The sequence below is a fragment of the Prinia subflava genome, chromosome 6 (genome assembly GCF_021018805.1).
Source record: "Prinia subflava isolate CZ2003 ecotype Zambia chromosome 6, Cam_Psub_1.2, whole genome shotgun sequence".
Classification (NCBI taxonomy): Eukaryota; Metazoa; Chordata; class Aves; order Passeriformes; family Cisticolidae; genus Prinia; species Prinia subflava.
Window position 1 is genome coordinate 1,269,914 of NC_086252.1, and position 72,089 is coordinate 1,342,002.

The 72,089-nt window shown below is 42.2% G+C and overlaps 1 protein-coding gene and 1 non-coding gene across 3 annotated transcripts; both read right to left on the reverse strand.

Moving 5' to 3' along the window:
- Positions 1-254: 254 nt before the first annotated feature.
- Positions 255-327, reverse strand: TRNAK-CUU (transfer RNA lysine (anticodon CUU)). The gene has a single exon. It is a non-coding gene; the product is annotated as a tRNA-Lys (tRNA).
- Positions 328-7,422: 7,095 nt separating this feature from the next.
- On the reverse strand, positions 7,423-49,360 carry LOC134551796 (uncharacterized). 2 transcript variants are annotated; one of them, XR_010080689.1, is made up of 3 exons: positions 48,293-49,360; positions 46,587-46,739; positions 7,423-7,686 (listed from the first exon to the last, which is right to left on the reverse strand). XR_010080689.1 is itself a non-coding variant. In XM_063399781.1 (3 exons), exons 1-3 carry the CDS (start codon positions 48,558-48,560, stop codon positions 7,606-7,608), a joined length of 798 nt encoding a protein of 265 aa, XP_063255851.1. In that variant the 5' UTR covers positions 48,561-49,360; the 3' UTR covers positions 7,423-7,605. The 2 variants fall into 2 exon arrangements, 1 of the variants encoding a protein (XP_063255851.1); XM_063399781.1 differs by having other exon boundaries at positions 47,997-49,360.
- Between the last annotated feature and the right edge of the window lie 22,729 nt (positions 49,361-72,089).

Here is a 72,089-nt window from a genome sequence, read left to right on the forward strand (position 1 = left end):
AGAAGATCATGTTTTGTAAATAGTGCCATTGTTATGAATTCCTTCTCCAAGAGAAGGGGAGGTTGAATGACAGCCTCCTTGACCAATGTGGGTAAGACGTGGGGATACCCACTCTCCAATCCATGGTCACCTTGCTAGAGGTATTTAATAGGAAGAATAAACAAAGGGTGGCTCTCCTGCCCTGCTTGCTCTGATGAACCCAGACCTCTGTCTCCAAGTGTGTCATTATTGGTTAGGCACACGGTGATATCTGGTGCCCAGCGTGGGGCCTAAACCCACTACCCTGAGATTAAGAGTCTCATGCTCTACCGACTGAGCTAGCCGGGCATTGGAAATTATGCTAATGCCAATGGACAAGTTGGGTTTGAGCCCTTGGTGCTTGAGCAGTGCCAACAGGTAGGCATGGCAGCTTTGGTTCAGACCATAGCGATGGCTGCTCCACAGGAATCATTTGCAACCATTGTTCAAGGAGCTGATGAGCCTTTTCTGCATTTTGCAGGAAGGCTGACTGCTGCAGTGGAAAAACAGGTCGGTGATCCCGAGTCTAGGAAGCTATTACTTAAGCACCTGGCCCAAAGCAACTGCAATACTGATTGCAGGAGGATCATCGATGCACTTCCTGGTGATCCGTCCATCACTCAGATGGCAGAAGCCTGTGCTAAGATAAGCACACGTAGCTGCAAGTCGGTTGCCTTGTCAGCTGCTGTGCAGCCGCCTGTGGCTACGGCTGTACAACCAGCCATGGCTACTGTGATGCAGCCTGCTTGGATAGTCCCTCAGGGCAGGCTGCAACAGCAGGGCAATGTCAAAATCAGGAAAAAACGGGAAGAAAGTGCAGAAAACCACAGCCCCCTTGTTTCTGTGCGCCTGATGCGGAAAACCAAATCACTGCGCAAATAACTGCAAGGCGACAGTGCATGTCAATGGCCATCCTCTTCTGGCGTTGGGAAACATGAAACGCAGTGCGAAGCAGAGACGCGCTCAGACACAAGTGTCTCTGCCCCTGCCCGAACCAATGGAGGTCTGCTTAGCAGGCTTGCAGCCAGCACCCGCAGTTCAGCAGGTGTTGACGTCTACACAGCAGAATCTATCCTCATAAATTTGGACAAGATACACAGGGTCCCCTTGGATGCCTTTGGTCCTTTGGGTGATGGCATGAGTGCTTTCCTCACGGGGAAGGTCTAGTGCTATCCTTCAGGGTATCATTGTGCACACGGGACTCATCGATGCTGATTTCTCAGGGCAACATAGGGGGCACTGGCACAGTCAAACCCCCTCAGCCAGTGCCCCACTGGTGCTGGGTATTTCAGTACTAATTCTGGATGTGCCTTTTGCCAGTGCCCCATGGGTGCTGGGTATTTCAGCACTAATTCTGGGTCTGCCTTTTGCCAGTGCCCACGTACCACAGAATCTTCCCTGGGTTCTCTGGCTCAGAGTTGCTCAGGGTGCAAACCACAGCAGCCTCAGCAAGGGATGTCACAGGCAGGTGTGGGACACTGCAGGCACCCCCTGCCCTCTGCACTGGCACCCCCTGGCCAGCAGTGGCTAACAGAGAACACAAACATCACCAGCACCAGCCATCGTGCGCGGACAGGTCAGAACCCACAAAAATAATGGCAAAAGAGGGAATAAGACAATGTTTGTCAAATACCAGAAAACAAGCAAAACAAAATATTTTGTACAGCAATCAGGTACCTGAGATGAGCACATACTAGTGGAACCCGAAAATGTATTTGCTCCAGAAAATACTTTGAATTAAAAATAAAAATTTGTGCTATACAGCCAGCACTAAGCAACCAAGAAGAATTTGGTATCAAATATCTAACCTGTTCTTTCTGCAGAAGATCTAAGTACACCCTTGACTTGGTTTAAGTTACAACATATTTGTCACCTTTCTTCATAGGAACACCTCTACAGGTGAGATATGCTGTTTTCTCCAGAAATCCATTTGTAACTTGCCATAAACAAGCAAAGTTTCCAGACTAATACCTCAGCCCATTTTTCTAGAAAACTTCTGTTGAGTTCACTATTCAACAATCCTGACAGTTCTTGAAAGTAGCTTAGATTTTACTTTTTCCTTCCTAAATAACTTGACATCAAATATTTTACTATTTGTGAATTTCATCTAAGAGCCATTAACAGACAAACAAGTAATTGCTCTCCAGTTATCCTGATTTAAAACAAACAAACAAACAAACTCATCTCACAAGAATGCAATAGATGATGGCCACATACATTATAAACACAAAAATTCTTGGAAAAAAATGCTACTTTCTCCTTGATAGTCACTCTCATCTTGCCTTTCTCTGGAAAGAAACTGCAAAAGAGCTGAGCACAGTTGGTGCCTTTCCCACCCTCAGCTAATCTCCTATGGCCAGCTGCTCATTCGCCCCAAAACCACCCCACAGGACCAGGTCTTTTCAGGCTACCAAGGATTTCAGCAAGTCCCCGCTCTGACCCAGTTGTCATCAAGAGATTATTGCCAAAATCTTGTCCAGGAGTTTCACTCCTTGTGAGCTCTGTAAAGTTGCCTGGGGTTGTGTTTGAAGATGCCTGAATAATTAATTAACTCCTTGAGCTCACAGTGAGGTGCATCTTGTAAAAACATATGGGCTGACAGGATCCTTTTCTTTGTGTCTCTGTAGGCGGTTTCTTATGTTGGCTGAAAGTCAATCCAATATTAAACTATACCCCAAGATTTGATTTTCCCATGGTAAATAATTCAAGTTAAATCAAATGGCTGCTCCTTTATAGCTCTTGGGACACTCCAGTTAGTTTCTTCCTACAGAATAGCAGCACTCTACATTAGCTCAGTAGCCAGAGGTGGGATGACAACTACTCCTGGCACCTGAAGGGACAAGGGAGCAGCAGGGTAAAGCAGGCAGAGTTAGTTCTGACTTCTTTATCCATGGGAATAAAGATGGAAATCATGATCCACAGATGGATCAGGAAAGATTGGATGGCTAGGATCTAAGGAGAGGTAAATGGATAGCATCCCCAAAGGACAGAACAAGTGTAAAAGCTGCTCCAGGCTCCAGAAGGAACAGCCTTTTACTGAAAGAGAAAGGCTCCCCAAATACTTGAGCAAATATCCAAACAAACTCCATCCCCAAGTGCCTTTGTCTGAGTGCTTCTGAGGTTTTCCAGTGTAAATCTTCTGTTGTTTCCAGTAGCATTCTGAGCAGAAGATATAAAGGGTTAAACATTGAAGCAGTGATTCCTATTCCTGTATAATTCCTCTAAACACTGAGTTTGGTTATTCCTAAAATGTTGTCCCAACTTTAGTAGCACATCATGACTATTTATTTCAGCATTCTTTTGTGTTTTCCCTTCCAACATTATATTTAAAACAGAGGGTTTGAGGATGAATTGATGTCACCATGAGATTTTCCTAGTTTGCTGAGCATTCATACTAAAGTAGAAGTGTGCACCTTCTCATGCTCATTCATGTAAACAGGAGATCGTGTTTTGTAAATATTGCCATTGTTTTGAATTTCTTCTCCAAGAGAAGGGGAGGTTGAATGACAGCCTTCTTGACCAATGTGGGTGAGAGGTGGGAATGCCACCCTCCAATCCATGGTCACCTTGCTGGAAGTATATAATAGGAAGTAATAAACAAAGCGGGAGGATTCTCCCTGCTGCTGCTCTGATCTCCCCAAACTCCGGCTCCGTGTGTTTTTTTCTGGCAAGGCTTACAGCGACAAATTATTTAGCTGGCTGCAGAAAATGCACTTTAAAATCTTTTACTTGGGGACATGGAATGCATATGTTACCCTGCAAAAATTCAAATCCAGCATCTGCTGTCCTGTGTGTTTTGCTGGCTAATGACGAGAACCTGAGGGCTTTCTGGATTTTGTTTGTTTGTTTTCTTTTGTTTCTTTTACTCAAAGACAATAAGAAATTGGCAACCATTATTGATATTTTAATGAAACTAATTATGGGTTTTGACAATTTAATTAATGCAGGTGGATTCCAAATTACCCCCCTTTACTTTTGTTTCTCCAAGTTGCCTGTAATCTGGTTTTGTAATCTGAGTTCTTTGGGACTTAAGTCCTTAAAGATCTTTCCTATTCTTGTCTAGGAGAAAATATAGCAAATTCTAAATCCACAGAAGAAATAGGTGGGAGCTGCAGTTCACAGGGAGTGTTTGAGAGCAGGGAGGCTGTTTGTGTGCATGTGGGTGTTTAGGACAAGGTTGCATTTATTGTGGGAAATGGTTTTTTACATATTGGTGAGGAGCAGGTTTTTGATTTGTCACTGGAACCCAAAGAAAGGCTAAGTGTACGGAAAATGACACTTGGCATTTTTTGCTCTTCGGGGTAAGGGGAAGGGCAGCTGCTCTGTCTTTGCTCCAGAGGCAGAGCCATGCCCAACCAGAGGAGGTGAGAGAGCTGCTTGTGTTCTCCCTGTCTTTTTCTCCACACAGGTGCAGAGAGCACAGAGCACTCGGGGCTGGTGGGGAGGGGAGCTCAGAGGGGTCCCAGGTCTAGAACCACCACAGAGCAGGACCCAGCCAACTTCTCACAAAACAGAGGAGGCTTGTGGCTGTGTGAAGCCCCTTTGGCATCCCTTTCCATTTTTCAAGTTATCTTTGATTTTTTATTTTTTTTCTAAGGCATACTGGACACCTTTCAGTAGTGTTTATGTAAAGAACACACTAATTCCAAGAGGAATTTATTAAATGCCCTACAAACATCTGCAGAGCTGAAAGGACTTGAACAAATCTGAGCAAATGAATCCCCACGCTCTAAGACATGCCAGGGCGTTCATGGTTAACCTCTGTTCCACCTGCTGTAATGATTCTGGAGAAGATGAGAAGATTCTGAAATAAAACCAGTAAAAAAAGAAAGAAAAAAAAAGAAAAAATAAAAAAGAAGAAAAAAAAAAAAGATCTCCACTGAGGGAAAAAGTTTTAAGAAGTTCTGTAGGTTATAGTTGCCAGGGAAACCACTTTGCAACAGCCATATGGTCAGAAAATCTATTTTCATTGCTCTCTAGGGAGAAAAAAAAAGGAAGTATTTTGGTGCAGAGGGGAAGGAAAATCCCACAAAAGCTACAGAGAAAAATATTTGCACAGATACATTTAATCACTAATGAGAAAAGATAAATGATTTGCCAAACTAAACTACAGAGATCCAGCACTAACTAGAATATTATTATAGGAGATGCAAGATCCTTTCTGCTTTACATTCATGCTTTGAAATGAGCAGCTTCCCTTGGTATCAAAGCTCTTTCCAGTAGGTGTGAACTATACAGACCAAAAGAGGATCCCAGCACTGGCTTTAATTTTCTTTGTCACCATTTTTCCTGTTGCCCTGTGCTTTCAGCATGGGCCCTGCTGCTCTAGCAGGGACCGTGGTCCATAGATGTGCCTTTTTAAAGCATTTGCCTTTCAACCTTCCATATTACCAGGTTTAAACAGAAAAGCTGAGGGAGGGGCTGGAGGGAAGCTGCGGCAGCAAGTTCCTGTTACAGCCCAGCTGATGAGTGCCTGCATCCCTGCCAGCACTGAGGAGCACAGCAGGACCACAGGCAGAGAGCCCTGATGACCTGGGGTAGCCAAGGGGCTCCCTGAGCCCAGAGAGGAAAGAACATTCCAGCTTCAAAAATTGCACCACAACAGCTGCTCCTGTGCAGTGATGCAGAGGAGTCCCAGAGACCCTCACAGATCTGCAGAAAGAGATGGTGAACCTGTTTCTGGCTCATAAATAGAAATATAGTGTTATTGGACTGGATCTCTTTCAGCTCACAATGGGTTTCCCTGTAGAATTACTTTCAATGTTATTCCTCTGAAGATGTTTGGAAAAGTGGAGGGGAAGTATTTGAAAATAAATAACCTGCAAAACACCAAATATGCAAATCTGGTTTTACTCTGAGCACAAGTGTTCAGTCCCACTTTTCAGAAACAGGTTGTCCTTCTGTTCAAACTGCTTTATTCTTATTGCAATATGTTAATGATAACAAACCTAACACTTTCTGCTCATCGTGAATCATGGATATTTACGTGCTCTTAACAGTGTTACCTACTTGTTCTCCAAAGGCAGGCTTGGATACATGCACAGTCACAACTTATATTTTAAATCACAGGCATCACTGACTTGGCTGCTGTTACAGACCTGCTAAAGAAAAGTCTAAGGTGAAAACAAATGCAGACTACACCTCAGATCTATTTCTGATTCTCTGTCTGCCCCTGTGTCAGGCAGCAATAAATGAAACCCTTACTTCTCTATAAAGCTCGTGACTCTGGTATTTACTGTATCAGTAATGCAGTGACATTCTCTCCTTCCCAAGCAGGGTTTTTGTGGGGTACTGAGACATGGCTTTCAGAGAAGGCCATAAAAGGTATGTGGGTACCAGGACACAGGGGATTTGTCCTATCAAATCTCCAAATATTTACAGGAATAAAACAATTGATGCCAAGGCTGCCAACGAGGATGAAGGCATGTTCCCTTTTCTCTTAGACTCACACTAATATTTCATCTGAACCCTGCACCAAGCAGGCTGCAGTGCTGAGTGGATTAATAACTGCACAAATGTCCCAAGATACTCTGCTGCCTGTTGTGAGACTGGTGATAGGCCTTAGGAAGGATGCTCAGAGCAGGAAACTTGGATTCACAACAGACACCTACACTCTGTGAGCAGGGAGAAGTTTGTCTACATGTTCAGAAAGAGAGGCCTGAAAATCAGGCATCTTCAGAAGCAAAGGAATCTGTAATTGAAACGTGGTTTTTCTATCATCATCTTTTTGAGCTAGGATTACCATCTTTTTAAGCCATTGTCTGTTTTCCTGGAAAGCCTCCAATCTCAGGCTCTCACTCATGGCCCTCACCAGGAGCTGAGCAGGTCACAGCCATCCTTGGCACTTGGCAGCTGCTGTCACCTCTTGCACCCTGAGCCAGCACTGAGGGGCAGAGGACAGAAGAGTTTCCCAAAATGGCACCAACACTCGACTCGTTCTTCTCAAGGATCTCAGTGACTGGGCAGTCTACTCCCAGACAGGACACTAAAAATATTTTTGCTGGATTTTAAGCTATCATTTGTGAAATTAAGAAAGCCTCTAAAGGTTATGGTTAAAATCACCACCTGAAAGAACACTCTAGGGACCATTCTTGTATGAAAATTCCCTGGGTAAGTCAACCAAATGGCAATGAGAGAGCAAGAACCAGCCAACAGTGGCAGAAATTTTTAGGCAACATTACTAGAAAAATCATCTCAAATGGCCCTGTTATTCACCACCCCAGCCACTTCAGTTTCACTTTTCTGCCTTCTTAGCCCAGCCATTTACTGTGGCTTTCCATTCTGTAACTGAGGACATCATTATTCCAGGAGTACACCCAAAGGCCTGGTAGCTTCAAGAGGCTTTATTGCCAAACGAGATCACAGATTAACAGATCACAGAAAAGATACAGGTACTGGATTGCTTCTTGTTTACTCAGACCTTTCCTCAGGCCTCCTGCCAGCTTACCCAGCCTGCAAAGAGCGCGACTTGGCAGCAGCTTTGTGCCTCTTACATTTATTCTGGCAAATTTAGCAACTGATCTTCTCTTTACCTGGTGCTTTTGCATTAAAGTCCCAGTTGAGGCTCCCAACCGAGAGCAGTTTACATCAGTTCCTGGGTTCTGCTTTGCCATCTTTGCATCTTGTTCTTTTGACGAATGTGGAGATTGCTCCCAGCGATACCTGAACCTAAAATGAACCGAAAAATGTATTACAACTTTAAAGCTTGCCAGGCAGTGGAGGAGAAATTCACACCAATCCCAGCTCTCAGAACAGCTGTTGTGACAAGGTAATATTGCTAAAGAGTCTCAAAATAGAAGCCAAGGCAACTACTCTCCCTGTAAGGGTTCTGCTGTGTTTTGCAGTCTCCAGATGGAATCTAATTGCAATTTAAACCCAGAGCACAAACCCCACAAAATTTCCCACTTTTAAAAGTCCTTTCAAAGAAACAGAGAAAATGAAAAAGAAAATCATAATCTAGAATTTCTTTGAATCAACATGGATTCTCCAGAGATACAGCAATTCAATGATCTTTTCAGCTGAATTTAGTGAAACACTTTCTGTTAAATAACAAGGTGCCAAGGAAAAATAATACTTTATTTCATATACTTCCCATTATGCTCTGTGGGGTTTTTTGCAAGTCAACAGCAGATGCCTGGTGTAGCTGAAAATCTAGCACACATTTTCACAGATAGGTGTTATTTGAAACCATTTCATATTTGAACTTCAGGAATTCTTCCACGTCTCTCTCAGTCAGTTATCTCAAATGACATTCTGATAATAAAGGTGATTGACACAATTGTATTTATACTTGCTGCCTGCCTACACTCCACTCCTAGGGGTTGAGGGTGCTGCTAAAAGTATTTTGAGCACAGATTGGTCCATTCAAGCACAATATCCTTGTCTTGCATGAATGTATTTTCCTATTTATTTTTAAACCAGGCTATGTTATTTGCACCCATCTGCATTAGCAAGGTGACATCTACATATTTTCTTGTGGCTCTGTTGGATGTTTGCTGAGGGAGGGCTGCATGTTTCTGCTTCCTGATTATGTGCTGGGGGATAATCTACTCATGCAAGACAAAAACCAGTTCATTTTTCCTGTCTCAATTTGCCACATCAAACACGAAGAACGAGCTACTGATGGTGGCAAGAGTCTCAGGGTTTAGGAGTTCTTTGTGGATCAAATCACTCTTCCTGTGCCAATTTTTAAATTTTCTTCCTAATATGAGTTGAAATGCTGTGGTTTACCCCATAAAAATGTATCTATACAGTCTCATATTTATTTTTTTTCTCACTGCCTCTTTCAGTGTTTCTTATGATTCCTTAACTATGCACCTTGATCAATACCCAGGAAGAGGACCACGAAATAATCATGAAACAATAACCCATCAGTTACCATGAAATCTGTTACCTTTCCCCCTTTCCCAAACCATGGAGGTGTATGACCCTAGAACATAAACCATCTCTTCCTAATAAAGAGTGAGTCCTGTATCCTTCAAAAAGGAGATCTTTTGGGAATTTAACCTCTTGGCTGTTACAAAACCTGCTAAAAACAGGTTCATTTTAAAGTCCAGACACCGTTTTTAAAACCTCTTAAATATTCAAGTGTTCAAGAAAACAACAATGCACATAGGACATTGCTCAGAATTTACCTGAATGTTTTATTTTCTCAGTTTTGTCTCCTACACACTTCCTTACTAGAAATATTGCTCTAAGACATAATGAAAAGTAAGATTTAGCCAGAGCATGTTTTGCTTTGAGGTACATTTAGGAATTTTCTTCTTTAATAAATACGTAAGAAAATTTATTGCAACATGCATCTTTGGTAAGCTTCATCTCTGCTCTCTTATAACCTGTGCTCTTCTGCTAGGATTATATTGGGATGTGCATTTTATTTGGCAATAGATACTATTAAGCATAAGGGAACATATCAATTTAAAATTACACCTTGCATTCCTTACTTTATAATGCGAGTTTGCCAGTATAATCAAAATTAGAACTTCTGATGCTTTCTGCATGTCAGTTCAGAAGTTCCCAGGCCAGTGCCTTTGCCATCAGCCACACCAAACACTTTCTCTGGCCTTTTCCTCTACAGGCAGAAATATCTAATTTTCTTCATCTAAAACCCCATATTTCACTATCATTCAGGTTTTGAAGACAGGTGTTAAAATCTCCATTGAAAAAGAACAGAAGTGACTGAAACCTACAGGTTATTTTTGCTTCAGTGAGACAACTTGATTGACAATTTGCTACGATTAATCCAGCTCATTCCAGCAACGTTAAATATCTCAAAACAAGTTTCTGAAAGGAGTATTAATTTTAGCTGAGTGAGCCTAATTACCTGTTCTAGATAAATTGAGTATTTAAAGAGATCTCAGTTCCCTCCTTCAATAGCTACACTCATGTAATAAGTAAAACTCATACAAACTTTTGTTGACAAAAGAGACATTTCAGGCTGCAATTATTATTTTTGCACTATTATTGCACTCCTGCACAAAACAGGAGTCACGATCCCTGCTCTATTATCATTATGGCAATGTTACTTGTCAAAGCTTCACCTGTGGCTCTCTTACTGTACAAGTGACAAATACCCCTAAGTAAGTTGAGTTTGCAGTACAAGCCCTACAGTGACACCTGAGACTGAGCAGAGGACTAACCTGCTTTCACATTGTAGCTCTCCCTTGGATCATCATACATCTCCACAGAAGTACACCACAACCTTTTGCTCTCTTCATGCTCTAATGAGGGTTAAACTCATTTGTATTATTACCTTAATACCACAGGATGGCAATGGTAATCGTTTCATCAGTCTGTACCTTTTCTTGACTAGCCACATTAATTTTTTCCCATTCAAATGAACCCTGGGAGTTAATTGAATTATCAGTTTTTAGATAGAGAACATTATTAGCCTTCTATTTTTTATTCCTCCTATAGACTCACTCCCAAAACTGCCTTTCAAAAAGTCTAAGTGCCAGCAGGAGCCTGTAGAAACAGTGTTTCTACAGATTAACAAAAAGGTGTAGATTGTGGGAATTCTGCTGTGTTCACTCCCAGCCCAAGGAGATCCTGCTGAAAGCACAGGACTGGGATGAGTTATGCAAACACTGCACTTTTTCCTTCACCATATCTATTTATTCAGGACTGTTGACTAGTTCTATGGATTAAATAAGGAAGCAAACACAAGTGGTGAGGCACTGCCTTGACCCTGGATTTATATCTGATCCTCAGGCTCAAACAGAGGCCATGACAGGTTTAGCTCCTCTGTACAAAGCCCTGAAAAAAACCCACATAGTAATAGACAGCTCCTGAGCCCCAACTACCAGTCTCTGCACTGAAGTGCATAAAATCAAAATGTTCAGTGCAAACAGAAGCAGCACAAGAGTCACACAGCACCTGGCCACAACTCAGCTCAACTCCCCACAGCCATTTGGCTGGGTAAGCTTTCACAGGTTTTCCTTTTAATCTAACTTGCCCCAGTTTTGCTTCAGCCTGTGCTTCCAGATAATTTCCCCCACCCTGCTTTGGGGTTATAGTTATTTTGGCAAACTTAGAGAATGCAGGAATTGAAACAGAAATTCTGAAACATGCTGGAGCTTTACGTAACAGGTGCAAAACCAGTATTGCTCATGTGAACAATAATAATAGAAAAACATACAAACTAGACCTACGAGTGGGCTCAAATCCACACAGTCCCTTCCTTTACCTCAAGGCAGTAGCATTTTAATCCACACAACTGCTGACAGGCATTTGTCTACCTTATTTCAAAAGACTCCTCAAAAAGCCTTGTGAGCTCTTGGCTATTCAAAATGACTCTTCCACCTTTCAGACAGACAGCTTTCCTCCAGTCTGTGTAACAAACATATTAAAGCTCATCCATTGCAGACTGGACATGAAGAACACTGTTACCCACCTCATTTTTATCCAGAATTTAAGTGTTTTGGGGATTATTTTATTTTATTCTTCCCCTCTCCTTTCAGATATTTTTACCTTACCAGAGGACCTTACAGCAGAGCAATCAATACCCCTGTCAAAAACCAGCCATGCTATTGAAAATCCTGCTTATTCCACTTCCACTCAGCTAATGTAGCTCCAAAATCCTGCAGCTCCTAAAGCAAAGCTAATCTGTACACAAGACAGCACATATTCAGGGCACCATTCATAATCACTGCATTCTGTAATCAAAGATAATGTGCAGGGGGCTTTAAAAAAGCTTTCCAAACCCATGATGAAATAGATGCAAAACTAGTAACCCCCATTGCTTCCTCCTTCCCCCAGCGTGTTACTCGAGTGCACGTGAAAGGAAGGCTGGAGAGCTGACAGGAGATGTGGTCTGCCTTAATTTGAGGAAGCAGCCCATTGCTTTGGGGACTGACACACACATTTAATTCCTGCAGCCTCTTCCAGGGTCTGAAATGCAACACCTGGCTGCAGCTGAAGGCTGCCTCACAGTCCCAGTGTCAAACACAGTTGGCTGTATTTGCACCTGGGGATGATGAGCTTGGTCCCCATCACTCTGTATTGCTCAGGATCTCTCATTTTAATGTGCTGGACTGTGGCACAAGCTAAGTGAAAAGAGTGCTTGACACAGTGAACCCAGATGTTTTGAGATGCCTTTAAAGAGAAAGTGTGCATCTAACATCTCTGACAACATCAGGGTGCTGCTTTAGAAACAACACAGAGATATTGAGACCTTTGGAGCTCATGGAAATGGATCCAAGTTCTGCACCCATTTGGGGACCACAGAAGCCAAGCACCTGGCTTTGAGGAGTTTTTGCACTATTCTCTCAAGATGCTGTAATTGACAGATCACAAACCCTTTTATTCTGATGGACACCCATCCTTGTTCCTGGAATGCTCCCAGAAACATCATCTGTGGCAAGACTGTATTATGATAATTGCAAAGTTGAAAATTGCAAAGCCTGGTGGAGTCTGCGTAGCAATGTTAAATTAAATTTCTCACTGGCTTCAAGGCTTGCTATCTGTAATTAGTGGCTTCTGTTCTTTATTACACTGATCAGTAGTGCAGCGCTATTCATCACCACAGTCTTAGTTGATTATCCTTGCTAATGATTTTCACTGCGAAAATAATCTACAGGTCCTGTTTCTAAAGATTGTTTTGTGTTAACACAATTGGCTGGTGAGGCACCACCGTGTGCTGACAAGCTGGAGGTGGGAAGTTTCTTAGCCTGTGAGATGGCAGCTTGGCTGAAGCAGTCAGGAGAGGAAGAAAGCATTGTGATTTCAGTTTGGCATTGAGGTTGTTACTGTTATCTGCCAGATGTGTGAGAGGGTGGGAGTGAGATTGTTACAGAGTGTTGAGGGGAGCAAAACAGAAAAATAAAAGATTTTAAACTTCCCTGCAATTCTAAGCAAGCACTGCTGGTCATCCTACAGGAGCCAAAACACCTTTATGGCTAAACCTGTACTTGACAGAATGGACAGCACCTACTCTGGGGTTTAAAGCAGAGGTGTTCTCTCCCTGCTGAGTGATTTTTGCCCTGCAAATGGGAGGTCTAGTCAGGGATGTAGTTTGGTAGACCAGACTGTATCTCTGAAAACTGAGATGTGGCAACCCTTTCTCAGGCTAGAGGAAACTGGCACAGGGAATGGAGCCAGCAGAGGACAGCCATGCTTTACTCCTCATGCAAATGCAGATAATAGATAACTTTCTTTTTTCCATGGATCTTCTATCAGAATCAAACAAGTTTTGTTCAACAATTGCTTTTGATTACCTAAGCCCCTTAACAGCTATAAAAATCCAAAGCTGAAGCTTGTCATGCAAAGAACAAACCAGACTGTGAAATCAGACAACAGCAGCCTGCCACCTGCACTCAGTATTTGTCCTGCACTTGAGGACAGGAACAGCACAGACCAATTCACAGTGAGCTCTGCACATGCAGGACCCTCAACAGTCCCACCAATGCAGTGAGGAAAGAGGTGAAGGGACTTGCACAGAGCCAATGGCATTTGTCTCTGGAAGACATTATAGCACATATGGAATCACCATTATTACAGGGGCTGTTATCAGAAATAATCTACATTTCAGCAAGAAAACAGAACCTGCCGGGGGGAGCAGAGCAAATGAAAAGGACAAAGCTCAGTGACAGATGTGTCTCAGAAAGAAGGTGCCTCTTGTGACTTTATGAGTAAAGTTGAGGAAGGCCAAGGCACAGCTGGAGCTGAACCTGACAAGGGATGCAAAGAACAACAGGAGCTTCTACAGGTACCTCAGCTAGGAAAGGAAGATCAAAGAAAGGATTCCTCCCTGATGAGCAAGACTGGGAAACTGGTACCAATGGATGAGCAGAAGACTGCTCAGCTTTGTCTCTGCAGGCAGCAGCACGGATCTTTTAGGGTATCACATACTTATTCACAACGGTGAGAATCCCACAAACTGCACAATTTGTACCTAGCAGAAATAACCAGAGAAGGAGCTTTCAGCTCTTTACAAGGAAAATGACATTTTCTTATGAAATGGAGTTTCACAGGCTGCAAACCATGAGTGCCCATTTTCAGAACTTGAAGCTCTTGTAACAATTAACAGAAGACATTAGCAAACACCTTCAAATACATTGTCAGTGAGGTTTTCACTAGCACAGACCTGTGAAATTCCTGCAAGTACTTTGCTGCTGAACACAGGACAGAAAATCCTCCTTTCTGTCTGTGAACAGAACCAGGGAATTTACAGTGTAGAAGTCTGGGTGACAACACCTCTGTGGTAGCCCCTTTATAGGTTGGGAGTGAACTGTGTTGCGCCTTTTTCAGCCCTGCAGGTATTGAAGATTGTGTGTGTGTAACTGCTTGTTGAACATCTGCAAAAACTGCAGCTTGGAACAGGTAGTAACTTTTTCATCCTAAATGTGTCCAGTGCCCAAATCCACTACTTTCCTCAGGTGCTTGATATCCCCTGTTGAAAAATACTCCAAAACAAATGTGTTTATATTTCTATGAGCTTTCTCTCTTCAACTGCTGGGAGCCAAATGAAGTGTGATGTTGACTTCAATCTGCTTTGCATAAAATACACAGAACAGACCTTTGCATTTCTAATGCTGGGAACAGCAGCAAGTAAACACTGCTTTCAGGGGAGGCTCAGGATCTGCATCTCCCTGGTAAATGGTTAACTGGGTGTTTCCCGTGGTAGCAAGATGTCCAGTTTGCTTTTCCTCTCTGTGCCAGACAGTCACACACAGTCACAGAGGGCTCAGGTGCTAGAGAACCACCAGAGGCTCAATGGTTCTTTGGACAGCCCTCAAACACATACTTAGCCAGTACTAATACATAGGTACCTCTTGGCTTTCACCCTAAAGAGACAGCTGGCATTTATTTCTCCCACAGGTGCTCCCGGGAGCCCCTCTAGAGCTTCTGGGAGTTCATGGAAATCCAGCTAGACGTGCTCATGCCAGGATCACCCTAGGACAGGGCTGGCTTTTGCCTTCCTGTGCTTAACTCCCCAGGCCTTCTGTGCCAGAGCATCGCCTTCCCTCCCAGCCCTCCCTGAGCTCAGACCTGAAGGTCAGGCTGCAGTGACCTCCAAACCAGACCCAAAGCACAGGAAGAGCTTCCTCCTGCAAGGGGATGAACTTCTAACACACAAGCATCAGGCAATGCTTTTGAGTGATGTAAAGGTATAGACAATAAATCCCAGGAATGCATATGGGAAGAGCTGAGAGCAGCAGAGGTGGCTTGCACAGGGGGAAAAGGAAGCCATGAGAGAGATCCTGTAGTTGCAACAGCAATGGATGCCAAGCAAGATGTGAGTATGGACATTTTTAAGATGTTGTGAATAAGGGTGAGAGACGCTAACTCACCTGCCCTTTGAAGAGAAGAGAGGGAAAAGATTAAGAAGAAAAACTACACAAAACACCCAGTGGCTGTGTCTTGGCAGGACTAAGTTAAATACACAGCTTTGGGAGCCAAACACAACACTTCTGCTTGCAATGCAGGATATATGGGCTGAATAAACATTCCTCAGAAACTACTGAATCATGATGCTGGAAGTGACATTCTGCAAGAGTTTCTACTTGTGGTGCTCTCTAATACCTGCCTACGAGGCTTTTAACTGCCTTTCACCAGCAAGTTAAGATACAACATTAAACCCGTGAAAGAAAGAGGGCTCAGCCATCCATTTAACAATGCTCAAGTAACACACCAGTTCAGATAGGACAGCTACCCCTAAGTTCCCAATTTCACTACATTTGCATCTCTAAAGCTAAACAAAGTGCCACCTGAATCTTAGTATTGTTTCAAAGTTACACCCTCTCAGCCCCCCCTTTTACCTTTTTCCTTATTTCTCAACCTGAAAAATTACCTTCTAGTTTAGGATCAGAAGTCCAGATTGAGGAATTATAGATTTCATGCTAAGTTTTTGCTTTCCTGAAGGCCTTCATTGTTAATGAGCCTTTTTATTTCCCATCTCTCGAGCAATGTTAAAGACTATGGAGTGCAGTTAAGCCATAATAACTCCATGCAAAATCCAAACACAAACAGTTTCAGCTAGACATTAAGTCAGGTCCTAGACAGTTCTATAGCCGGATTCCTTTGGACAATGGGAAAAATATGATGAATTTTACTAGTGTGTTATTTATTTCGATTTTCCATTAGCCAAGAATTTAACTACTCTCTAATACCACTCAGGACCAGCACGTCTGCTGAAGGGTATGCAAGTCACCAGAAGCAATAAAAGTGAAGGGAAAACAACACTTGAAGTGCTGTTTACATCTCGGTCATCTGTCAATAAATGGCAGGAGTGTACAATAAGGAAAGTTTGAGCATTTCAGAAGACGACTGGTGGCTTATATTACCAACACGTGAGGTGCAAGGGAGCCTCAGTAAGACAGCAAAGATGTGTTGGTTGTGAAAGTTGTTACCTTCCCTGCTCCCAGTAAGTCATGGAAGGAGGCTGCCACTGACAGGAGAGGAGATGAGAACCCAAGGAAGGTGACAAGGTGGAAAACCAGCAGCAGCCAAGAGACAATCAATTTGCTGCAGGGGGCCTGGAGACTGGAGTGCCACACATCAAATCATCTTCCACCTGCCTGCAGGGAGGAGATAACCTTCCCCACCCCACTCTCCTCCTTTTATCCTTAAGTAATAAATTTTGAGCTGCACGTAGCCCAAAAAATAAACTGCTTTCTGTTGTCTTCCTTTTAATATTTAAGAAGAACTGAGCCATTCAATTTACCTTACTCTGGTCATTGTGCTCAGCTTAGAAGCTTTCTGCCTGGAGATAGCCAGGCAAGGTTCCACACTGGAGAGCTTCTCCAAGCAACCCCTCCCCACCTGGGCTGGGTTGCAAGAACATACCAGAGCACCAGAGCACTTACTGAAATCAGAAAACAAAGCCATTTTATTCTGCTCTGAACATGCAGGAAACCTCGTCAAAAGGAGAAAAGAAACATCTTCCCACACTTTCACTGGTAACTTGGGATTGGAATCAACTTTTTTCTGTACATGAAAAAGCATGTTCCAACTGCAGAGCTGTGCTCCTCCCCAGCTGCAGCAAAATTGCACACCCCTGCCTAAGCAAGGGAGGCATTGCCAGCTCCCACCAGCTGGAGAGCTGTCCCAGACGTTCTCACCACGGAAGAACATCACAGGCTGCACTTTAAATAGATTGCTCCTCAGTGTTTTATTGCACTTGAGCAGCTATGCCTTTCTTTGAAGCAGAGCTCGTGATGGCAATTTGTTTTTCCAACTTTCAGTGGTACCATAAACTTCCAATGACAGCTTCATTTAAAGCTTGGCTCATAGGAAGGCTTTGCTCAGACCACAGGGGTGTCCATGGAAGGACACAGCCAGCTGAGTGGCAAGCCTAGCACACATTAATATCAGGAGTATATTTATGCAGAGACAAAGGGTTTTAGAGTATAAACCCCAGTTCAAGTCCCCTGTTCAGCAGGGGGGTTGGATTATGATTTTCATCCTTATTCATGAAAAGGTGATACAGGATTGTCTGGGCTTCTGTAAGTGCTGAGCAGTTGAAAGCAAATGACTTTGGGCACAAAGGAACCTGGTGGTCCCTTCACCAACAGGTGCCTCTGTTCCAGCCACCCACTGCCACGCTGCTCCCAGATGACAGAAACAAAGCAGATTAAAGCTGCTTTTGTTTTGAACTGACTTCTTCCTGAACATTACCTTCATGCTTTCAAAGGTTTCAGATAAACATTACTGGAAGTGTAATTCTTGTTATTGAAAAGAGGTTTAATGTCTTTGAAGAAAAAAATAGGCTTTGTAGTGATAAGGTAGTAGCTTATTTTTGGTAACATTACGAATTATTAACATCCCATTAAATATTTTCACTTCAAAATAGGTGAATAATGTGAAATTCTTGAGAAAATTAATCCTTATTATTCTTACATGCATAGGAGACACAGGCTCTGCTTTAGTAAATTGGGTGTTGGTAAGTTTTCTATGTTTTTACCAAATCTGCTAATTTTTGTCTTTCCAGGTCACTTTCCTTCATTCTGAATGAATATCTAATGGTGGGTAATGCAGACAGAATGCCAGAGTGTCACAATAAATTGTTAATTAATTGTGTATAGATTGGTGATAGGGTTTCATATCCATCTTCTGTCAGATGTACCAGCAACTTGAATTATAAGCAGGGTTTCTAGCTCTTAAAAGGGGAAGAAATAAAAACCCTCAATAAAACCCATAACAGATCCTCTAAACAAGACACTGGGAGTCTCCACACTTATTACTGTGCTGGAGAAGAGGATTGCTCAGATTCTGCCCTCCCTGAAGGTAGATTTTGTATTTGGATAGTGAAGAAAGGGGTGTCAGCAGAGCACAAGAGCCAGCAGGAGCTGTTGTTTGATCCATACTCTTGAGCCAGCACTGGCACAGGAGCACCAAAGTGCCTTTTCCTTGGGCAGCTGGAGAAATGCCCCAGCCCTCCTGCTCAGGCAGAGGGATAGCTGCTCCTCTGGAAGAGGACAAATTAACACAGCACAACACTAAAGACTCTGAGGCAGATCTCAGAATTAGGCTGATGTTAATGTTTCTTCTAGTTGAAATGGAACATCTGCAGCTCTTCCACAGCACAGAGGCATCAGGACAGAAAGCAGTGTGCTAATAGGGAAGACCCTGAAGCTTGGCTTGCTTAACTAAGATGACAAATCTTGCTTTTCAGCAGGAGAAAGCAAGAGCAGACAAGACTGAAGGAAACACCAGTGAGAGCTCAGCTTTTGTCTCTAAATGAGAGCCAATGTCACCTTCCCTGTTTGCAGCCAGAGGAGGTTTGGGCACTGCTGCCACCCAACAACGGGCACCCTCCAGTCTCCGACAAGTCCCAAAATACCTCAGTAGAGAAACAACTTGCTCCATGCTGAAAGATAAATGCTTTTTAAAATTAGATCTTCCAGCCATAAGAATGTTGAGAGTATTAGGAAGTGCCCTGGTTGGAATGCATTTCCTTAACATTTTAATATAAACTTAAACTAAACTGTGTTATAACAAAGAAAAATATTTATAACCTGAAACCCCCCCCACAAAACAAACAAACAAACAAACAAACAAAACAAAACAAAAAAACCCTAAACAAAACAACAACAAAAGCCACAAACAAAAAACCAAAAACAAACATAAAAAACCCCAAAACAAAAACAAACAAAAAACCCCCAAACCAAAACCAACCAACCAAAACAAAAACCAAAACCAAACCAAAACAAAAAACAAACAAAAAAAACCCCCACCAAAAACCCCACCAAACTCTTTACTAGTAGTTCTCTAGACAAAATAGCTGCCATATTATTGGGCAGAATCTTTTAAACTTCCTTGGAAGCCGTTCACATCATTAGATGGCATGTCTGCAAGTCAATGGTAGAGCCAAATTAAATTAAAACTAATGATAGAGCTGAATATTTTTACAGAGTCTTTGAAAAAGAGAAAGAAATATTTGTCAAAACTAACTCTGTCAGAATAATTTCATTTCTTGAAATGAAGCCATATTCCAAGATACACCTGAAGTACTAAGTGACTGAATAGCAAAGTATTTCCCTAGGTAACATTTACAAAGTATGCCTTACTAATAATATGCTTCCCTTTAACACTTCACTGTGCTTTTCTGAAGTTATTGAGTATAGTGACATTAAATTTAACCATGCCTTGCATGTCAAAACATCTGGAACTAACACAAGTATATATACACACACTAGTAGATTGGTAAAATAATTTTTGCTTGATGTTAGAACAAAGCCCTTGAAATTTCTATTGAATTAACATTAAATTACAAAATTCTAAGTTACAACCAGAAAAGCAAACTCTTTTTTCAATGCTTTAGGTGTTTGACAGCTGTACTTGGCTTCCTTGCTTAAGTAAGGCTAGATAAAATAGAGGAGAGGAAGCGTACTAGAGGAGGCCAGGAAATAAATTCCCCTCCTATTAATAATGAAAGATGTACCCTGTTTACAAGAGATACTTTCATGGCCTGGTTAGCAGGTTCTTCTGCTCTTCTCAAAACTTTGCACTTCCTCAATAGATAACAAGCTAGGCAATTCTTTCAGCTGAAATTGTCATTAAAAGTCACCTTCCTCAGGAAGCCACACAAAAATTCAGAAGATCATCACCAAAAAGGAAAACATGGATGTTTCTGGATGGCAAAGTATTTCACTGATTCTAAGACATAAAGCAACAGTGGTTCTCTCATATCAACATCTAAGAAATAGCATATAATGATCTGTGCTTTCAGAGATGAAAGAGAAACAAATGTAAGAGGTACTAAATAAAAGGAGGATGACACAGGAAACTTGTTAAGTGTTGCTTAGCAATGATGCATTTGTGCTATTTGTATGGATAACACACACATTACCTACTTCGATAGAAGAATCACATTTATGTTTATCCAGAAAAATGTAAAGGCTTTAACTGGAGCACTGCTGGCTGGTTTATGGGAAACTGGTCCCCTTTGAACTTCTGGTTCACTACAAAGCAAGCACTGACACACAGAAAAAAAAAAGGAAACTTTAGTTTTGTTTTATTTTCCCTTCTTATATTATTGTTAGAATAACATCGTGGGGATGTTAAAAGAGTGTTTTGTTTCCTGCTGCCTCTTCTTTAGCCAATACTGTCTATTTTTTCCACAGCTTAGAATTCTGCAAACACTGGGATCAAAAATAATGCTGTTCTACACTTCCAGCTTTTATTTTCCACACTAGACTTTTAAGAAACTTCTAGGTAAAATAGGAGTTCAATCTTTAAGTATTTTGAGGATGTGGACATCTTTCCAGAGCTGCTTAGAACCAGTAATTGAAGCGCAGACAGAAATATATCCTAACTGAATACAAGACAATGAGATTTTACTGGTGTGGCATGCTAAATGCATGGTATGTGAGAAGGAACAGACCTCCTGGTTATCTGTCTGAAGTGACAGCACGAGTTTGGGACAGGCTCTGTTGTCACACCACGTTCCAGGCCAGCAGGGCTCGGTGTACGGCGTGGGGCTGTCTCTCACACACACCCCTGCTCTGAGGCAGCAGGGAGAATTCACCTCAGTCCTTTTGCATTGAAATGAGGCACCTGGTGGCTTAAAATAACCTTTTATTTGGTTTTACCTTTTCCTCCTGTGGAAGCACAGCATCAACTCAGCCAAATATGAGACAGAGCTCATCAAGAACTACACTGATGCAACTCATCACAGAATTTATCTTATTAAATTATAGTGGTGATCCTTTTTGCTTGGTGATCCTTTCCTTAAATCTTTCTCTTCTAGCAGGTTTCCTTTATCACCACATCCTTCAAACACTGCAAAACTCCAGTGAGGGCTCCGATCAGCAGGGACACACAGCACATTGCCACACTTCCTCAGCAGGAGCTAACAAACCTGATGGGCTGTGCAACTCCAGCAGGGACAGTCTGTGATGGGAACAGCCTCTGAGCTAAGGCTTTGCAGTGAAAACCCACTCACTGGTGTGCAGCCAGCTCAGGGGAAACAGGCAAGGTGCACCCATGGTTGTAAGCCAGGGACAGCACTCCTGGAGAAAGTGATTGCAGTAGGGGCAGGGTTTGGTGTGATGGTCACCACCCCCCCTGTGGCACTGGACATATTTCATGTTGCACAGCACCTTAAGGGTAAAACTCTGATGATCCCTTCTGACAGCAAAGCTCACCATTGCTCCTCAGCCAGCAAGGGCCTTTGGAATGACATTGGATTTTTATGCCTGAGTCACCCATGTTGCTGTATACCATCTCCTCAGCACTAAATCAATACAAGATTATCTATCAAAACAGTAAATAGTTCAGTGAAGTCACTCACAGATAGTGACAAGATAGATTCCCCTTTTACAGGCCCAAATTGAGAGTGATTCTCCATTAAGCATTAGCTCCATTTGTTCAGCACTCCAAAGAGGAAAATGTACAGAAATAGGTGGTGCTGAAAAATATTCTGTTCAGACTAAAAATACCTTCACACTCAATTATTAAGATTATGAAAATGCACAAAGACTTTTCCTATCGATTAGAAATTTATATTAGATCCTTAGCAATCAGATATCTCTCTCCCAGTCTCACTGTGGACCTACAGCATTCTCTCCCTCCCTGGAGGGTGGGAGGCTTGAGTTCACGAGGAGCACAAAACACTTTGCATGAATCAAGAGCTTTGGAAGAAACAGGATTACCAAATGTTGCTGTGCCTCAGAACACAGTGGAAGATTGTGTTTGTCAGCAGCAAGTGGTCTGTTCTCAGATGCTCCTATTGAGACACATCTTTAGGAATACATGTCCCAAATCAAGAAATGGGGAAAACACACCTCTATTTAGGTCTTCATCACTTCTCTAGTCTGGTACCTTTCACCTGGCCTTCTGCTAATTAACAGAGCTGCTACAAATTGCCAGGGCAAGGATGGCAGAGCTTAGCTGCTTCCCCCCACCCCTGAGTTGTGGCTGCAGAGCAAAAGGTGTGGATGTTGTGCCTCCTAAAGGATACTGCATCCCCTGCGCTGCAGAAACACCCACATTGCTGCTGCCTCCAGCACAGAGAGCACAGCCCTCAGGGGCTGACCCAGCCAGGGCAGGGTGCCTGGAAGCAGCCCCAGCTCAGGGCTAAAACAGCAAGGACACGCTGCTCTCTCCCAAAGACACTTCCACATGTCCTTAAACACGAGCTGCTCTCCACAAAGACGGCAAGTGCAGCAAGTGCAGGCTGGCCCCTTCCAAATCCTCACACAAATCTCTCTTCTCTGAGCCAGACTCCTAAAACCATATGCATCTTCCCTAAGAAAACACCTCCCAGCCTGGTCCAGCATGCTCCCACACAAGCTCATCATCACTGATGATATTTCTGTGTTCCACTCTTTTAACTCTGTCTGCCATGGATTTTTTTTAATTGCTCTGACAGAAAACTCAGCAGCCTGTGAGGGATCCACCCACGGCATTGTTCTTTGCACATTTTCTTCCATGTATGCCTAACACAGCAATGTGATTATTACAGTCTTGCTGTTTATTATGTGTTGCTGCCTGAGTGACTGTGCCTCTAACTTCTATTAAATTAACAAACTCAGCAGTAACATTAGTACCCCCTACCCTGCTAAGTAAAAAGAAATGAGAGTAAGAAAACGAACGCCAAACACGTAACATGGAGTACTCTCACTCAAAAAGCTCTTCTTGTTCAATAAATATAATTCATTTACAAGTATCTAACACAACTGTTCAGGTAAAAACCATACCTGGCACATAGACACAATTTTTTGGACACACTTCATCAGATGGTTATCACAGGGTACCAATTCCCTGCAATGGAAGAATTTTGTAAATAAGAGGACTCCAGCAGCATTCTCAAGTCAGTAGAACCTGCTCCTTTCTGAAGGCTTCATGCTTCATTTTCACATCTAGAATTAAATGTGCTTCAGTTTGACACTCTCAGGTTAACTTAGGGAAAAGATTTCTATCCAGATTTGAAACTACTTCAAGTCTTGTTATAATGCAGCCTTTCATTTTTTAGCTGATTCTGATTTTTCAACCCTTCATGGCAAAAACATATTTTGAATTTAATATTTTTCACAAGTTCACAGGTGTAGTTTACTGTGGCTGCAAGCTAAAAAGCTTCAGTGGATGATGCCAAATGTGAAGAATTACACAACAAACTAAACATTACTGACCCTCCAGGATAGTTATAATGATCAAGAGAGTTTAAAAGCTGCTGCATAAATATCAATGGTGTTTTGAACTCTCCTTCCATCACAGTAACATTGGACAGTCCCTGACAAAAAGTCTTTAAACAAATCCTTTTTGATAGTCACACGTATGAACTTCACAGCCATGTACAGAGCCATTTTTAGCTTCAGCTAGAGATTCAAATACCTACTGTGCACCTCAAGTCCAGATGTGTCATTGCTTTACTGAAAATGCCCACTTCACACAACTGTGCCACACAGTTGCAGGAAGCAACTCAGCTGGGAAGCAACTCAGCAACTCAGGAAGCAATGTCAGCTGGGATGCTCTAACATTTTCACGCCTCCACTTGCACAGAATTTTGCTAACTTTTGTGATTTTGCTGTTCAGGATAAGCCAAGTTTTGAAGACTGAAAAAAATAGAAATCCCATGATACTTGTCTGGAAGGATGTCAAATAATAGGATTGTCAATACTGATATTGTGATGACAATGGATCAAGGACAAACTCAGTAAACACAGAGCTGAACTTTATCTTAAAGTAAACTTTAAGCTGAACTTATGTATGCTTAGAGGCAGCCTACATAGGAAGGGAAAGTCAGCAAACTGCCTGATCCACCTGGAGCACCTACAGAGCTGACTTTTTAAGCAGGGAGTACAAGAGGCTCTGCTGAAAGCTGTTTTACTGCCTCCAGCTACAGACAACATCACCTTCAATGAAGCCCAGGCAGGTTTTGCTCAGGCTGGGAATGACGCAGCCTCCATGAACAAAGGGATCACCTTCAAAGGGTGCAGCTCTGAGGCACAGCTGGGAGATCCCACATAGGCACTGAACCCAGGTGGTGCAGAGCACTGTAAATATTGCCATGTTAAACTAGAGCTGTTCAGGCAAACAAGCTGCTCCACCACTTCTTCAGATTGTTGAAGGCTGACGTGTCATATGTCAAATGTAAACAAATGGATGCTGCATTTGTTACTCAGGTATATTCCCCATGAAATTTAGCAAGTGTTGATCTGCATCCTTCATCACATTATGTTTTGAATCCATGTAACCATCTAAAGATTGCATCCCAGCTTAACTAGAAGTGATGGGCCTCACACAGGAACTGCTGGGTGAGATTTCTATGGTGTAGATAAAGCAGAAAGTTCGAGCAGCTGACATTCCTAGTCACTCCTGATCTCGAACCCAGTGCCATCTCTAAACTCATGTAATGCGTGCACATGTAACATCTGCTTGTCACCAGGTTTAAGATTTCAGATGTAGTCAGGAAGGCTTCCTCACAGGCCTTTTATATACAAAACAGAGCTAGAATCTGACCCTATTATACCAGGGTTTTATTTTGAACACACCCATAAAAGACCATGAACAAACTGCTGCCTGTGTTTTTCACACTAGCATATACTTTAACTGCAGGCAGATTAGACACTCAGGCTTGGTAGATAATCCTCTGTACCATATTGCTAAAGGAAAAGCTGCAGTGTGCTTGCTGACAGTCCCCAAAAGAGTTAATGAAAAGATTTCTCTCATATGGGAGTGGTCAGGGCTCATTGTAACAGGAGGAGGCTCAAAGATGAAAGCAGTTATTTGTGAAGATTCTAACTTCACCTGATAGCAGTTTTAATAACAGCACACCTTTCCCTCTTAATGTCACTTCTTCTGCATTACTTTCCATTGCACAAATAGGTTAATTGTTCAAATTACACTTCAGGATAGAAATAAGGTTAAAGATGATCTGTAGCTTATGATGCTCTGTTTAACCACCAATACAAGCTGGTAGAGTTTCACTAAGTAAAAAAGAAGAGAACATTGGGAACAATGCATAGGAAAGCCTAAACATGAAAGAAAAGGTTGAAAAAAAATCACAGTAAATTAGAAAAGTCACACGCAATTAACATTAAAACCCCACAGTATTACAAGAAGCCAAATAGAGTGTTGCCTTCTACACAATTAAACACAGAAACATCTCAAAACCACTGCTTTATATTTCCTTCAACATCTGACATTAGTACACTTTACTTTTCTCTTGGTTTTATTCAACTCCACAAAGGAAGTCCACTGGGAGAATAGGATATATGAAAACTAAATAGATCACTTATGTCAGGCTGGATTCTCTCCCTGGTGGGACTGGTGGAAAAGCAGAGTTGTTCACTTGAGTTCTACTAATGCCAAGGGATGTAAAGAAAAAAATATATATACTTCCCCTTTCTGATTCACCCTGTGACAAGAAATTAATGACAAAAGACTACTTCATGGAACTTTTCTTCATTTCTCCATTTCAAACTTGCCAATTATCTGCCTCCACTATCCTTTCCTGTTACTTTACAGCTCCCATTCTGAGCTGCCTTCACTGTCTGCTTCATCCTATCAGCTTTCTTTCAGTTATGGCTCCATTTATCCCAATATTTGGAACACAATTCTTGGTACAATTTGACATGCCTAAAGGCTCAAATTAAGGTAGATTGTTGCTCTTGCCGTTCAGATGTGCTGTGCATTCCTACTCTCCAGCCCAGCTCTGTGGATGTTGTGTAAATGTCAAACCACGTTTTCTTCTTTCCACCAGAATCTTTCAACCCTTCTGTCCTTACCCTGTATTTATCACCTTTCTGTTTTATGAAGCTCTTGAAAAGAAAAAAGCCACCCACAGCACTGTATGAATTCCCTTCTTCTCCCTCTTCTGCCTCCCACAGTCTCCTTTCACTTTAATCATTAATACAGTTTCAAACTACTTATCTTGATGACAAGCTTTAAGATATTCATCCGTGGTCAAAAGCCAGAGAAAAACATTCCTGCTTCCATACATACTGGTTGCTATTATTCATTCAGGTTCTCCAAATCCTTTCATCAAAACGAGTTTCTTCCTTTATCATCTGGCAGCCCTAAGAAACTGAGCCCCTTGGGAGCTCATCTGTTCTGAGAAATGCTGTCTTAAATGTGCCTTTATCCTGTATTTTCACAAAAATGAAAAGAAAGTTTCAGGAGCTTTATCACTGAAAAATCATGAACCCTTGTGAGTGTTGTCAGACAAAGAAAGGGGAAAAAACCAATCAAATTAATTGTTAAAGTGTTCAAGATGCAACATATTGGCAGCTTTGTTTACCAGATTCTCTCAGTGCCTCTCAGCACACTTGCATATAATGTATATTTCCAGCTCCAGTCCTGCTATTTGACTGGATATAATCACCATGGGCCTCGCTTTTACCTCACAAAGAGGTGCTCAGTTAGAAAATATCCTTATGTTGCCACGCAAGCAAGAGAAACAGAACTGAAAGACAACAACAACAAACCTTCAAAGTGTGCAGTTTAAAACATGTTTTTCTTCAGAAGCAGAAGCTTAATCTGAATTTCATGGGTGGCAGAGATAATTAGCTTAAGAAAACACATGCATTTATTATTAAATATAGCCATAGGATGTGTCAGAAGCATCACCTGAGTGATTTATATGCAGACAAGAGTAGGGGGGAAAAAATATTGGGCACATACCACCAGACTCATTAAGCAGGTATGGATTTCATTCATAAGAACAGCCGTGAGGTGAAGCATTCCACCAGAAAGGAGCAGACACAAGAGCTGCACCAATTTTACTCTCTGGTGATAATCTTTGAAGATTTTATCACCACTCTACTGCCTAAATTCGAACCTCAATTCCACCTTCAAAGCTGAATAAAACAGAACCCCCAGAGCCCTCCTACTGATGCCTTGAGAGGTTACCTAGAACAGAGGCTAGACAGTGCTAAAGGAATAAAGTCAGTATTTATTAACAAGGTCTTCAGAGGATACACCCTGGGCAGTACAAGAGCCTGGCTGAGACTTCACTCAAGATGGATGGCGTGCCATGATTTTTCACTTTTATAAGTGTTTGGTCCATTTACATATTGGGGTTAATTGTCCAATTACAGCTTCAGGTTATGAAGTCCCATCCTCCCAGTCTGCTCTCCTCAATTCCCTGTTGTTTAGACTTTCTGGGCCTGAAGCTGTAACGATGTCTTTGGTTCTCAGATTGGAAAAGGATTGTTTTGTCTAACTAAACCGTGAAGAGAACTTGCACTTGCACAGCAGCCTCAGAGCAGCCTGATTTGGATTCTACAAAAGCCAAGTGAAGTGCCCTGCCCCATGTGACATTGTGTTCCTTTAGAATTGGTTAGTGTTGGACACAAAATGTCCTTGAGGCTGTGCTGCTTACAGCTTAGAGAAAACCCCATGTGAGTGAGACACAGAGGATGCTCTTTACAGCAATGATAGACAGTTAATAATGTCAGTGGTAGGAGCTAATGGGTAACCTTTAAAAGGAGATGCAGAGTTTCATAGCTGCAGCTATTGCCTAACCATCGGATTTAACTTTTTTCTTTTCCTCCAACATCTTTCTCTGTAATTATATATCTAATCTCTCCACTTTGGATTATTTGTAAGGTGAGTTCTTCCCTGATTTTCTGTAGGACACACTGGCAGCCAATTGCTAATTTAAGAACAGTGTGTCAGCCTGTAGGAAACATGGAAAAATTTTGCCCCCAAGTACAAGAGTACATGTTATTATTTCTTTTTTTTTTAGAATAACTCAACTCCACCAGCCCTGATGTCTTACTTCATTTATATTGCAGTTACATTTGGACCTTTTACTTCTCGGGAAGTCTAAAAAGAGAATGTATACTCCAGTTTGTGGACAGTGATGAATAGCACTCATTCACCCTGAGGTGTCAAAAATATTTGCACGTGTTTCATTAATAGATAAATTAGGGTCTAGCTTGCAAACAGAGTGAGACCAGCAGAGGCAGGATTTCTTGCTGTGATGGCAAACCTGCATACTCTGGCTTTTTAATATTGACTGAATTGCATCTTTTTACAAAACATTACTGAATCTCCACATTAAGAGAGATCTTGTGCTCCTCCCTTTTTTCAATGCTGCCTTGTCCAGTGTTGGGCTCTTTTTTTGCTACATGCATTTCTCTCTTATCTTTAAAAGGAAAAAGAGTGATTTTCTTACTGACTCCTACACCTTGTCAGCTGAAATGCTGAATGAGAAACCACGTTTAGCAGTTTGCTCATTTAAATGTCTGCCCATGGGTTTATTTAATAAACTACATCATAAATGAGCTGAAAATGCTCACATCTTTCTAACCCCTTTCATTTTCTGCTGAGTAAGGCAACCCAAAATCTAGGCCTGAGGATGTTTATTCAGCACCAAAGTCCTCTAGCAGAAGCTTTTTCTTCTTCTTAAGTAGTCCAAGTGCTGAAATAATGCCTGGTCTCAAATTGCCAGACCTGGTGTGCACACAAGGTTATACTCTGCTTGCAGAAATGAGTAACTCCTTGCTTCCAAAGCACTGATTATAACAGCACCTGGCAGCATCACTGGAGACAGGGGCTGTTGGCATTTCCTCCAGACCCTCTGATGTAGTCATTTATAGCTCAGTCATTTATGTTTCCTTCAGCCTAAAACTTTATAGAGAATTTTTAGTGGCACTTTTGTCAGGTATGTTTTGTATGGCCCAATTCATTTATTCAGCCCATGAAATAGTGGTTTTGATGGAATTGCAGAGTTGGACTGCAATTGGTTATTTTCCCCTAATATGTTTAAAGAATAAGAATTGGTAATGAATTTTTCAGAAAAAGAACTGATTTTATGTCTGTATACTTGCCAAATATATTCTTTGAAGCTTTGAGGGGTTTGAAAAGCTAGGAGTAACATCTTGCTCAAAATGACTGGATCATATTTAAAAATACATTTTTATAAATAGGTACCAATATCTAACAAAATAATAAAAAAACCCACAAGCATACCAAGTCCACAACCTGATTATACACTTTTTATCCCATATGTGATAAGAGAAATTACACAGTGGATCTCCTGTTTGGCTGTAAAATGGGACCATTTCTGTGAAACCCAAGAAACTTTTTGTAACTGCAGGACTGAATAAGGGCAGAATTATATATCCTTCCTCCTGTATCCATCTGTATTTTTTTTTAAAGAAGAAATGAAATTAATTCAATTATCTCTTTTAGACTGATACACTATAATCAATTCAGCCTTCAAGCTTGGAAAGAATTCATGTCATCCAATTTGACTTAATCCATCTGACATCTCCTTAATGAGCAAGGAATTTTAACACTAGAGAAATATTTTATAAAATCTAGATAAGTAAATGGTCCCAACCGGCTGCTACCTCATGGTATACCTTGTTAGTTTAGTGTGTGTAATTTCTGGTTCTCTTAAAAATATACAGTTAATATTTTATGTAATTTTAGATCCATATACAGATTCAGTTGCTTGCCAGAGCTTTACTCATGACCCACTAGAAAATGAAACAAAGAAGAAATTAATAAAATAAAATAAAATAAAATAAAATAAAATAAAATAAAATAAAATAAAATAAAATAAAATGACACTGTCAAGGTTAACACTTATGCATTTCCATAGAAGTTAATCTCTTAAGTTTATGTCTAAGCCACTGTTCTGGTGCTTCTCTGGCAGTTGTTGTCATTCAAAGTCTTGCATGCAGCAATATACAAAATGCGTGTCAATTCTAGAGCTAACAAACAAAATGTCCCACTGAAAACAACTCCCCAGTTCCAGGTCATACAAAACACAAGCCAGGACTTGACTTTAAAACAAAACAAAAACCAACCAACTAACTAACCAACAACCCCCAATCTGAAATTAACTAAACAAAAAAAAAAACAAGTCACAGTAACAACAAAACAACCCAAACCCCCGAGTTTCTTTACAGAGCAGTATTTGTGTTGCTTTTCCTGCTTCCCTGGACATGCCTATCTTTGGCAGAATCAGCTTCTTGTGTAATACTTACAGCATTGTCTTGCAAAGGAGAGGGACAAAAGGAAAATCTTACCTCACAGTATTGTTTTGAGTCCTTGTGGTGGTGTGGGTTGTTAGGTTTTCCCCATTTACTGTATGTTTTTCCCTCTGAACCCCCCAGAGAGAGCTGGACTGTATAAGCAGGTGCAAGTAAGTGCTGCGAGGGACTGTGTCAGGAAAAAGATGGACAGACGAGGGAGAAGATTTGAAGAAGGGACTTAAGAAAGAAGGAGAGGGTGCTGAAAGAAGGATATAAGAGAGAGAGAGTTTTGAGACAGAGAAAAGATGAAAGACATAAGGGTGGTTTACCAAGTGGTGTGGATTCAGAAGTGTAATAGTTGGGTAAAGATTTTAAAATGATGGGTTCTTTGTACCCCCTCCCCTAATTGTTATGCATAAATAGATACATCCTCCCTACAAGTCCCTATTCTTAGCTCACTTAGTTACATGTAACTTTACCCCCTTTTCCCGCCGTTGTGTTACCCCTCCCCTCATTCCCAATTGGCCCGAAGGTTGCAACTCCTCCCCTTATCTCCCTAGTGATATGTTCTGATTTGATGCCACAAAGAGGGAACTCCCATTTCTCCTCCCCTTCCCAAGGATTTATAAGCTGTTGCACTCCTTTGTTCTGGGCTCAGCTCAGTCTGGCCCCCAGCTGCTGTTGGAGAAGTAAAGCTCCTGTTCAACTGCTGACTGACTGAGTCCTCCTTTCTTTTACTCCGCTCCGTCGCATGGAACATCTAGCTGGTGTTCAGGCTTCACTCAGGGCAAAGAACCTGCGGAGTTGACCTCTCCGATCGCTACGAGGGGCAACTCTTTTACACTTGCTCCGGTGCCTGGGCTGGCACGGGGTGAGGCCGAGGGGCTTCACAATCAGCACCGCGACAAGTCCTCTTATGAGAAGAGGATCAGTGTGCAAAATGACATAAACATGAAAAAGATTCTATTAAACTGTTATCTTGTCTAATTATCCTGTTAAACCTCCAGAAGTTTTCAGTAGACCCTCTCCAGTGACACTGAATTGCCTCAGTTTCTGGTGTTTGAGGAGTGAAAGAGACACTGCAGGTGAGGCTCAGCTGTTTGAAAGGACTTTATAGAAGGAAAAGAGGCAAATGGGTGATTATCAGATGTCCCCTGAAGGCAACCACTGCCCCTGTCCCACACTGGTGATAAGACACCCCTGAGCTTCATGTGGAGCAGAGAGCTGTGGTGAACATCCAAGAGAACTGAATGCATCTATATTTTAATTTAAAAACGAATGCTAACCTAACTGCAGAAGTAGGAAACAATATTAAAAAATTATTCCAATACAGAAGAGGTTAGCTATGAAAACAAAAACCAACAACAGCCTTAATAATTTCAAGCAAGCAGTTAAATGAATTAACCACTTCAGGATGTAATGAACAAATGAGAAAGTTAGACTTGATTCTCTTGCTGCTAGACGATCAAGGAGAATCTCTCTCCACTCCAAAAAGCATGTCACAGTCGACACAAAAAGAACCGCACGAGGACATGCTGGTGAGCAAAGCAGAAAAAGGGACAAGTTTATTTACAAAACTCAATTTTATACGTTTCCTGTGGTGCCTGTGGATTGGAGGATGGAATTCCACCTCTCAAACCACACTGGTCAAGCCAACTGTCATCAACTTTCTCTTCCTACCTAAAAATATGTAAACAATGAAGGACAGTTAGCAAAACACGGCTGGCATTTATAGTAGGAAGTGTGATTAAGTAAAAATTCTGACTCAAATATGAAGGATCATTCAGAAGGCTTAGAAAAGTCTTCAAAAACAGAGCGACAGCATAAATTCTGCTGAATGATACTGAGTTATGATTGTGTCTACAAGCTCAAAGCTCTTCCAAAATGCCCCAGTCCCCAGATAGGGGAAAAGGTCCGCCTTGCTGGAGGGAGGGAGGGGGCTTGTTATGTGCTTTAGAACACCCTGCTCTGGTCCCTGGGGTGAGGCTGAACCGTGCTCAGGTCCATGAAGGGACCACAGGGACTGAGGTGCAGTGAACCAGAGCCCTCCCAGCTGGCTCAGGCCTGGCTGCCTTGGCCCAGGAGTGCCCTGGGAGGGCTGATGGGACCTGATTATACAGGAACAGGAGTCTCTGGAAGGGATGGGAAGGACCACACAGGCAAAGAACACACATTGAACATCTATGGCTGTTTCCAAGATTATATTAATCAGGCTCTTCGTAATCCTTCTGGTGACCTGATAACTGTCTCAGTAGTCCCATTATGAGTCTTTTAATTATTAATTCATTAGGACAGAGGTTACAGCACTGGGTGATACATCAAAAGCCTCCAGCTCAGCTCTGACAGAAGAATCTTTGGAGTCCTATGTTGAAGCTGTGTGTGTGATGAGGATTTTTGTCTTTTGCCTTGAGGCAGAGTCAATTGTTTTTGACTGGCAATAGTTTTCTGCTAACCCTGTGGATAAAATTTGTTGGATTTGGACCACTGGTTGCTAAGCCTCTGGTCAAGAATCCATCTATTGCGTTGTTAGAGTTTCATGCTGTTCTTTCTTACCCTCTCTTAGGCCTCGCTCTGTCCCATTGACATCTTTTATTTCCCAGCTAAACTGGGCCCTCAGCATGTTTTAATTTGTTCTTGAGTAACAAAATGTATTAATTTGAAATGCTATTTCAAACAATATTCCTCTCTGAAACTAACAGCTATTATATGTGTACCAAAGGCATCTAAAATAAAAGCAGTAGAAAACTGGTTTTTAGGGTGTGCAGTATGAAAAAAAGGCACAGTGTGTAGGATAGAATAGACAGAGCTACCCAATGGTGGTGGGGGATGACAGATGTGTCAGAGCAGGAGCCCTGCTGGGAGGAGGCTCACAGGCAGTGCTTGCCACGCTCTCCAGCCCGTGGGACACCAAGGAGAGGTGTCCCAAGGTTATCCTTGAATTCAGGCAGTGCCACAGCCCAGCCCTTCCCTTGCAAAGATCCGAGTGCTGAATCCCTCCTTTGGGAATCCAAGAGTCCATGAAGAGCACAGCAACCCAAGGGAGCAGCACAAAGCACAGAGCTCTAACCCAGGCTCTGTCATTCATACGTACAACATTTGGACTTTTGGTGGTAAGTACCACATTTACTAACTACTATCTACTATTTACTGCTATTTGCTAAACTCTGCTGCCATTTGTCTTTTTTCCAGAAGAATTAACTAAGAGAGAGTTCCTGACTTTGTAGCCTAAGTCTCTAGCCTGGAGGTAATCTGCTTTTACCTCCAGGCTCCCTGCTCACACCTCAGTGACAGCACAAACACAGGGAGGGAAGGCTATGCTGTGCCTCCACTGACACTGACTGGGGTTGCTCAGAGAGCAGCCAGGCCCTTCAAGCATTAACACACGATAATTATCAGCTACACCCAGCTCACATGACATCTTATATTCCCAAACAACTTCCTTAACCATGATATTCTCTTTTTAACGAGGCATTAGATAAGTAAATGAAAACCTCCAGGTGTGAATGCTAAATGAAAATCTTCAATAGAAAAAGATATATAACATGAAATTATCATCTATTAATAGTGTTGAGAGAATTAGGTGGTGGAAATGCTTTAAACTCTCAGCCAGAGAACAAGGTAAAGTGACATTTCCTTTGGCAAGCTGAGCCAGGAGGATGCAAGCTGCCAGAATGGACAGGGCAGTCAATAAGGCAGCAGCAGATGAACAGGGACAGAGCTGGCCAAGGAGAGGCCAGGAGCAAGGACACAGCCCTGCATCCCCGTGGGACAGACCTGCATGGGCAGGAGAGCTGAGGCAGCTCCTGCTCCCTCTCCTCCCAGCAGTGCACAGCACAAAGGGCCCCACGAGTGGTGGGGTCTCAGAAGAGACCAGAGAGTTTAAGTGCAGACCTGTGTGAGAAATGGGAAGCAAAGTCTCCATAGTGATGCAGTGTGAAAGGTGTTCAGAGGTATATTTATAAATATGTAATATATATTTGTTTGTGGCTAGAGACTTACTGCTGCGACATAAATCAGAAGTACAATGAATTCACAATCCAGTGCACACTTACGACATGCCAACACACACCAGGACACAAACACATCTCCACATGTACATGTATGACAGGTAAAGCAAAACAGATGCACCCCAGACAAACAGCAGACCTTGCTGCTCCTTTCAGGAGTGGGCTGGGCACAAACAGTCAATACATGCAGGAAAACAGATGTATTTCTTTGTGAGGGAGGTAAAAAAATAAAATTTAAAAAGAAGAAAAAAACAAAGAAAAAAAGAAAAAAGATATTTTAGAACATTTCCTAGTAAATACTAGGCAGTTTCTCTAAACTCAGTTTATTCAAGTTTTCCCTCAGTAGATATTTGTTATTCTGTGTGCTCCTGAGAGTCCACTGCAGATCTACTGCGAGGCAACTCGGGCTGTAATGGATTCTGCTTTTAACTTGGACGTCCACAGTCTGGGCTCCAAGAGAATCGTTATTGCATATCAAAGGATATAAATAATACTGTGTGACTAATGAAGCCAGCCTTGCTTACCAGATGGCAAGGAATGATTGGAAGATTTGAGAAAATTCCACAGGCCGTAATTTGTTCACATAAGTGACCTGACAAACACTTATGAATAAGGAAGGAAGTAATAAAAGTCACATTCCTCTTATGGATATTTTGTAGAGCTGGAAAAAAAGGCTAAATTATTTCAATAAATGATTTTTTTAGGAGCAGTTTGACCAGATGCAGATGTAATAAATAAGGTGATACATGATCCCATTGGGTGGCCATTAAAACAGCTAGTGGAGAGCAAATAACATGTGCTCACTAGTGAAGTAGGGATCATATGACAAAAATCTTCAGAAAAAAAAATGCTGCTTATAATTGGGAAAAATAATTTGCTACATTTAAGTTGAAATAATGGTATAGTACCAAGCTACATATTGAATAAAATGTATTTAAGTATATTCATTTGCCTTTTCTGGTCATTACCTGCTCTAATACTTATATTTAAAAAGAAAAGCAGAAGATGCAGCCCTCAAAAACTAATTTTTATCAAACAAAAATCATCCCAAAGACTGGAAAACTGCAGTGCTGTGACTGGAATGAGAGTTAGGGACTTTAGAGTGATTTATTCCCTATACCAACCTGTTGTGCCTTTGAGACTATTTAACATAAATATTGATGAAATCTAAAAATAAACAGTTGGTTAAAAGGAATTGGAGGTTTCTGATGTGACTCAGCCCATGTTAGTAAAACAGAAATTTACAATCAGAACTCACCTGGAATCGTTTTAGAGATGGCTTTGAGGAGAAACCTGCAGCTTTAACCACTGCAGTTAGCCCAAAGCCATGTGGTTGTTTCCCAAGCATTTCTTATCATTCTTTCTTTGAGCAACACAAAATAAATTGTATCAGCTAAGCAAGCTGATAGGAGTGATAGAAATGTCCTGACTTTGCTGAGGGATGCTGAAATCCCCTGAAGAACTTTTTGTTGACAAGCTTGCTCTTCCTCAGGGGCATAATTCCACAGCAAAGTTTGTCTGACAAAAAGGTTCTTTACCTGCACCTGTGATGGCTTAGAGGAAAAGCCTTAGGAATTAAATTGGGGGTTTTGACTTAGAAAATTCTTCTGCTTATTATCAGTGATTGCCTCTATGCTTCCTAAGGAAATTAATCTCCTCAGAGTTTTATGAGGAAAAGCAAAAGAGAGAGGAGCAGATGTCTGTGAGTCTGGCATTGGCTCTGCTGTTTCCCACATCCAGGAAAGGCCTGTTCCCTCTGTGTGAGTAGCTGAGTACTGGGTGAAACAGTGGCTGCTGGACAGCTGCTGATGGATGCTTTGGTGTGGAAAGCACCACAGCAGCTCCTGCACTGCTCCATCTTTGCTGTGTCAGGTGTTTTCCTTAGGAGGTTCTTACACTGGCTTCTGTGTCCTGTTCCATTTGAAACACCGTTTAAGCCAATGGCCATTTTAAATCAGATTAAAAAAAAAACACCCCAAAAACCACCCCAGCAACCTCTGCTGAAGATGCCCTTCCCTGCTGCTAAGACTGTTATGAAAGCCTGTTCTCAGATTCAATGTAAACATGGGCTTGTTTTGGGAAGAAATCACACAGTCCAGCAGCCAGTTGGAAAAGTGTTCTGGTTTCAGCTGTTACTTTTTTACCATTGGCTATTACAGTGCTGTATTCTGGATTTAGAGTGAGAATGAGGCTGATAACACATCTGGATGTTCCAGGTGTTGCTGAGCAGTGCTTACCCTAAGTCAAGGGCTTTTCAGGCCTGGCAGGGACAGGAGGGCACAAGAAGCTGGGAGGGGACACAGCCAGAGCCAGGACAGCTGATCCCAGCTGGATAAAGGGATATCTTGTGCCATGTGTGCTCAGCATATAAAGCCAGGGACCTGGCTGGGGTTGCAGCCCACAGTTCAGGACTGGCTGCACATCGGTCAGCAGGTGATGAGCAACTGATTGCACATCCCTCATTTTGTATATTTTCTTTGCATTACAATTATTTTTTGTTCTACTGGGCTGCCTTTATCTCAGACCCTGGGTGTCACCTTTTTCCCAATTCTCTCCCCATTCCAATGTGTGTGTGTGTGAGCAAACATCTGTTTAAACCACCACAAAAACAGAACCCTGTTGCCCTGCTTCACGTGGACTGAGAGGCTGTTAGAGATGGAGAACCAAAAGCAGAAATGTGGGATTGCTGTGATCTCTTTTGGAGGCATCAGAAGTGTTCCCTTTGTCTGCTAAGAGAGCAGGGGAAGGCCTGAGACAATGCTAAGCATCAGCTTCACGGTGATGCTCTCAAGGGTCACAGATTCTGTGTCTCAAAAAGGCAGTCTGAGATTTTAATTAATGTGGTATGGTTGCCTCCATTAAACATATTTTCTGCCTTTCACCTTCTTCTAGGGGTTTGCTGAATAATAAACTAAGTGTAGTTCTTGTCTTCAAGCCTGTATTCTTCACTGAGTCATGTTTATCAAACTCATGAGATAATCTTGAATGTAAGGCCAAGCCTTTTTGGCTGTATAAATTAAATGTGTTTTTCTCCCTGCAAGAATAGCAGAGCAGTGACTGTTTTAAACATAATGGTTGCAGCAAGGGAGAAAAAAGTTAAACTGCATCTATAATCTGTTCTAAAGGTTGTGATTAATACCCTTCTCTTTTCATAGCCAGCTGTGTGACACTTATCGATGTTATACATTTTTTAAAGCCATCAACTGCATAGATTTTTTTTTTCTAGGGGAATTAATCACAGCCCTGAATGCATGGATATTGTTAGAAAAGAATCAGTCCTAACAACCTCAGAGCATTGGAGTTGTTAGATTTGGTGGAAGAAGGCCAATCCAGCAAACAAATTCTGTTAAAGAAAACCCCAAATGTTTGAAAACCTTGTCATTTCTGCATCTGTAAAAAACTTAATCAAAGGCAGAACTAAGTGGAAAACTAAATGTAAAAGTAAATGATAAGGAGAATGTTAAGTAAAAAAGTAATGCAAAAAATTGGTACTAGAAGGATGGAGGAGGTCAATTATTCTTCCACTGTGGTTACAGTTTAGGCTGTAACCTAATTTTATATCTATTCTCTCTCTGTAACTCTGTGTACAGCCATTGTAGACATCTAAAGCACAAGGTGGTACCAGAAGCAGAACACACAGACCCACAGGAGTTAACTCCTGCACTTCCCTGTTTGATGCTGGATGGAGCAGAGGGAAGTTCAGGAGTCCTGAAGATGGTCAGGGTGGCTAGGGTAGGTACACACGCAGAAAGCTCTCAGAATACATGGACAGATAAATAACATCTGATTTGGAGGGACTGAGTGGTCACTGGGACACTCAGCTCTATGGAAAGGACTGACCCACAAACACCAGCATGGAGACTTTCCAGATTCCTTGCTGAGATATTGTCAGAGCACTGAACTGGCAATTCAGACCTTTGCACCCAATCTTGCTATGGAAAAAGATTTTTAAGATTAATTTCAGGATTTTTGAATACAGCGCCTCCTCCTCTGTGTGTTCATTCCTTCTCACCATCACCCTCAGCCCTCTGATTTGATGCAATTAATGAATGGAAGATGCTCTGATAACCAAACCAAGCTGGTAATTCTTTAGCAATGTACTAATGAAACATTGCAAGAACATCAGACCCCAGTGAAAAGGTGAATTTTGCTATGCATTGTCTCAACACCAACTTACACCTTCATTGGGACCTGTTTCTGGCTCTGCTGCATACAGGAGGCCCAGTAAACTTGTTCAGGTACAGAGTTTGCTGTCTGAGACTTTGCAGAAGCACAGATATAAATTTAATCAATTGTTTATCCCCAGATAGAATGATCTGGCTCTTAGCAAGTACCAGCATGAAGAAAAAACAATTCTAAGTCAAAATAAAATGAACAGTTGGTTAATGAAACTGCTGTTTAATTTTGAGTGTCTGGATTTTATTTTATTGGGGAGAGAAATTTCCATACAAGTGCAGTGTGAGAAAAAGTGATCCAAGAAAAATTTCATAAGAAAATATTACTTTCACAAATTTCTACATCTCCAAAGCAAAGCATGGACAATTTAAATGGTGCCTATATTTTACTTTTGGCTCAACTTCTGATTAATTTGCTAAGGTGATCATATCATACAACACACTACTGAGGCTCTCCATGCTTTAAACTCTCCTGAAGCTGGCAAAGGTCTGCTCATTTTCATAATTCAAGCCCAAACTCAGAAATATTTGACTTCCTTTTATTCTGCTTATCAAAACTGCAATGCTCTTCAAATCACCAGCGAATTTAGAGTTTTTTCCCCCTGTTATCAGTAAATGTTTTTGTCTCCTGGTTTAACAAAAGCTTTCAGTCTGCACAGCAAGTTGTAGGTTTTTCGCCCCCATTGCACTCAGGGAAAACATCACCTTTATCTCATCAGCAATGCTAATAGAGGTTGTCCAGGCTTTTCACAGAGCATACTACTGAACTGTCAGATAGGTCCACTTTCCCTCTGGCATTTTTAATTCCCTCACTCTTTTCCTCCCTTCTTTCAGCAGGCTTTTCATTGGGTATGTCACTGCATATGGGATTTTTGCCCATTTATTGCCAAACATTCCAGCTCTTACTTCCTCTGGCACAAAGTCGGGGCACAAAGCTATGCAGGCAATTTAGATCTGAATTTTGTTTGAATTTTTCATATAATAAATATCATGAAAGGCTAGGTTGTGTTCTTAACACTGTGGTCCTTATTTCCTAAATCCTAAAACACAGAACATGGCAAACAACTACTGGCATGGAAGTGGTTTCAAGAGATTAACTTATTCATACACCCTGTAGGGAATGTCTAAGCTCCAATTTCCAGAGAAAAGAAAAGGGTAGGAATTCATCATGGATGATAGGTTATTTGCCTAATTATTGCCTCCGTACCTCATTATGAACACAGAATTAAAAAGCATGAAATTTAAGAAATTAATGAATGAGTAAAAAATATGTAGTTTTGTTAGTCTGAACTTAGTCTTTCTGTTCTCCTTATGTCTCCCAAGTTCTTGCTTTGAGTCCTCATTGCTTAGATGAAGGAACAGATCTATTTAATACACTATGTCCTGACAAAAACATTTACCATCATTTAAATCTTTAAAAATGCTTTTTCTGTTATTTGGTCACCACACAGAAGTGTGTGGGAACAAATTAGTGGCAGCAGTTCAGAAAGCAGGAAAAATTTCTTGCTCTGGGGATCCTAATTTTCATAAATGGGCACGTGTGCTGAAAGACTCCTTATTCTATTCTTTTGAAAGTCACAGTGTGTGACCTGGCACTGCTGCATTTAACCATGACTGAACAAAAAGAATGACAAAAGGTACTTTATGATTCAGTCCAACCCAATCTATGTATTTCTAATGCAAGTGGAGAAATTCAGGAACGCACATTCTTAAAAAGCTTTTTTGAAAGCCTTTGTATCTGTAGAGATGGATCTTTTTATTGTGAGTGCCTTGGGTTTTTGTTTAGGGTTTTTTTTTTCCTTTTTCTTTTTTTTTCTTTTTCTGTTTTTTTTTTTTTTTGTAATTTCTAGTAGACTGGTAAGGGAGTTTATATTACTTACTAAAAGCTGAGCACTGGTGAATTATGGGTGTAATCACATAAAGCATCCATTTTTCTGTGCTGATTCTTTGTCTTACTATGTCACAAGGGTGCTCTTTGATTTGTAATGCCAAATTTCTCTTTGAAAAATAAATTATCCTTCAACTGTAGGCCTTAAGTTTCTCAAATTTACAAGCTCTACAAGCAGTGCTGCCAATTGTCCACTAAGCTTCCATGCCATGCAAGCTCATTTCCAAATAAGCCTATGCTGCCAGGAAAAAGGGGAACAAAAATTCCCAACCTCATGGGCTATAATATACCAAGAGCTACTCTCTTAGAAGTAGGTTCCTTTCTCTTTGTTAAATTCTCATTAAGAAACCCTGGAATGGTACCATTTCTTGGTTTTGCTCCTCATGCTCATCAAGACAAATGTTTTTGATTATTGCTAGACCAGACTTTGCTACAAGTGCTCAACAATTGCATTATCAGTCATTTTACTGTCAGTCTTTACACCTCATCAGTTAAAATACATTTTGCCCCCACGGTGTAATTACCTGAGTTTCTTTGCCGACTTTTTCCAGAATTAAATCAATGAGTTATGCTTGCTGAAAGAAAACACTGCATCCACAGCTTCATTTATTTGATGAATCCAATTAAATAGAACTCAGCAATTTGACTTGACTAAATGGTTTCTGACAAGATGTTGGAGTTAAAGAGACACTTACCATGCTGTGACATCTTCTATCCAGTGCCTACAAGGTGATTGTATCAGTTTGTTCCTACAACACCCTGTGTTAATTTTAGTAATTCCAACATGACCAAGAACATTAAAAAGCCATTTCCTGTGTATGCTTTTCATTTTCACTAGGCCTTTAAAACAAAATTAACATCATCAGTCAATCTCAAAAATGGGTATTCATATATCAAATGATGAAACCTCAATAGACACAATATAGGTTTCTCTGTCTCATGGTTCTTGTCATTAATTCTTACATAAAACTCGAGAATAAGAGGTCATTTAAATATCTTGAGTGTGTTTAAAAGGTTTCCAATCACCTGCCAAGTGGGTTACACCGGCAGGTAAGTGTACAGCCTGTGCACAGGTTGTATTATTTATCATAACAACAAGGAGAATTATTACAATTTATGTGCCTGAGGAAAGTTTCTTGGTCTACCTGGCACAGTATGACTAACCAATGAATCTATCAGCATCATGTATTTTCCTTCAGTTTCAAATTTCTACGGGTTTTTTTTTCAGCAATGAAGTCAGCTTTCTGTACAAATCTGACTTTTTCCTTCTAGTACTTGGTGCACAGTATATCACATCTGAGGGACAGAGGAACTTCTTTCCAAACATGACACTCAGAAGGAAGCCCCTTTCCCAGGACTGCTCTTCTGCTCCTTTTCCATGATGTGATGTTCAGCTCTCCTTGCAGGACCGCTGGCTGGGCTGGCTCACACCAGACAGCTTTGGATACATTTATGCCAATGATCAAATCTGTGAAGTCATTTAATGAAAAGGCTTTGAGAATAATCCAGTGTAATGAAAAGGCTACCCTTCACATAAAGCTATATAGTCAAGCAATTATTTTCCTTCAGACTTTGCAGATGATTTCCAGGACACTCCCACTGCCATGCTTTGGCAAGGTTTTTATTTAAAGATTTACTGATGAGTTTCTGCCTTTGCAAAAATCAGAGTGGAGATGTCCTGCCTGCTGTCACACGGATGAATCAAAGGTGGTGGGCAAACAACTGAAGAGAAGCACCTTGGCATTTTTTTGATACATCCTCAGGAAAATTTTTAGATAAATGACAGGAGTTGTGCAGACTTAGTGCAGAGTGGGGAAACTTCAAGTCATGGACGAGGCACTGGGACAGCCTGTGAGAGAACCCCTCTGAGAGCTCTGTAGCACTCAGGTACAAGTTTTCAGGACATCAATCAGAGAGAATGAATCAACCCCCGAAATCTCAGACATCTTTTTCCTTGCTCCAGCCAGCTGAGACGCTTCTGCTGCTACTGTTGACTTTTCATCCTCTGCTGCACAGATCCTTTATGGGTTCCCAGCCTCTTGCCTTCCTGGTGCCATCCCTGCCCTTGCAAGATTCCCTGGGGAAGCAGCAATTCTCCAAAGTAAAATAAATTGTCCACATCTTCCAAGATTTTCCCATTAATTTTAACTCACTGTAACACAGAGTTCATATCTCTCTTTGCACAGAGCTGCTAATGAACTGGTAGGAAATTTGACCTTTTAGGCCTGTCAGGATGCACGTAACCGGGAATTCATCACACATGATCAGACCCCGTGGTGCGGGCACTGCTATCACAGACAAAGCCATGTGCCACAGGCCACTATTAAAAGACAAGAGTTTCATTAGTACTCACTACAACTAGGATCAAAAATGCTATTGATTTATGTAAAAAAAATCCATAGTTTGCTAAAGCCTTTGGGGTCTTTTATTTGTCTTTTTAAGAAAATTAAAATTGTGTTGATGGAACATGGCAGCCCTTTCTGGTGTCACTACATGTGCTTTACAACACTGATATTAAGACTTGAGAGGAAACATACACATGGGTTTAGACTAATCTCTACATACAGCAAAATCTCATCTCTGCAGTGGTGCAGCCATCTAGGTGTTATTTAGCTTTATTTCTCTCCCTGATTTTATCCAAAACATGCAGTTATGGGATTTCTACTACAATATTTTTTCATCCACCTTACACTGTTTTAAAATCACTTGATTTAATAGTTGCTATACTAATATTTTTAATTTTCTGCAGCAAATTAGATTAGAGTCAATTTGAGGCAAGTATGTTTACTTATTCTGCAATAAGACCAGACCTGTAGTTGTACAAAAATGTCTCTCTGCCAGTGTAATACCGGTTAGTAAATTATCCCTGTGACATCTCTGCCTTTGTTTCTATGGAGCAGAGAGTGTTTCAGGGGTTTCTGTCAATCACAAGAGCATCTGTTTTTCCTTGTGGATATTTCCACCCACAATTCATGGGGTGTGTGTTCAGAGATAACAGCTGATCTAATTTCATGCAGGAAAATGCATTCAGATAAGGTGAGAGGGGAGTAATTGAGTTAAAATCTGTCTGCTGTGTGACAGCAGAGATCAGATACACTCTTCATACATTTTGCTAAAATTGCCATTAATACACAGGGATGAGTGAGAATACAATATACTAGGTGTATGAAATTCCTAAACTGCAGATTTCAGGAAGCTGTAGAGGATTCAGAGAAGTGCACTATATACTTAAGGTGCCCTTTTGGCCTTCTTGAGACACCCACTGACTCTTTTTCAGGGCCACATTAAAGAAGAGGTAGGGGTCCAGATGGGCCAGGATGGCCATTCCTGTGTCAGGTGGAGCACTGATCTGTTCTTCATCACAGTGTGAGTGATCCCTTCCCTTCTGCTGTGCAGGCTCCCTTGCAATAATTTGTCAGAGGTCACACCCTGAATCAAAGAATAGCTGAGAATAGATACAAAGAACCTGAACTTCAGTTTGTACCTACAACAGGCTTCTTTTCCCGAAATAATCTGAGATTTGAGACTTGGAGGTAACGTTCCTTCTTTATATTTGACACACAAAATATTCCACCCATTCAGTTTCTGTTACTTTTCTGAAGATTATTATTCCTTTCAAACATAACTTTATGGGTTGGTTCCATTTGTTAAGCTATCTGAGAACCTGCAAGCCATGATAGAGAAATTAATATATGCTAGGAATATTTAAATGTACCTACAGGTTTAACGAGAAGGGAACTTGCATTATCGTGTATCATTTCTAACAACACAGGAATTTTATCACCAAAACCTTCACTTGGCAGTGAATATGGATTCTCTGTAAGTGGATATTAGCCGTGAAGGCCTCCAGCAAACCCAACATCCATTTTTACCACAGTAAATGTTGACTGCTTAAACTCATCTCTATATCCATCTTGATCTGCTTTAGCACATGGCAGACTCTCTATATGAAACTAACTGTTGACATTTTTTAGATTTACTCTTATGTTTTTCACTGGTGATTAAAAAAATAGTATTTAGGTTTTTCTTTGGGAATTTCTTGTTTGTTTGTTTATGGAAATTAGGGTTGATTTTTTCTACCTAAAGACTCAGTTTTTGAAGCTATTTTTTCCCACTTCACCCTAAACAAGAGAACATTCTGCCACACATTTTTCTGAATTTTATTTTGGGATCTAAGTGCATTATACAATAATATGCGTGAGTGGTAGGACTTTCAAGAGCACTTCTCACTGGCCTGCCATTGTTACTATAGGTTTCTGATATTTAGACTTTTTAAAACAATGTACCCTCATGTATTACTATTGCCTGCAAGGCTGAAATACTTACCCCACCCATCCCACCCTTTCATATTTTGCACTTCTACAAGTGAACGTGATTTCTTTATAATTCTGGTGGATCAGACTAGTTTAGTGATTCATACCAGTTTATGCTATGAATGGGCTATTAACTTCATTCCTAACTAGCATCAGCAACAAAGGAAATTTTGATTCTGTAGCTCCCTGAATCCTTTTGGGTTATATACCCTCTCCTCCTTTCCAGGGTCATAGTGAACATGTAATTTTATTTTCCAAAGGTTCCTTACAGGTTTACCTCGCTAGTCGCACTTAACTATTCTGTCATAAATCCGCTGGCATCAGGTGAATTTTAATTATTTCTTTGATAGCTTATCTACTCAGGAGTAATTTCAAAGCCTTTTAACATTGTCTCTTCATTTCACTCCCTGTCCCTGCCACCAGCCCCTCGAGTAATCTGTCCCTGAGTCATGACCCCCTCAGCTTCCTCCACCAAGTCTGAAACAAAGAAATGAACCCAGGCTTCCAGGGATATCAGACTTATCTCTGTCATTAATGTGTTTTTCATCACTTCTTGCCTCCCTGTCCTCATGGATGTGGGCCTGGATCTTCGCTGCTTATGCTGCTCATATGCTCCTTGTTGCCTGTCTTTTGTATTTCCTTTGCTCTATTCATGCACTTTTCCTACTTTAGTTCCTTATCAGGTTTCTACACAGGTTTAGCTTCTAGCTTTGTATACCTTTCCTATTCTTTTGGCATTTTTAGGTTTCTGTAAGCTGCTCTCTACTCTTACGAATCACCTTGCTAAGCTCTTCACTGAGCTGAATAAATCTTCCCTTAGACATCTTTTGTCTTGTATGGACTTCTATCCAAAGAGCAGCTCCTTGGCCACCAGCAGAGCAGTGAAAGCCTCTGTACATAAACCTGAGAGATGGGTTATTCCAAGTCCATGGGTGAGGTTTATCACCCTGGCTGTGGTGAGACCGGGCAGACTGCCTGTGCAGGCAGGCTTTGTCCTGAGGGATTACACCAGGTTCAGATCCTCTGAGAAGGTTGGTGCCTTACTGTAAAGCAAAGAAGATAAACCTCCCTCCCCTGAAGGTTAGCCAGCAAAGAGGATAATTTCAGAAAAGGAGAGAATGATGCACCTGAATTCCCACAGAGAATTCGGCAAACAACCCATCTCCAGCATGGCTTTCTGAGGGACATGGTGGGTGGGGTCCAGCAAGAAGAAAATGCTCTTGTGTGGTTCCAGTGTTTTGACAGGGAAGGCTGGAGCCAACAATTCCCTCAGGAAGGGCAGGAAGTTTTTACCTTGTGCATTGCTACACCTCATTCACCTGTGCACTAAAGTTTCTGGGTTTACGCTGACTTCTTGGAGGTTTCCTCCTCAGCTTCAACCTGCTGTGCAGGCTTGGACGAGTTCTCTTCTAATATAAGCAATACAGTATTTTTTACCTCTAATTACCTGACATTTCCCTTGGTGTCCTCTCCTGTATTTTCTCCTGTTAGGGAGATGTCTGTTTAAAATAAAAGCTGGTACTAGCCTGATGAATGCCAAGCCAAACGAAGCCAAATGAATTTCTAAAATCTCAGGCATCCTGCTGAACAGATTCCAGCGCTGTTCAGCTCCTGCAATCTGAACCACAACCAGCACACTGCAAAGATCAGCAGGTAACTCTTCACCATTCTGGACAAGTCCAATGTTTGGCAAAAAACATGGCCCCTGGTGCATTGCAAAGTTATCATGATAGATGTAGAACTTCCCAACATGTCATATGACAAATTCAGAGTGAGCACAACAGGTGGATGTTAGGGTTCTGTTTCCTTACCTGGTCACACTCAGGGTATTGGGTCTTCTCCTTTGCCTGGGTCGTGCTGCCTCTGCAAACACAGGCACCAAGGGTTGCTGTAGTGCAGGTCAGTACACGGTGCAAAAAACTGGGCAGACAAGCTTCCACGAAATGAAATTGGAGATGCCAAGCCTGAAGAAGAAAGAATGGATACTGAATAGAGAAAGAAATGTGGAAAGGAGAAAAAAATTCTACATCAGCTGGAGAAAGAGGTTATATTTTCCCCCTGAGTTCCAGACTCAAGGCAAGAGCCCAGAACTTTGACTAATAAGATGGACAGAGATTCTAAAAACTAGCAATTTTTGTAACCTTCCTCCTGGGGGTTACTTTTTTAATTGGCACACATCTGGGTAAGTAAATCCACACTATCCCATGGGCTGTTAGCACTTCAGCATGGGATGACATAGCTCCCTGTGTTTCTTTACTGCTTATCTCTGTGACTGTGGATGCATGAGACCCTGGGACAGAGGGGACAAAGGGATGGCAGGGACACCGTGCCTTGGCCCCACTGCCATGGGTCGTACTGCTCAGCAGAATAAACCTCTTCTCTGCTCAAGGTGAAGAAAAACACAGGAACGAGATCTTCAAACAAACAATGACCCCTCTATTCTTTCAATGACCCCTCTATGCTATCTGTTGCTTCTTTACCTTTGCTTTTCTCTAGTGCCAGTGCAAGCAGACACAGCAAGATGGAAAGAAATTAATCTTCACCCACTAAAATATGTTTTCTCAGAGTGAAATCTGTGACTTGAAAGCCAGTTCGACTTAAAAAACCCCAAACACACACATTGCAGGAGGCTTTCACAGTTGTCTGATATATTTTTCAAATGTTTACTGAGCCACTGTCACGGTGCTGTGTTTCGAGACCTCAGCGTCTCCACACATGGCAAGCCCGGGACACCGCGACACGGGATGAGGATCAGTTCATGCACCGTGCAACGATACTGATTCCTGTGGGTTCTTGTTTCGAGAGATCTTTGGCAGTGGTCTTAAAGTGACAAAGCAGAGGCAGGATGGAAGGCAGTGAGGTAGCAGCGTTTATTGTGCAGCAAGCGCGATCTCTCGTGCCTGCATCTGCTCTTGCAACTGCCCCGAGGGCGGTTCTGCGTACACCTTTATACAGATGGTGTCAGGGAGGGGTAAAGGTGAAACAACCAATAGAGGGAGTTCTAGGGACCGTTAGACAGGTGCAATATTCAACTTTTGCCAACCAGGGGACAGGGAGAAATACAAAACTCGCAGGCTTTCTGACGGACAGAAAACTGACAGTTACGTCACTTGCCTCAGGGGTACACGTGGATAGGGAGGAAACAAAGGAACATACAACAATAAACTAAATTTCACACACCGCCACATCTCCCCCTTTTACTTTTAATAAGATGAGCAAACCTGGCATGGAGGAGGCTGCTGTTCAGACTCAGAAAAGCTGTCTCTGAACCCTGACTGCACAGATGACCACTGCTCTTCAGAGAGGCTCTCGTCCTCCCAGGACTTTTCTAAGTTTTCCAATTCAATTTCCTCAGGAACAGTTGCCATGGAGACACGGTTCACAGCCGGCTTTGGGGGAGATGTAGCACCAGACATAAACTTACGAATCATTTTTCTAATAGAACATATCACAACTAAAGCAAATGTAATTACAAATAATATAAACAAACAGGTTTTCAAAATGGATCCAGACCAACCTGAGAGTCCCAAGTTCTTAAAAAGGTCGATGGACCAGTCTGATGTCTCTTCTTTGATTTCGCTCACCAAGTCCCTCATTTTTTTGATGGCTTCTTTGATGTCCTCAGTTGTGGCTGCGGCTGAGGTTTTGCTGAGGCGAATGTGGTCTTGGCCTGTAGGTGTAGCAAGGGTGGCCCAGACATTTACCTCGCTCTGAGGGATGATTCTGGCGTGATGGGCAGCCAGGAGGGTGGTGAGGAGAAGAATCATCGGCAGGAAATGTGCCATGGTGGTGGACTTTTTCTGGTCTGGGTTGGATCTTTCACACTAAAAAACTGAAAAACAGACTTTAAAATGCATAATAATTAGCAGGACGGTTGAAAATAAGAAAAAGGTGAGGGGTCCTCCCATTCCCAGAGAATGGCGAGGGTCAGCCAGGTGCAATTTTGCCTTTTGAGGCGCAGTGCCGCAGAAGCGACTTGCGGTACATTTTCCCTTCTCTCCCCCTGCTTTTTCCTAAAGGGCTTCACCCATTTTGCAGGGACCCATCTGAGCCCAGTGGGCATGGAGACACAGGCATACCCTCGTCCCCAGGTCACCAGGTCATATGGGCCTTCTACCTGTCCGCTCTCAGGAGACCTGAGCAGGACTGGTGGCTTTTCTTTTTGTTGGAAATCAGAACTTGATCTGAAGTGTCTCACGACTGGTGGGTTAAACACCTCAAAACTGCAGTTAAGAAAATTGATCGTGTACAGTGCCCTGGTTAAATGGATAGAGGGAGGCTCCACCTTCAGTACCTGCTGTTGTTGTGCAAGGACTCTTTTGATTTCCCGATGGGTCCGTTCCACAATTGCTTGGCCTGTGGGGGAGTGTGAGATGCCTGTTTTGTGCTCCACTCCCCATTGCTGCAGGAAGCTGCAGAACTCACCTGACTTGTACGCTGGGCCATTGTCAGTTTTGAGACCTTTGGGGATACCCATAAAGGAGAATGCCTGGATGAGGTGTTTAATGACATCCTGTGCCTTCTCTCCTGTGTGTGCAGAGGCGTAAACTGCACCTGAGAAAGTATCTGCTGATACATGAATGTATTTCTGTCTTCCAAATTCTGCAATGTGTGTGATGTCTGTTTGCCAGAGTTCGCAGCTTTGAAGCCCGTGAGGATTGACTCCAGCATGCAGTGTGGGCATGGTGTGGGACTGACACGATGGGCAGGAGCCGACAGTCGCCTTGGCCTGTTGATGTGTGAGGTGGAAACGTCTGACCAGGCTTGGCAGATGTCTGGTGGAAAAGCTGATGACTGAGCTTTGCCTGTTCGAATATGTTTGGCAATGGGGCTATTGCTGCAGGAGCAGCGAGGGCGTCTGCTCTCCTGTTACCCTCAGCATTAAACCCTGGCAAATCAGTGTGTGATCTCATGTGCATCACATAAAACGGACGCTCTCGGTGGGAGACAAGCTTTACAAGCTTCGAGAGCAGCTCATACAGAGCGGTGTTGGACACCTCTTGTAAGACAGCCTGATCTGCCCTAGATACCACCCCCGCAACGTACGCAGAGTCGGTTACTAAACTGAATGATTCGGGAAACCTCTCGAAGGCTCTAACGACTGCGGCCAACTCAGCAATCTGAGGTGATCCCATCACCTCTTCAACATCTTCTTCCCACTGCTGAGTTTCAGGATTCTCTCAAGTCAGAACTGACTTGTGAGAAGCCCCAGACGCGTCTATGAAAACTGTCAGAGATTTGAGGGGCTTTCTGCTCCGAATACTTTGCATTGCCAATGTGAATGCTGTTTCTGAATTGAACAATTTGTGGGCCGGCCGATGAATTGAAATTTGGCCTGTAAAGGAATCTAGGGTGAATTGCAATGCTTCATTCTCTTGAAGCAGGTGTTCTAACATGGATTTTGTCATTTGGCCCGTTTTCAAGCCAATTGGCATGTGAATGCACTCAGAGTCACAACCGGCCAGATCTTTCATCTGCACTCTCGCTTTGCGGATGAGCTCAGCCATGAGCTCCTGTGGCTGTGTCATTCTTTTGGGCCGATGGTGGCTGAGAAAGACCCACTCTATAATCAGAAGAGGATCTCCCCTGCCTTGGCCCTTGTTACCTTGTCTGGGTGTTTTTGCAGACTGGTCCCACTGAAAAATGGTGCCATACAGATGCGGCAGCTTTCCTAGGATGATGAAACGGAAAGGCAGGCCTGGGTCACATCTGTGTGCCTGTCTGGAAGACATTGCATTTTGAACCTTTTTGAGTGCTGTTTTTGCCTCTGGAGTAAGTACCCTAGGAGAACTCAGCTCCTCTTCCCCCTTCAAAAGATTGAAAAAGGGGCTAGGTCCTCAGTAGTCAGACCCAGCCAGGGCCTTACCCAATTCAAAGCACCACAGAGTTGATGGGCATCAGCAAGGGTCTGGACTTTTGTCCTGATCTCCAATTTCTGCGGCACAATGGTCCGTTTACCTATTTCCAAGCCCAGGTACTTCCAGGGTGGCATCTTCTGAATCTTGTTTGCCTGCAGCTCGAAACCTGCAGCAACTAACGAATCTGTTACAAGGCCAAGTGTGTGGGTCAGTGCATCATCTGTCAGGGCACACACAAGTATATCATCCATATAGTGATGGATGATAACTTCCTCCACGGCTGCTCTCACAGGGGACAACAAGGAAGTGACAAATTGCTGACACAGAACTGGAGAGACTTTCATACCTTGCGGCAATACACGCCAGTGATATCGTTTCACTGGGGCCGCTCGGTTGATGGAAGGAACCGAAAAGGCAAAACGTAGAGCATCATCAGAGTGTAGGGGAATTTGGAAGAAACAATCTTTTATGTCAATGACTGCCAGATTCCAACCTCGAGGGAGCATGGTTGGGGAGGGCATTCCTGGTTGGAGAGACCCCATATCTTCAATAACATTATTAATTTGGCGGAGGTCGTGAAGGAGCCGCCACTGTGTCTTTTCAGCCTTTCGAATGACAAAGACAGGTGAATTCCAAGGGGAATTAGTCTCCTCGATATGACCCTTTTTCAATTGCTCTTCTACGAGCTCCTGAAGCACCTGCAATTTCTCTTTTGCCAGCAGCCACTGTTCCACCCAGACTGGGTTATCAGTTTTCTAATTCAGTTTTTGGATGTGGTGCTTCTCAGCGGCCGCTGCCCAAAAATTTTGTGGGGGTTCAAGAATGCTAATTGTGACCCCCCACTGGGCCATGAGGTCTCTACCAAGCAGTGGCTCCTCATAATCTAAAACAAAAGGACGTACAGATGCCAATTGTCCATTTGGTCCCCTTACTTTCACCACGCTCTTAGATTGCCATGCCAATTGAAGGCCTCCCACACCTTGGACGTGACCTGCCATGTCCTCCAGCGGCCAGTGCGTCAGCCAATCTTTGATTGGGACGAGAGTTAAATCTGATCCTGTGTCAAAAAGCAGATCTTTTTCTAAGGATTCCCCACCCAATATAAATGTACACTTCACCCTGGGTTTCTGTGTTTTTACTTTGTGTACTGTGTTGTGTACTGTGACTGTGTTGTTCTGGAGGCCAAAGCACCTGAATGGGATGGCCTGTGCAATTATCTGCCCTTTCAGCAAGAATGTGGGTGGGTGAATACAGCGCAGCCAGAGGATGAGGCACTTGAGACAGTTAACAAGTCGCCCAGGAAGAACCTCAGCCTCTTGCAGAGTGTGTTTGCAGTCCCCAACGATGATGTACTTGCTGCACTCTACCAATGGCCAGTCGCTGACACTGCAAGGATCCACGGTAACAAAATGCCAGTCGTGGTCACTTAGAATCAGAAGCTCTGTGATCTGCAACCTGTAAGGTTCATAAAGAGAAGTAGTTGTTAAAATGGGTTTTGCAAGTTCAAATTCAGGAGAGAGAAGTCTCCAGTCCGGTGTGTTTTCACAAATTGGTTGACCCTCTTTTGACCCCCTGTCACGATCCAAGCAGGAATCGTGATAGGTTCGTGTGATCTCAGAATGCAAAAAGTACTCGAGGGGACAATAGTTTAATCATACAACAAATGCACCTTTACTGAGTGCCAACAACACTTGCAATAGAGGGAAGGAGAAAGGAAAAATAGGATACAGAGCGAGGAAAGGGGGGCAGGGGGATATAGCTACCAACGGCAGAGGCGTCCTCGTGGCGTGGCGTCTGGCCAATGGATCCGTCTTCTGTCCGTGGGGAGATCTCAAAGTGTGAGTCACAGGGGGAAGCTTTTATAGTCATTTCAGAAGCGGGGGGCACCTGGCCAACACAGGCAAAAACAGGGGGCACCTGGCCAACGCGGGGGGAGCACCCAAGAGTCATTGTGAGGAGCCCCGTTTCTCTGGGAATCAGATGCAACCATTCAGATCAGGCAGGTCTGGGACAAGCAGGTCTGGGCCTGGCCACTGGTAAGCACAGGCTGTCCAGCCGTCCATTGTCTTTGTACAAGTTCCCATGGGAACCAGCTCCGGTCTGATGGACACACCTGGAGTTCAATGCTTGGTACACACACACACCATGGCTTAGGCCCGAGCCCCTTGCACACAGTCTCTTCCTTGACAGAGGACCTTGACGAAGGTCGTGAGGCAAAACCAGGGACCCTCGGGCCCCGACTCTCACACCCCCCCTCCCGGTCCACCCGATAAGAGTCCTCGCGCTGGGTGGACCCGCGCTCCCCTTTTAGTTTTTTGGCTGTTGCTGCAACGGTGGAGGAGTGCCAGGTGTTCGGGACGTTGTCGTCTGTCCTTGGTCTTTGTGAGGTCAGGAGGCAGCCCAGTGTCCTTCTTCTCCGCAGAAGTAGCGCTGCTGTTGCTGCTTGCCACAGAAGGACGAGCAGCGTTGGAAAGGCTTGTGCTGCATCTGGCCTCCAGGGGACGCTTGAGCCACACGTGGAGGTCGCGGGAGAGAAGATGCCAGAGGTGGTCGAGGCTGAGTCCCATGGCTGAGGAAGGGGACCTTGGCCTGACACACTTGGAGTATGGAATGAAGTGTGCGGGGTGGATTTAGAGGGAAACTTAAAATTGCTGAACGACACAAATCATTTGCATTAATAAATGCAATTTCTTCTAAAATCTGATCCCTTGCACTCTCATTCCTGACCTGCACTTCAATAGCATGAGTCAATTTCTCCACAAAATCTACAAAAGGCTCAGCTGGACTCTGATCATGGTATAAGGTGGCATGGGAGCGTGGGTTTGGAGGCTAAAAAACGCTTTGCAAGCCTGATCTCTAATTGCTGTGAGGGCTGCAGAGGGAATCAGTGAGGTTTGTGTGGAAGGAGAGTTCCACTGGCCTTCACCACAAAGGAGCTCAAGGGACATCGCATTCCCTTGTCCATCCACTGCGGTATCTGGCTGTTGTAAAAGGCGTGGAAGTGTTTCCCGCACCAGCTGCTTCCATGCCGCTTCCCAGAGTTTAAACTCTGTGACATTCATGAAGCATGAAAACAGCTGCTTTAAATCAGCAGGAACAACTGTCGCATTAGAAAGATCGGCTGTAAGGAGACCACGGAAGTACGGGCTTTCCCTGCCGTACTCTCTGTGGGCTTTACAGAGATCCTTAATCATCTCTTGGGAAAAAGGTTGCCAGTTCGGACTGTCACTGGTGTCCCCCCGGGAGCACCTGAACGTCACCGGAGCAGCAGTGAAGCAAGCATGCTGACATCCTGGTTCCCGGTTGTTTACTCCCTGGTTCCGACCATGGGAACTGGAAGCGTCATCATGGGAACCAAACAAACAACATGACCAAATTCCAGGGTGGGGACACGCCAGGGACTCCACCTGTGGCTCTGCCTGGCAGGCGGGTCCGTGGACAGGCTCGGGGGCAGGGCAGGTGGGTGGGAACCTCAGGGCGGTGGGAGGGATAGAGTACGGGAGGGGGTGGGGTGAAGGGGAAGGGTGGGGAGAACAAAGAGGATTGTGGGGGCAAGGAGCGGGGGATGGTGAACTGACCACGCAGTCCCCGCCATCTTGGACGCCACAGCCACCACCACGACGCTTCTGTGATGCAGCAACTTTAAAATAAACTTTTCGCTTGGAACTGGGAGAAATCGGGGTGGGGGAAGGGCTTCTAGACGCTGGGCCAGGGCTCCTAGAAGCATCCCGCGCAGTCCGGCCCAGACTACACAGTCGGGGGGGAACAGGAATTTTGAAAAAAGACGGGGCTGGTAGACCTTTTGTCTGCTGCTTTCCTTAAAATTCCTTTTTTGTGGGGAGAGGGTTTGGGGCTGCGGGAAGGGCGAACTGGGGCAAGCTGTCCTCGCAATGGCTCTTTTTCAAATTCTCTGAATTCCGCCGTGGCTGCTTTGAGCTGCACAATTAAAACCGCGAATTTTTGTGGGTCTCTGCTTTTTGCATCGGCCAAATCTGCCAATTTCTGCTCCGCAGTGCTCCAAAATTGTGGGCTGTGGGCATGTGCTCGTGAGATTTCTGGGAAGATCACACAGAGCCATTGTGAAAATCGCTTTACGCAACTTTTAGAAAACCTAGCTTTCTTAAATTCTAACAACTCAACAAGAACCTTAGAAATCCCATCCTGTACCGACGAGGAAGAGGCACCCATCTCTTTCCCCGTTTAGATCTTAAACCAGCACTTTCCCAAACCGAGATCGAGAAAATAAATGTTAAAAAAAAAAAAAAACGCTGCGCCTTTAAAAGACCGGCACCTCCGCACTCGCTACTAATCTGCGAACCCGACCAGCGCACAGCGCAAAACGAAAAGTGGCTGCCAGAAACGCGCTCCTTCTGAGTGACTGCCGACCGCCACGCGAGCGGCTGCACACACACGCACACACCTGTGCTCGCTCACAAAACAAAAATCGCGAAAACAAACCAAAAGAAAGAAAAGCGCCAGGAAAAACCGAAAACCGGTGAATGAGCAAAAGCGCTCCACTCCCGGCGGTCGCGCGACCAGCCTCTCCGCGGACTCGCTCCGATGGCGGCTTCCCAAAACCAAAACCCACTCTGCAGAAACAGCAGGGATACTTACCAAATTCCTGGAGGTGGATGCAAAAACCGATCTTGGGGTACCTCTGCTTTTGGGGGAGACACCTTCCCTCGAGTGCGAAGAGGGTGGCACTACCTCCCCGTCGCTCTGGGAGCTCTTCCTCGAGTCCACGAGGCTGCTACGACTGAAGCTGCTTGCAACGCTCATGGACCACGATTTCAGACCACGCGCCTGGCGGGGGGTCTGCCAGTCCTTTTTCCGTGGGCTTTTGACACTTCCGTTGATCTCTTCTCAGCTCCACAGCTTGGGCACCACAATCAAATGTCACGGTGCTGTTTTGAGACCTCAGCGTCTCCACGCACGGCTAGCCCGGGACACCGCGACATGGGATGAGGATCAGTTCATGCGCCGTGCAACGATACTGATTGCTGTGGGTTCTTGTTTTGAGAGATCTTTGGCAGTGGTCTTAAAGTGACGAAGCAGAGGCAGGATGGAAGGCAGTGAGGTAGCAAGGTTTATTGTGCAGCAAGCGTGATCTCTCGTGCCTGCATCTGCTCTTGCAACTGCCCCGAGGGCGGTTCTGCGTACACCTTTATACAGATGGTGTCAGGGAGGGGTAAAGGCAAAACAACCAATAGAGGGAGTTATAGGGACCATTAGACAGGTGCAATATTCAACTTCTGCCAACCAGGGGACAGGGAGAAATACAAAACTCGCGGGCTTTCTGACGGACAGAAAACTGACAGTTACGTCACTTGCCTCAGGGGTACACGTGGATAGGGAGGAAACAAAGGAACATATAACAATAAACTTAATAAACTAAATTTCACACACCGCCACAAGCCACCGTTTCTTTCTCCCCATCTTTCTACCAAACAGGACCCTATCAGCAGCTAGGCAATAATGAATGGCTCTGGGTGAAAAACAAAGCTCTCTAAAAAGTGGTCCACTGAAAAGCAGTTGTTTTTCCTGGGCATTGCTGTGTGGTCAGCTTGGTAACCCAAGTGCCTTCTGTGAATCATCCACTTTGCATTCTTTTATAAACAGCATACCTCATCAAAACATGTCAGGTTAAAATTTTTAGTGCTGTTTTAGTTGATTTCTAATTTGAAGTGGTGGGAGTTTGTTCAATGACTGTGTAACCGTGGAGTCCCTCCTAGTCTCCCTCAGCCTGGACATCTACTTCTTTTTAATTGCAAATATTATGGCATTGTTACTCGGTTTTATCTTTCTGTGCTGCTTGCTTTCACTCTCCTGGCTATATCGTGATATATGCAGAACAGTTAAATTTTCCATTTTGTTGGTACAAATCACCAGAGTTTTTCCAGACCACTTACTTGCTGTAACTGAGGACATTTTTTTAACATTTGCATATTGTGTGTTCTGCCCTAATAACTTTTTAACTAGGATAATTCCAGCAAAATTTGGCAAAGAGAGAGTATTTTCAAGCATATCAAATTGTGATTAGTCCAATGAAAATAGAGTAGCCAGAACCTATTAGTGCTTTTACTGAGGATGAGTGAATTAATTCAAGTTCGAGAGAAATCCTGAAAGCCTCGAGTCTTCAGAGAAGAAAAAAAAAATCACACAAATCCAAAGGGAATGAAACTGTTCATTGAGTCACACATTTTCCTCATCATAGCCAACACTGTTGGACACTGTTATTTTTCTTTCAACTTATGTTTCACACAGTAATTCTTATCTACCAAGTGCAACATAAAAATGTTTGAAAAGGCAGAAAGGAGATTTTTTTAAATCTCTCAGACTCTAAAACCTCCAGCCACTGGACAATGACATTTGGAATGAAGGGGTTACATCTGTAGAGAAGAGCCAATTCAATCTCCTTTCACAGATTGTCCTTGGGACAATATTTACTCCTAGAAGCTGCTAAAGCCCTTAATTATCTGCACACAGGTAGTTTGTGGCCACTGGGTTCCAGTTGAATTTAGCATGAGTCCCCTGGGCCTGCTGGGCAGTGCATTAACACCTGCACACCAAAAGTACTAGATGTCCTCCCCCAGCAGCTTGCCCATCACGGGGTAGCAGGGAAACACAAGGGAAAAGCTCCTTGGCATGGGATGTTCTGAGCAAACCCTTTTGCTTTCACATCGTCGTTTCAGTGTTTACCTGCCAACCCCCTCCCCTCACACATTGACTGTAATAAATGCATTAAAGCAGCAACAATCCCACCTCATCCATTTCTTTTCAATCCACTTTTCTGCACAGGTTTCAGTTACCTGTGTAGGAAATCCTTGATTCAGCTGCCTACACACTTAAATTTGTTTATCAGCATGCTATTGGTAAGCATATCCTGAGCAAGAGTTAAAAGCTGCTGAGTTCTATGTTCAGTATTGCCTTGGATCTTATTTTCTCTTTCTATATTCTTTATAAAACATCCTTGTTTTAGACTGCTGGTAGATAAGCCAGCACTTCCTTGACAGTTAGCTGGGGTTTGAATGGCCAAGAACTGCCTAATTGGTATCGAGCAGTGAGCAAATGACATCATTAAAAACATACAAGTGTTTTTCTGTATAACTGCTTGTATTTTCAGTTCTGTGGGATGCCTGAAAAGCTAGAGATTAGTAAAATATATGGCTGATGTAACAAGAAGTTGAAAAAGATCCTTTTTTTATGCCCTTCTCATTTGAGAGGAGCTGTGAATGAAATTCTTCTAGGTTGACGGTAGTGATTTTAAATTTTGAACGCCCTGATTCACCCTTGGCTTGGTTTAATCATGTGTCACTTATCCAATAATTTCATCAAGAGCATAAAAATGTGTGCACAAACACTACACTGATGCACTTCTGATCATTGTCTTTCAAAGTCATATAGATGTGCTTTTAAGGAGGCAGGTATGTTTATTTTTGAACTTTCCTTGTGTGGCACGTGCAGTGTGTGCTTTGTGAGCATGCAGAAATTTTCTGCCTCAGGAACTCATAACCAAAACTGGAAAGAGTTACACACTAAAGAAGCTGGTGCTGCATGTTTGAGTAGGAACTTGGACTTTGGCAGGTGGGAAGAGAAAGGCTCTTTCAAGTGTCTGAGGAAGCCCTAAGGAAATTGCAACATCAGGGACAGGGCACTCAAAGAAAACAATATTAAAAAGTGAGCTGGGAAAAAAAAATGAAAATTTGGAATAAAAGAGAGTAGAAATTAAGATGGGAAGAAGTTCATTGGGATTTTGCAAACAAGTGTCAAAGATGTTTGTCAGAAAAACTCCTTGTTATCAAGTCTTGAACTTTCTGTTTGTTCATAGAAATGGATTCCTTTATTATAAAATTTTCTGCTTATTTAAAAGGGAGCCTGATGCACCTTGACAGATACAGAAGATTTAAGTTTCATTTGGGAGGTCTTGACTTAGAAAGCAGAGTAAAACCAAGCCAGGGGAGAAAGCTGCAGATGAACATTATAATTGATCTATGCTAACCAAAGCCCATCACCAAAATCTGCTTTATTTTCTTGCTGTTGCTTTTAACTAGGATCCAGTTTAACATCAAATCAAGAGTAGTTACCTATTTGCAGGGATGTTAGTGGGTGGAAAGAGAAAGAATAAAGACTTGGAGCAGTGATTACTGATGTATTTTACTTGCTATCATTGCTTCTGCTCCCTATTTTAATTTCCTGTTACACCTGTTTAGCTGACTTTGCCACCTACAGAAGGAGACATTAATTTTATGAGTGTATCCAGACAAAGTCTGTGAGGTGTCTGCATGATGCTGCAGGCAGCTCTAGAGGCAGATGCAAGGACACAGCTGCAGTATGGAGCACACGACCCAGCTTTGTTACCCACTCGTTATTTCCTAATTTGTGCATCCATAAAGCAGAGACCTCAATTCTATCTCCGCTGAAAACCTTGGAAGTCAGTAAAAGTTGTAAAAAAATGTTTGTGGGGTAGAACATTGCCTAGGCACAACTTTTTAAGCAGATGTACTGAACACCATTAGGTCTGTGCTATGATGAGCTGCAAACATTTCAACTTTTCAAAATAAAAACATCATGGCTGATGTTATGCAAATTACAACAATGCTGAGTAACTTTCAGCACCATCAAGGGCTTCTGCTTGGAAACGGAAACATCTGTGAACCTAAATTGACAGAACGGGGTTGTTTTTAAGCTTCAGTAGTTTGGATGTTCTGTGATGCTCTTACAGTCCAGGACTCTCCAAGGCATCAGCTCATGTGCCTGTCTCTTCTGAGCTGGGCCCTTTCAGAGCTGTGTTTTTTATTCAGGGGGTTTCCTCTACTGAACATCTGCATCACTCAAGGGGGCTGTGGCCATTGATGGAAGCCATGTCAAACATAAAGCCAAACATTTTAAAGAATTTTTAGTGGAGCTTGGAAAGATATTTTTATAGAAGAGATTTTTATGCCATACAAGTGTATTTTGTTTTCACATCTAGTCTCTGATTCTGTGAAAAAGGGAAGAGACAGATATTGAAGACAGATGTATTTTTAAACTTGGAATGATTCAAGCTGTCCTCTGTATTTTGAGGCTCAGATCAATTCTTGTTTTATCTTGCTATATATTTTAATCTCAAACTGACTTCCATCTACGTTTTGTTGTGCTGTGCCTTTTTTTATTGGCATATTGTTAGCAAATGGAGAAAGAATAAAAAATTTCCAGCAAAGACTTAGACATATTTTTGATTTTAGTATCCATTCCACAAAATAATTCCCCCCGATGCAGAGGCCATGATAAAAAGGGACATCTTTACAATATTTTTGGCTGGGAGCTGTTTTTGACTTTGAGAAATTCAGCTCATATGTTTTATTTTCTTTATTGGCCGAAGATGTGCTTTGTGCTGATGAGGTTTGGGAATCATAATTTCATGCTCTGTCTCAAAGCAAGAGGCTGAATTCAGTCGATTTGGTGCCTGTTTATCTGTCAGTGCCATTAGAAACTTAATCCTGACACCAAGGTTTGTTTTGTGAGCTGAGGAGATGCTCAGGAATGAGGGCTCCTTCAGGGCACTGCTCCACCTGGGGACACCTCCCCGTGGCCTCCAGAACAACGCCCACGTCCCTAAAATCTTTGTTCTTCTGTTGTCACAGTGACGTGCAGTGAAGATGAAATGCAATAGAGGAAACACACAGCCTTTCCATAGCATCCTTTTACTGATGCTTGACAGAGCACCAGCTGTGTGGGAGACAGTTATGAGGCCCCTCAAAAGGCAATGACAACTCCTGTTCTGCTTTTCCTGACGGTGGATAACCTACACTTGTCTTGTTTTGTACAATATTTCTCCCCAACACAAACATACGCACATCTCCTGCAGAATTTCTGTTGAAATTTCCATGAATTAAAGGCACTAGACCTGGCAGTGGTTCTTTCTTGTTAGATATTTGAATGAACACTTTGAAGATCTTTTAATTACACAAGTTAGCAAGAACACGATTTTTTTTTCAGCGCTTTCTCACTGCTGCATATCCTTCTGCTGTTGTATCTGAACACATCCCTGCAGCTTTTTATCCCTCTAAGTCAAAACTGCTGCATGTTTATCACAGGAAGATGCTTATGCCTCAATTACAAAATCATTAATTATGCTACTTAGCTCTACTTTGGAAGCACCCAAAGAGATCAACTTTTGCTCTTTCTGCATTTCTAGAAACTGGCTTATTTTCCCTAAATAAATTGTTTTAATTTTTATTAATGGAAAATGATTGATTGATGTTAGCTTTGCCCCAAGAAGGTAAAGTGGATTCAGTGATGGAGAGATGCCATTTATTGAGTGTTTTTCTCTTAAGAGCACAGAAATCAGCAGTTTGTAATAAACTTCTGTCTGGATCATCAGCTGAAACAGACATCAACAGGACTATCCTCCATGAGTTTGTCTAATTTGCCTTTTTGGAGACACTTTTAGATTCTGTAATTCATGATGAGAAGTTCCAGAGTTTATCTGTATGCTGCATTTGAAGGTTGGTTTCTTAATTTGTTACAAGCCTATTTTCTTTTATTGCCTTTACTTTGATACCATGAAAATCATTGAATGCCTTCTTTATCCATGATGCATCACTTATATTCATTTCAACACTAAGAATTCTCAAAACACGTAAAGAGCAGCAATAGATGTAATCTCTTTTTTTTCCTCTAAATAAGCACAATATATACTATTTTTAAATATGTCTTCTCCTTCTGGAGTTTGAATATTCAATACTGTAGTTTTAATCCAAGTCACATATCTTTGATAACCTGAGCTGTACAGTTTAGGAGGAAGTACAGCTGTTAGCTAGTGTTTATCTGCTGTATAAAAAAAAAAACAAACCCTGAATAACTATTCTGGAAACCAGAGAATAAATTAGGTGCTCCTAATGCCTTACACAGGAAGTTTGAAGCACGCAGCTTCATAAGAAAGTCGAACCTACCAAATCCTCTTTTTAAAGCTGTGGTGCATCCTGCGCCACTTGGCCCTTTCCAAAGTGGTGTGTGAGACCCTGACCTGCTGACACCAACAGCATTTCTCCCACTGTCTTGGGCAGTGTCAGCATTTTTGCCCATTGTTCATTTAAGATTGAGATTATTTGTACCATGAACTGAAAACTGGAATTGGCAATCAGCTCTCCTTTTTTGTTATTAAAAGGAAACACAATAAAATTAAAATCAATGACCAGACTCCTTGCTAAAGAAGAGAAATAACCTGTCCTACTTCTGGAAAGAGTTGCAAGATATTGCTAAAAGTGAATAATTATTTAGCTGCTGGCTATTTGACTGGAAGATAATAATTCTGTGTTTGCTAGTCACACTTTGTTGTTGCTAATACCTTATTTCTATTGGTCTTGCACTGCAGAGTGTTGACTTATTGATAAATTTTTGTCATTTGCTTGTTTGTATTCATCAATGTATACCATTACTGTATCAAACTGTTATCACATTTTTTGTTTTTAATGCACTTTGATTTATATTTGAAGCAGTACAAGAGTTTATTGGTGACTTCACTATTTCTCTTTTTACAAGATACTGTAAGAAATTGTTGCAAAATTTAAGTCAGACAGATCTGGATTTATATCTGATTATAAAACAGTGCAGTAAGAATCCCTTGATATACTAGTCCCAACCTTAAGCAAGATATCCATTGTGATGCTGATCTGCATAAAATTATTTTTCATTTCTTGTAAAACATGAATCTTAAATAAGAAAAAACAGAAAGCCTACTTTGAAAAGCGAATAATGCTTCGTCCCTGCAAATGCAACTGAACATGAAGATATCCACAAGTGTCTGACAGGGGAAGCAGAAACAAGTGGTCTCATGAGAGAGAAATGCAGCACAGGGCTCTGGGTTTTGTGCTAAATACCAGCAGCAGGAGTCTGCAGATCTCTCTGGGGCTGCACTGGGGCACATTCTCGGCTTGCTGCATAAAACAGCTCTGAAAGTCACAAATGTTTAAGTCACTGCGTAACATTATTAGGTGTTATGCCTTGGATCTTATTTTCTCTTTCTATATTCTTTATAAATCATCTTTGTTTTAGACTGCTGGTAGATAAGCCAGCACTTCCTTGACAGTTAGCTGGGGTTTGAATGACCAAGAACTGCCTAATTGGTATCGAGCAGTGAGCAAATGACATCATTAAAAACATACAAGTGTTTTTCTGTATAACTGCTTGTATTTTCAGTGCTGTGGGATGCCTGAAAAGCTAGAAATTCTTAAAATATATGGCTGTTGTCACAAGAAGTTGAAACAGATCCTTTTTGGACACTAGCTATTGGATCTTCTACAATAAGAAATCCAAATAGAGCTAATTAACAGAGCAAACAAACATAAAAAATCTGACTTTGAAGGTATTCTTGATCTCTCTAGTTTCCTTTTAGTCCACAGTCATCTTGATTTTGAGTGTGGTATTTGTTTATTTTCCCTAAGAGATAAACATTCTAGATAAAAGTGTCCTAATACTGAATGCCACATTTACGTCTTCCTTGAACTATTAGTTCCATGGCAAACAGTAAAATAACATTCCTAAGCTTATTCCATTGGTTTGCAAGCAAGCAATTAAAATATTTTACTAAAAAATCCAAAGCCAAAGTAGAAGGAACCTGTGCATGCAGTCATAAAACAGTGGTGCAAGCTCACACACAAAACCCAGTGTTACTTAACACCATATTACTGTAGTTAATTAACATTAAAAATGCATCAAATACTATATAGAACAGAAAAAAAATGGTGCCTCCTTAAAGAATAGCAAACCTGTAAAAATAAAAACAATTCTTTGAAAAACTCTAATTAATCATCAATTCTCTTGTATTTATTAATACCTATGTGTGTATATAGATGTATGAGTGTACTTAGATACACACAACCCCATGTATTTTCCCTGATTACACTTTTCTGTGCACATAGACATCTCCTTTGTGCCCTGTTGGTACCTTTCTACATGTATTACTAAACATTGGGCTAAGAAAATATTCAATTAGCAATGAAAGAGTTACTGTGAGGAAGAAACTGAATGCTTATCATATTCTTAGGGAGACACTTGATTACTGAATTTCCAGAACATCCAGAAAATACCATGTAGTGAATAAACATTAGCTGTTTATTTATTTTTTCAATTCACAAATGTTACATTGTGCTTTGCGTAGAAAGCTTATAATAGAAACATGTTCTACTGTTGTTGCAATTACGTTTCTCACACTGACTCTATTAAGCCCTCTGCTGGAGAAGAGTTATACAAATGCAACGTGATTGAAGTCATGATAAACAAAAAAGAGGACTTGAGAGGACATATACAGTATTTAAGAACTAAATGATTCAAAACCCAGAAATAAATATATTTTTCTTTACATGTGTGTTTCTTGGGTTTTTTAAATGCATAAAACCATATTCTTGTTTCACACACAGTACTTGAAGTACTTGGCTCTGGCTCTAGGAATAGAGCTTTTTATATTTTCTTTCTCAAACACTCTGTGAAGAAGACAAATACTGCTCTTCTCACTTGTAACAAGAATATAATTAATATTCAGGATCATCTTGAGCTCTAGAGCATACAAAAACTCAAAACTGATTTACCATAATAATCTTAAAATCGCTGTGGAAATGAACTTTCCCTCTGTCCTCCCACTTTGCAGCTGTTGGATGAAAAATTCTCACACTGTCCTGTGGAAATTCTTCAGAAGGAGAAATGGCTGGAAAGTGTGACAAAAGAAATTTTACAAAGTGCAGATAGCTAAACTGAGGTTGATCATCAACTCAATTACTCTCTAGTATAAGGTCTGAACACATGAGGAGGATTTTTAAAACTTTCACAACTATTTTAGAAAGAAGGGAGAGAAAACTTCTTGTTCAGCTGTGTAGGCATGAACTGTCCACAGCCACTGCTTTGGGGTGTTTGTTCTGCCCATTTCTAGTTTCTTTGCCCCGTGCAGAATTATTCTGGATGAAGAGCTGGCCTCAGAGAGGCTTTGGGATAGATTTCTGGTTAGAACAGATAGATGAGCTCAATTTTGAGTTTTTTTCAGACCAAATAAACATGGGGACCTAGGAGGGAAGAGATCATTTTAGAGGAGACATGGAAATTGCTACCTTGATTGACTGATTGATTGAATGCCTTTGGCTCCCAAAGAGAGGGAACAACTTGTGCTCTGCGCAGATGATTCAGCTCACAAAATATATTTACAGGTGAGGAAGATATCATGAGTCTGTGTTGCATATTAAAATACAGGTAGACTGCAAGCCAATCTACAACATTATTTTTGTAGGATGAGAAACGTACTAAGCAGAGGCAGAATAGTAGTATCAGAACTGTCTAAAACTGTATTTCTGTGACACTTTTAGCCCTTTGGCTCAAGTTGAGTTATAGGCATTAATAGACATGCAAGAATATAAACTGAAAGTTTATATTTTTTTAACAAGATTTGCTATTTTTTTTTTCAAATTTAAGTTGACTTTTTCTCGTAGAATTTCTTACTAATGATGATATTGTGCAAACCCCTGTCTTAGGGCATTGCCTGGATTCCAGCAATCACATGATCTTCACTTGTTTTGACACTCTTTCATTCAGCTGTCTAGCTTCTGAGTGACAGTGGCCACTTAGAGGTAGTGCCAATGAGGTGAAAAATAAGCCATTTACACTCTGAGAACGTCCTGCCCTTGCAGACCAAATGTGTCCCTTACCAGGCAACATTTCACTTGCACAGTGAAAGCCAGTGAAGTGTAGCTCACTGAGGTTGCATGTATTTTTGACCAGGCTATATCCAGGCAATAACCATGGCTCCTTTTGCCCTTTGATCTTATAAAAGAAGGCAGAGGAGGATAGAAATTTGAATCAGTTCAAATATATGCACACATTATAAAATTTCTGAACATAAGGATTCTCCTTAGTACGTGTTACATATGAATGAGGCATTCTTTTCCTCTGTAAATTAGTATGAGTTTTATGTGAGTGTAAGAAACGGGACTGCAGGGAGTCTAGAAGTGTATTGTCCTCCTAGTCAAAATTCAAGCACATAACCTTGTGTAAAATTAAAATATCCCAATATTTTCTATGGAAAATTTTTGAAGATTTTGCTTAGATTTTTTGTTGTTGCCATTCATTAAGTGAGAAGAAATGAAGCTTCAGAATTTCTTCAAAACTTCCAAAATAACACATAGGATCTGCAGAGGTGCTTCAGGGTTTGATAATGGCTTTAGGTGTTTTGACCTCCTCAGACCTCAAACTGTGTGAACATACTGCAAATTTGCTGTTGCTATTTATTGTTGGTAGGCAACAGCCAGTGCAGAGCAAGTGTAACTAAGGGGTGCTGCAGTGCAGCAGAGGGAATGCTCTCCTCTGCCTGAAGGAATTAATTCACCCTCAGCTAAGGGAGATTAACTTTTACAGCTTACTCTGGCTACGAGTAATAATTATCAGGCTTGATAAACTCCTGGGTCCTGCCCATTAACACTGGCAGTCTTTCACAGATCTGGTATCACACTGCACTTGCCCACCGAGGGACACATAGCTGTGTGACTGGAAACTTCCTTTGGGATGTTTGTCCTTTGGGGTGACTGGAAACACCCTTTGGGATACTATCTGTGGATCACAACCCCTACCATTTGCCCCTCTGAAAGCTAGCTACAAATAAATACTTGGAATGTAGGTACATCTGAGGGATACCCATGGATATACAGGCTAGAGATTGATGAGAACCAATGGGTCAATGCGCTGACAATTTCAGTTCCTGTCTGTACATGCACTAAACCAGAAAACACTGTGAAAAAAAAAATTGCAGTAAATATGACCTAGGCATTAATTAAGAAAGCTGTGTAATGACCTCTGACTCTCTTCTCTGCAAGAATGTAGAGATCCTTACTACCATGCCAGGTTGTAGACATACTAAATCAGGACTGCCTAAACTGCCTTCAGGAGCATGCAGGGATAGGATGTGGGGAATGGCTTCAAACTGACTGAGGGCAGGTTTAGATTGGATGGGGGGAAGAAATTCTTTCCTGTGAGCGTGGTGAGGCACTCGAACAGGCTGTCCAGAGAAGAAAGACGTGGATGCCACATCCCCAGAAGTGTTCAAGGCCAGGCTGGTTGGAGCTCTGAACAACTTTGTCTGGAGGAGGATTTCCCTGCCCATGGCAGGGATTTTGGAATGAGATGATCTTTAGGGTGCCTTCCAACCCAAACCATTCTATGATTCCATGAAATACCTACCTCACTGCCCCTCATACTCATGTAGGCTTTCTGGCAGCCTCACAGCAAAAGCATTTATATAGCCATGGGAACTAATCCAGCTACAGAGAAATCTTTCTATTTCAAAGTGACTTTTCAGCCACAATAACCTCTTGATCAAATTCACAACACCACTCTTAAAGGCACAATGTGTGGGTGAAAATGAGTGACCAATGGCTTTTGCCACCAAAGTGAGACACTAATCAAACATCTGCCACTGCCACATCCCCTTGTACAGTCTCCTGAAATCATGCTACTGCTCATGGTATAGGAAAAGAACAAAATTTGATGCAGATTACTCATTTTGGTGAGGAAACCAACCAGCCATACCTGAAACACTACAAATGAGCTCTCCAAAGTGCCCAAGAAAGAGGTGACACAGCTCCAAGGAAAGAACTATCTGCAGCAAAAGGGACTGGTTGTGCTTCCTTGCTTCCTGTGAACACTGCTGCCAGAACGGTGATTTATTGGTTTCTTGTGTGAAACTCAAAAAATGAGCATGAGAGACTCTTTTTTCCATAGGAACTCTTCTAATGACCATCTTCATGACATGGGTGGATAGTATAGCAGCCAGGAAGAGCAGCATCCTTTTTAAACAATTCAGACATGAGATGACTGATTTCTTTTTCCTGACACAGTTTTGGAAACATAAACACAGGACTCATTTTTCTGACATGCTGCCAAGACAGCTCCAGGCTTGGAAAAGTTTTTAAGAAGTAAGGATGTATTTTCCATGCTCCTCATTATATAACTTGCTCTTAGATAAGGATCACAGAGAGCCATACAGCAAGAGAGCCAATTATAAGTTAAGGAGAAAAGTGAAATTTCTTGGAGAGAGATTAAAAGAAAAGGTGATTTTTTGTCTTGGGGTAAATATAGAAAAAGGGAGTTCCAGATAAATAGTGAGAAAAAAAACCCAACCACAAATTAAAAAATGACTTCTGACCTCAGACTCGGGGAAAGGGACAGAAAGGGACTGGAAGAAAGATCTGGATTGGATAGACTATATTGACTGGTGCTTTTTATTGCAACCACCACCACCACCAAAAAATTGTAGTCCTCCTTATAGATAAGAAAAGATCTATTATTCTAAACATGATATGTGTCCTAAAGGCAGCAAGTTGCCAAGGGTAAGGTAAATCATCAGTTCCTTTATTTCGTATGTTCTACAATGGCTGAGAATCTGTATTTTCATCTCTTTGACTGTAAGATTGTATCTGAACAGCAATGCTCTGATGCTAACACATTTTAAGAGGCTGTCCTGAGCATTGATCTGAAAGCATTTGCACTGAGACCTTTTAAAGCAAGTGAAAAAAGAAGCTGTAAAACACAGAATATCAAGTTCTCCTTTTGAGCTTTTTTATTTGAAGTTGTCATGGACATTAAAGATGCTGATGAATCAGTTACTCAAACATTTTTTCTTTTCACAGGGTGCCATTTCTGTAGAAAGTAGGAATATGCACAAGAGATACTATTTTTTCAAGCAGCTCATTTATTTAGCATGGTCTGCAAGATATAACACCTTCAGGGTGTTGCTCAGAAAGAAAAGTTCGTCTTCTTTAGGACTTAAAATGAGTAAGGTTTCTGAGGGTTACAGAATCAGTCAGAAGTACAGACCTCCAATAGGGTTTATGGTGAGTCAGTTTGTAAATGTACTTCCAAGAATCCTGAAATCTTGTCACAGCCAGGGAATACCACAACCGAGAACTGACTTGTGTTTCTCATGCACATCTTTGCCCTGGAAACCCTGTATGGACCAAGTCTGGAGAACCTGTAAAAATTCTCACTCCATATCCTCTCTTTTCTGAGAAAGCTGTAAGCCATAGCTGACAATTTCTGTGATCCTTACCTCCGAGTAGCGACCCTTCAGTTCTGAGGAGCTCCGAGCATATTGTTCCTTCCTGTTAACATCCAGAGGGAGTGAAATTTTGACTTCTGGACTACAGTCGTTCAGACTATGCCAGGAGAGGAACTGATGTTATGATAATTGCTCATGTTTCTGAAGGATGTGTTTTGTCCTTGCTATTGCTATCCAAAAGCTATCAGTGCGTCTACCCATGAGCCATAGCTCTGTCAAAAGTGGGTAAAACCCAGGGGAAGGTAAGATTTATTTTTTAAAGGGAATGAAGGAAGTGAGGCCTGTTGTTCCAAGGACCTCCATGATTTGCTTATGTTTATTTATCAGATTCTTTATTCAAAAGAGCATGGGGCACCTGGGACCATGGAAAAGAAGAGAAAAAGGACAGGAAGTGGTCACAGCACCAAATGTGCCAGATTTTAAGGAGTGTTTGGATGATATCCTCTAAGGGGCATGGTGGATTTCTTGGGGCTGTCCTGAGCACCCCTTCCAATGCAGGATATTCTATGATTTTATGACTAATTGTGAAAAAACAACTGCAAGAAAGGACAATACAACAGGATGAGAAGTACCCTTACATAGTGGAACACTACAGTTTAAAGAGCTGCCACTGCTGCAAGAAACTACTCAGAGACAGATTGATCTCACTCTCTCTTTTGTAAGTTTTCACCTTCTATCTCACCCAATAATTTTTAGAATACTCTGTAAAAAGCTAAGACTCAGAGCAGCTTTAATAATCATAACAGGAAAGGACAAGAAAGGAAAAAAAAAGTATTTGATCCCTTCGTGTTTAGCTGCACTGAACATTTTGTTTGCAGTGTGCATTTGTATTCTGTACGAAGGAAAATTAGATGAAATATAGAAAGGTGAAAATATGACAATGGCTCTGAGAGGCCTCTGAGAGGTTTTACTCTAGTAAAACTCTTGAGAGGCCACCAATGGGAAAACTTGGAAAATAAAAAAAGAACTGAGCATGGCCAGAGTCCAGCAAAGCAAATCAGTTTATGCATAACATTTCCAAGAGATTGAAGACTGCAAATCCTACATACCCAGAATGAAAACCCCATCCTGAAATCACTACACATTTGCATGGTAGCAGATAACCAACTGTAATCAGTCACAAACAGCATTCAGCACGGTCATGCTGCGAGGTGAGATTCCTTCTTCTGTTGCCAAGACAACTCAATAGATGCTAATGGTGGAAGTTTATTTGGCACCACTGCTCTATACCACAGTGTGGATATTAACAGGGAGCCTTCAGGCATTCATAAAGCATTTAGATTTTTTTAAATTTTTTTTTTTTCTTTTTGCCATTTTTTAAAGCAGGCATAATATACACACAGGTATAAAATGAACACTGGTGTCCATGGAAAATAAGGAGTACTCTAAAAAAAAAAAAAAGAAAATAATGGTAATAAAAATAAGTGTATAGATCAAGTGAAGGATGGATTCTGCACCAGAGTGTCCCAGAAAGGCAGGAAAGTACTTTGTCTTTATGTTTTTTCTTTGTGTGGACTCTCAGTTCCTGGGACACTGACTTGCTATGCAACAAAAGGATTGTCTTAACCCAAACATTTCCTCCCTTAGCAATACCTTGGAAGTATTCAACCTTTGAGCAAAATACAGAAATGCAATGTTGAAGGCAATTAAAAACACTTGCAAAAATTTAGAGACCTCATCTTGCATCACCTTGCATGTTTAGCACGGTAAGCAGCTTAGTCTCACAAATGTTTTAAAATTCCAAGTGCCAAAGTCCACTTCTCTTTTACAAAAGTCAAAATAAGCCACCAAACCACAGAACCACCATCTGACACCAGGACTTGTTGACTTTGAGCTTTCCCAAGGCCTCTTTCTTGACAGTGACTGAAAAGCCAGATAGTGAGATGGTGGAGAGATTGCTCAGGCTGTTTGTTCAAGGGACCTGCACCTGCCCCAGCACAGCAGCCTGCAAGCACAGCAATGCTCCATCCCTGCACGGGGACAGGAGGAGGGCAGAACCAGAGGCCATGGTGGCCTACCAGTGAGCTCTGCCTGTGCCTAAAGCAAATGGAGCAGCAGCAGCAGCAGCCGAGCGGCTGAGACTCAGAGGCGTGACCATGCCAGTGGAGGCAGCGCTGTCAGGCAGTGCCTGCATGCCGGCTGCGGTTGTGGTGCTTGTGCTCTGCCCACAAGCGAGGAGTGGCAGCCCCTGGCTCAGACTCAGTCCGAAACCCAGCCCAGAGAGACCAGAGGCAGGGGACCCTTCCCATCTCTCTGGGGCACGGCTGCAAAACAGCCGCTGCATTTCCCTGCGCCTGTGTTTGGGCTCTGCCTGCCCCAGAGCCAGCCAGCTTGGGCTCTGTTGTCCCAAGAGCGTTCCGGGCGGGCGGGAGAAGGGCTGCGCACAGCAGAGCGTCCTGGAAGGTGAGGCAGGAGAGCCTCCTGCGGGAACAGGGCTCTGCTCCCTGGCTGCCCACAGCCTGGTTTTGGTGCTGAGGCCACAGGCAGGAGCTCAGGCAGGTGAAGTGGCAGCGGGCAGCTCGTGTTTGTAGGGGGCCCGGGGCTGCGCACCTGAAACCACACGTGGAAACAGTCTCTGGGAATTAATTACGTTCTAGCAAAGAAGAGAGAACTTGTGTTTGTGAAAGAATGTGTCCTGCAAGTACTGACAATTCCTTACGGTTGATACAGTAAAAGGTGAAACATATGGTCGAGTCTTTACATAAAATCAGATGTAACATCTTTTTGGTTTTTTTTCTGAAAAACACTTTTCAGGAGATTAAGATCTACAAATTCACTTTAGAATACATGTTCTACCTATACTTTTAAAACAACCTTTCCACTGCTGATAGATGGTATGGTTGGAAATAGCTGAAGCAGAACATCTCTGTCCAATCATATTTCTCACTGTTACAGATGAGTGTGTTGTTGCAGTAGCTAGGTAACCAGGAACACCTCCCTTCAGCTTGCTGGCCTTTGGACTCCTTCGCTTTATGTAGTGAAATAGTAAGAAAGAAGAAATTGGGCTAATAGATATCTCTGCTAAAGAGACATGTACAGCTTTGTCTTCTAAAGGGTGGACCAGCCCCTCCAGTTCATATGCACTGTTTAAGGGCTCCTGCAGCCACTGAAACTTGCTTTGTTCTGTTGTCAGACCGCTTTGGAATTCTGCTTGGGAAAGCCCTCACCAACAGTTTTGAGGTCGCAAATGGGTTGAACTGCATTTTTAGTCTTTGAAGTGCACAGGAAAATGCAACTAGATCCTCAATTTGACCTTGAAAAATGAAATGCTTTGAAGTGTAGGACTTGCTTCACAGCAGCCATGTAAGAACTGTGTCTGCTGTGCTTTAATTTGGTATTGTCTGAAGCTCTTTTATCCTGCCAGATTTTTAGAGGACATTTAC

Coding starts and splice junctions, on each gene's coding strand:
- LOC134551796 (XM_063399781.1), bottom strand. CDS start 48,560: ATGGCACATTTCCTGCCGATGATTCTTCTCCTCACCACCCTCCTGGCT. Junction 46,740..47,996: donor AGCAGCCTCCTCCATGCCAG/GTTTGCTCATCT, acceptor TTTCTTCTTCAG/GCTTGGCATCTCCAATTTCA. Junction 7,687..46,586: donor AATACCCTGAGTGTGACCAG/GTAAGGAAACAG, acceptor GGTTCATTTTAG/GTTCAGGTATCGCTGGGAGC.